Raw genomic sequence first — 72,089 nt, forward strand, 5'->3', positions numbered from 1 at the left:
TTGCATGTTAATTTGATTAATTAATAAACTTGGCTAATTAATCAATTAATTCATCACAAGGGGTCAATTCGTTTTTGGCTTATCACATGCATCTAAACACACAACTTGGCATCAATCATCCCTAATCACACATCTATCATGGCAATTAAACAAGGCCTATCATACATCTAATCATGGCAAACCCTATCATACATCTAATCATGCTTCATCACATCATATCCTAACATACATCTAATTACATCATATCCCAACATACATATAGCGTAGCATTCCCTAACATTCATCTAACATACATGTCATAACATCCTAGCATTCATCTAGCATCACATCCATTTAAGGCAGCAAGCATACTTATAACATGTTAAGGCAGAAATATGAACATGGCAACATCAGAGAATCATATTGTAGGCATCAAGAACATATTATCCAATCAACCATCAAAGCAAAGTCATATTCAAAGATGCATGGGAATGTGAATGCATGACTTATCTCACTTACCTTGCATCAACTTATCACCTATGGCATTATGCATGAACATGTGAATAAATGACATGGTATTTAACAAAGATATAAAAACAAAACCTAATCTAAGTGTGTGATAGGCAAACAAACAAACAAACAAGCATGTGAAACAAAAGCTTAAAAAACATGAAAACATGAAAAAGGATCTAAAACAGAAGTATACATGTGAAAGCAGAATTAAAAATGGAAGAAGTAAATTAGGGTTTTTGGGCTGGTTCATGTGTACGCATGAACACCCTGTGTGCATATAATAAAGCTTGCGTACGCAACCTTGATCATGCACATGTGGGTTTCTACCTAGAAACCCAGAAAACACAGCAAAGAGAGCAAAGTACACAATTTCTAGCAACCTAACATTCTTAAAACATAAGGAAAACATAAACCTAGTCTAAACAAATATATTATAAGTATAAACAAGGAAAAGAAACAGATTAAAACGTAAACTAAAAGGAAAAAATGAAAGAAAAGTTTAATAATGAATACCTCAAAGCAAAAGCTCCTAGGCTTGATTTTTAACCATTCCCCTTAGTCAAATCTATCACAAGTTAATAAGAATGCGATTATTAATCTTAAAATTCAAAGATCAAGGCCAAAAAAAGCCCTAAACAAATAAAATTGACTTAAGGATGTTTTGTGAAAAACTCCCTCTTTAATTCACTATTTCTGGTGAATATTAGTGTTGTCCCACGGGATTTCTGTGTGTTTTTGAAAGGTACCATATATGGCTATTTATATTGTGAAAATGAGGGTTTGGAACAGCTTCCAAATGATGTGGGATTCATTCCAAACCTAAGTCTTTAATGTAGAAAATTTGCCTTTCTAGTGTTTCTGAAACCCTACCTGCGTGCGCAAGCTTTTTTGCCTGCATACACAGGCTTTCAAGCTACGTACACAAGTTCATGCCTGCGTACGTAGGCCTAGGGTTTCTTTTGGCCTTTATTTTCCAAAAGTAGATTTTTTGCTCATTAAAAAGTTTTATTTTCCATTTTAACATCTCTTAAGTCAATTTGTAATTTGATTGAACCCTAAACCAAACTTGGGTCTTAGAATTTCAGCATCATTAAGGAATGAGGGCCAGAGTCATAAGGAGTACAAAATGCGGTGTCTATAATGAGGCTGGGTATTTAAGGCTGTATAAACAGAAATGACACGCCTTGGTCCTTCAGGCACTTTGTCGATCATATAAACATCGGCTTCCTTCCCTTTACGGCCGGTTGCCTTTTTCACCTGTTGTTCTATCATAGAATTCAAAGCCTCAAGATCAATTATTTACTTGCTCTTAATACCCTCATCAATACATTTCCCAATAGGAATCAGGCTTGCGAAGTGAGTGACTTGGGCACTGATCATCTTCTTATAGTAAGGAGGCTTAAGGTTATCGATGAACCACTTGATCATTTCGTCTTCCATCATGGGAGGAAGCATTTGGGCAGCTAGCTCATGCCACCTTTGGGCATACTCATGGAAAGATTCTCCACTATTCTTTTCTTTCCTCTGAAGAATTGTGCGGTCATAAGTTATCTCAGTATTGAACCAGTAATACTCCAAGAAGGCATTGGCCATCTCTCTCTAACTGGAGGTCTGCTCCAATCTCACATACCATGTGGCTACAAGGCCAATCTAGCTATCAGTAGAGCAAAGGATAATTGTCTTCATAGGGTGCCATCTTCCAACAAAATATACGTAGATGGGTGCAAGGATCTCTAATGCTATCATACTTGACAAACTCGGGTGCCTTGAACTTAGGAGGCTTAATGACCTGAAGGACATTGGTCAAGCTATCTAGAGCCCTCTATGATATAGATTTTCTTAGTTAGGGTCTCCACTTGACTTTTGACCTGATCGTAACTAGACTCAATCGTCTTATCCTTAGGAGGATTCAATTCTTGGTCACCCCTTTGTGGGACGAATGGCGGTGTGGTTTGGCCTTGATTTGAATCTGGTGGCGGCTGAGTCTCGTTCTCAGACCGAGGCGCAGAGCCCTTTGGAGTGGGACCAAATGAATCTTGGTTCCCTCCTACAACCAACTATTGCATCATGCGCATCATTTCTGCCATCTATTATTTCATCTGCATGAAATCGGTAACACTTACTTCAAAAGTTGAAGGGTTAACAGTAGAAATCTCTCTAGCACAAGACATAATGATAATGGGATCACGATGTTATGGTAACTTGGACTGTTTTCTTCAAGCAATCTTTTCACTTTATAATCCTAGAAAGGAAAAGAATGGGATGGAAAAGAAATGTGGTACATTTGAAAATTTGACAATGTGGAAACACAAAACAAACACGAAGTTTGTTTATGTTCTTACTCATTTAAAATGCACCTATCATTTTTGAAAATATTGGCTTGAACCCATGAGATGGTTTTTTATCTTGGTGAGTTTCTATAGTGATGTAGAATTAATGGACAAGCTTGGTAAGTAACCAGAACTTTCATATCATGCTTGAAATGGTAGGATGGACCCTTCTCTTTTGATTACAAAGAAAGCAATGCTTTTACAAAATTTGGCTTTTTACAATACCCCCAAAACATGGGCTATAGACAATGGCTCCAATAGTGGGCCTTTTACAATACAAGGAAATTCAAATTTACAATAAAAAGGCTTCATTCTGGATGGCCTTTCCTTCTCGGAGAAGATCTTGAACTTTTGACAATGTCCTCCTTAGCGTAGAGTTCTGGCTACTTGCTAGAAATTTTATCTGTACACATTTACATGATGGAGCCATTAGTGTATGCATGCATGCCCTTGTAGGGTTAGAAACCCTTAGGGATTAGGTATGATCTAATGTGTAAGTAACGGGGTTGCTTTTCCCTAGGGGTTAATCACAGATGCTGTGTAAAATAGGATGGATAGTACCTAGAGTAGAGCACAACTCTTTGATGCAAGCAAAAGGGCAAACTTGCAAATGGAAACTGGACACTCTCCCCTTAAATCATTTTGAAAACAATCCTATGAAGGATATCCTACCCTAAGCTAGGATGTTCACTTGGATTTGGCTCTTCCTAGTCCTCACGGGTTTTGACTTAGTCTAGGCCAACTATATGAGACACGGTATAACTGGTAGGTTAGTCCTATTTTTAGGGGGGACCTCGATCATCTAATCCTTCCCTTCATAGAAGTTGTGGGATAGAGTGGATCAAAGGGGTCTTTTTAGCATAATCTTGTCCACCCATGGATCTAGGAAAGCCTACAATTCGGCATCCAGTAACTATTTAGGGTATACGCATCCAACATTTGCCTTCAACACTAAGTACGGGTTCAACCCAATATGAGGGATGATGTCAAGCATTTTGAAATGAAAGGGGAAAGACTTTCTCTTTGAGTGTGGAGGTGTGTCATACCTCGGGTGTGTGACTGGAATATAAGTCGATTTTATGGAAATTACCCAAGGTAAGTGAAGTCGCTACCAATCATTGGGTTTTTCTAGGTGTGATTGGTCACCTGACTCTATTTGATTTTATTACCGATCATAGGCTAAGAAAAAAGTCCTTTTTCCTAATCTAATGTGGATGGGTAAAAAATCTTGATTCTTGAGTTTGGAAGTCTGGTTATGTGTGGGGAAAGTGTTAGGCACCCCACAATGCCTGTCCGTAGAAAGTCCTTTGTTATGGTAAAATCATAATTTTTGGACATTGGCAGTTGAAAACGAGCTTTTGGCATTAGCTTTTGGGGCTTTAAGCGAGTTGGGCTTTAAGGTTTGGATTCAGAAAGTGTGTGGTCTCGATCGATGCTTTCTAATTATGTTTGGAATCATTGCCAAATTTCCAAGGCGAAAATCTGGCAGCATTTCGCCTTATTTTTGTGGCGAAAATCTTGCAGTGCTTTGCGTCAAATACGTCATAGCACACAAAATGCTATTCTCACCAAGCTTTCAATGTGAGAATATGGCAATGGGGATGCTCCATTTTCATGGCAAAAATCTGGCAAAGTTTCATGTTTGGTATAGCGCATCGGTAAGGTTTCATTCCTATGTATATCGTGCATGCCAACATGCTTATGCTAGGACGAGCTAGAGCCCTTCAAAGCATTAAACATGTTGTTATGTGTCGCATACATGGGGAAACCGATGTCACTTGGTAACATGGATCAAGACAGTCACACCGCAGTGACTGTGCACACAGTATAACATGAATATGCACCTGTAGCAAAAGCCTTGAGCACATATTCATGACACAAGGTCAAGAGCACTCATGACTAAAGAGGGTTACTCATGTGGCCAAGAGAGTCCATCATACCAATTACACAATCACCCACACACACGCAGGCATATATATATATATATATATATACATACACATATCATGCTCAATGCTATCACACAGAGCAGGAAAGTAAAACAGACATTGCCAACTTTCCAAGGGTATGACCCAGCAAGGTACATGAAATATAAAATAGACATTGCCATACCTAGGGAATGTGGCCCAGGCAAAGCAGGAAAAGTAAAGGGTACAAGGAGAGGGGGAACCCTAATACATGCTCTAGAAAAGAGGCTAAGAGAGAGAGGGAAAGAGAAAACCACTTGGGAGGGGCTAGGCCCCCTAATCTATTGAACATTTCCCTTTGTGGGCTTGCTTCTTCTTGCTTGCATCCTTGCCTTTTTTGCTTGCGCCTAGGACAAACTAACAGACATTTCCCTAAAAGACAAACTAATAGACATTACCCTAAAAGAGTAACTAACAAAAGATGCCAAACGGGGGCAAACAAGCATGTGAAGCACATGAAGAAACAAACAAACATGTTATTAAGCAAAAGAGGGTGTCCTAGGAGGAATAATGTAGGTTTGGATTGAGTGCTTATAGTTCTATTGGATTGGAGTATGGATGACACACAGACTCATGCATGACCATATAGGCAAGCGTGCAAAAATGCAAAGAAGCAAGGAAAGCCAAACGGGTGGCACAAAGTAAGGCAAGCATATCAATCTCACATGGAACAGAAAAAGGTGTGTGTATCAAGCACACTGACACCACGATAGTATATCTCACAAATGGTAACATCCAAAAAAACCCTAGGAGGGACGGATGCAACCACACAAGCAAGTGACCTGAAAGACCGACAAACACAAACCCATGGAGGGCACAAAGCATGGCAAAACCTAGATCTAGACAGGCAAACATGTATATAAAGCATAGAAGCAAGCAAACATGGATATGCATAAAGGAAATGATCCAAACCCTTTGATATAGGCTTAGGTGGATGGATGTAGGCCTAGACCATAAGATCTAGATCTACACCCTACCAAAAGGGCTAAAACACAAGAAAAATGAGATGACAAGATATAGAAAGGCTTTAGAAGCACATGGCATAGCAACCAACATGTAGATCTAGACACATAAACAAGGCACAGAGCACTCAAAGATATAGATTTGATCATAAGCATGGCAGGAAACACATAAACAAGTAGATCTAAGCATGAACATGGCAAAAAGGACATATACACATGGATCTAAGCATAAGCATGCTCAAAGGCAAATAGGCACATGGATCTAAGCATAAACACAAAATTTAGGCATATCCTAGCCTAAGACGGCTAGGCCAACATCATCAAAGCAATAAAACATGATAAAGAGCAAGTAGACATACTAGGAAAGCTATAAAACATGCTAGGAAGCAAGATAAAGCAAGAAAATATAATAAAGTATATTATAAAGCAAGAAAAAAGTAAAAGGTGTAGATTGTAGCTAAAAAGCTACATCTACACCCTTTAAACCTCAAATCTAAGGTCCTAAGACCAAAGAGAGGAAAAAGAGTGTAAGAACACTACCTCTTGATTGTTGAGAAAAGAAAGGAATCAAAGATTTTTTTTTTTTTTTTTTTAATAATTTTTTTATGTGTTTTTGGGAGAGAAATGTTGAGAAAATAGAGAAAATCTGCCCAGAACCCAACTCCAAAATGCCCAAAATTTTTTTTTTTTTTTAAATCCAGAGTCTGGGGGGGTATTTGTAATTTTTTGGCACGTATTTTGAGGTCGATGGTCACTTACTGGCCACTAGGTAGGGTATGTTGATGTCAGCAATTTTGTCTTTTCCTATAGCTTTTTGGTTTTGACTTTGATTGCATATTTAAAGGCCTTTTCAAACTCCGATTGAGCTAATCTTGGTGTTCCTGGAAAAATGTGGGTGTCTGGTTTCCAGAACACTAAAGAAATTGAAATTCCAACAGTTGGATCAAAAGGTATGGCCTCGAGAAGTGAACTGATGCACTTTGCACAGTTTTTAGGATATCTCAACCGTTTTAACTCAATTTCAACCCATGAGCAGTCATTGGAAAGGGAATTCAATAATCTTTGCAATGACACTAGTTTCAACCCGTTCCAAAGGTTAGATCAAAATTAGGGTTTTTGGGGCCTTCAAGAGTTACCTTCGGGTCAAACTTGACAAAAATCACCGAGTCACTCGGGTTTGTTGTAGAAGCATGAAATATGTTGTTTTGGGATGATTTTGACCAGTTTTGACTTTCGGTCAACCCACGGTTGACTAGGGGCATTTTGGTCAATTTGACATAAAATGGCACTTTGAATGCTCTGATGCTCAAATGGGTTATGCCACGTCAATCTAGATGTTTTTATGTCCCCTTGGAGAAAAGTTAATATTTTTAGAATTTTCAGGGTCCGGCACACAAATCAAGGGCAAACAAAATACGGTATCTACACACATACCCTATGCATGTGCATGCTTGCTCGTGCTTAGAAACCTAGATTTAGGGTTCTTCATGTTTTATTTGTTTTAGCCAGTTTTTATCACATATTTAGCTTCTGTTAGTTTAGTATTTGCATGTTTAGGTTCTAGGTTAGTAGAAGAACATATTTCACCTTGTTTAATTATCAAATTGATGACTAGGGTTTACATGCTTTTGATGAACAATATGAACATGCAATGATGCGTATGTGCTATGATACAATGGTAAGACATTCATACGAATATGGACATGCATCCGTTTGTAGTGAGTTTGATTTAATTTTATGATGCGATGCTTGAGTGATTGAACATGTTTGACAAATGCCTTGGTTGGATATGATTGAGATGCCTACTGCCTTATGATATGATTTGTTGCCCCTGGTTATAAGCATGCTTTGTTAGATGAATAATAGGATCTCTTTGCCTTATGTTGCAATGGGATGATATGCCATGTTGTATGCTAGATGCATATTAGAGAGAGAGAGAGAGAGAGAGAGAGAGAGTGTGTGTGAGTGAGAGAGAGAGTCTAGAATAACATGTTAGAAGACTCTTTGATGGGACTAGGATTTGGATGAGTGGAGGCCGACCCACAGGTCGGGTGGGGTTAGGTGCCTAATACTTTCCCATCCTTATACCTAAACTCCGGACACGTGCTTTGGTAAGATTAGTTCTTTACATAAAGGTTCTATATATATGGTTTCTAGACCTAATCTAGATGGTGACTCCATTTACACCTTTCACCTGATCCATCCTAGGCTAAGGCGTACTTCCTACGAGGAAACCCATCACTCGCCACATTTGCGGTGGGGTAGGGGCGCTTGTGCTAGTATCTACACTCATCTTGGGAAGGTTTCACTCGTCTGGACAACATAACTAAAACACCAAAAAGCAAAGTAAAAGAAGCTTACTGGTTTGGATTAGCAATTTAGGGACCAATGGACGATTGTTGTTAAGTGACGAATGAGACAAGATGGATGAGTAAAGCTCTAAGGGAGAAAGTGGCCTCATAAGTAAGAAGGATGAATAGGAAGGTTTGAAAGGAAAATCTACTATTTATAGGCTGAGAAGGTGGGACACTAAAAAGACACCACTCCTTACATGTGAACCAATCAGGGGACGCCATGTGTCACTTCATTAAATGCCTTTACCTTTATGGTAGATAATTGTGGCGTAAATTACAAAAATACCCCCAGCCTAAAACTGTGACCGTTCTTATTTTGTAAATTGTCCGACACCCCAAATGATCATGGAATAGGGGACAATGATGGAAAATATTTTGGCCACTATGAAATTTATCTAACATATCTACATCATCAGGCCCTGACAAGTTAGTCAAGAGCATTGTGGTCATCAGGTAGATGAAGACTCTTTAGGCTCCCATGCATCAAATGACCTCTATAGCAGTTTAACCTACGCCTACTCTTCATATGCCCCAAGGTGACGGGCAAGTACCTTGTGATTGAAGATGGATTGTACTTGGCCTTAGAGACCATCTTGCGTATTCTCCACTCAAGTATCTCCATATGAAAAGAACTTGCACACCATGCCCGAAAATCCTTCTACATAATCGTGTCCTCCAAACATGGGAAGTTAAGTTCGAATATCTCAGACCATTAACTCCATACCTCTCCTATAAGGAAAGAGCCTACACCCACGGGATCTTGGTGCTCTACATCACTATATAAAGCACCAAGCCCATCTTCTCCAAGGAACATGAAATTTCCTAACTCTCATACTTTGAGTTATTGGAGATCATTCAATCACTAACTTAACCTTCGGATGGTCTTTGGCCAGAACCCCACCGGTGCTTTCTATAGGTTCTTCACCTTTCATTCTTTAGGTAATCCTATCACTGCATATCTAGGCGATTGACTCACTAACAATTTGGTACATCATCACTATCTACAAATTTGATTCATCTAAGCTCGAGATTGGGGGAAAGCATATCTCAAATAAATTAGTTGATGCATCTACACCTGAACAAGCTCTACTAATGGATGATAATCTAAATTTAGCCACCCCAAACTCACGTGACTTTAACCATCTCCCCCCTCCAGTTTTGACTCCCACTTTTATTATGGGAGATATATAAAATTCTATTCACGCATGTGGGCCTCCCTCTTAGAATGTCAAGTGGAAACGTCTAGCTCGATCTAGACAGAAATCAAACTCAAGCATAGAGAAGAGTTAGCTCTCAAAATGCCTCATTACTAGTCTAGATGTTTCGTTTGAGTTATCTAGCAAACGTCGCCTAGATTCTCATTCTAATAAGGAAAACAACATATCATTGGCAGTGGTTGTAAATTAGCCCTACTAGAAGCAATGAGTGTCCTAGTTTGGAATTGTTGTGGGCTTGGGAACCCACAGACAATTCGTGAGCTCGGTGATTTGATACGGGCACAAGATCTTACAGTCATGTTTATAGCTGAAACATGGCTGGATGAAGCAAGACTAAAGTTACTTTTGAAGAATCTCAACTTTGGACAGAAACATATTGTATCTAAAATCACTCAGGGTGGTGGTTTGGCTCTATTCTAGAAAAATGATTTTGATATTTCCATGGATACTTCCTCTATTAATCACATTGATGTTGTCATAAATGAGGCTAAGGATAATTCTTGGAGATTTACACCATGTGAGTCTTGGAGCTTACTAAAAAAATCAAAACCATAGGGTCTCTTTGCCTTGGTTATGCGCTAGGGATTTTAGAGAAACTTTGGATGCTTGTGGTTTTGCTAACCTAGGTTTCGTGGGAAATAAGTTCATTGAGGGGGGGGGGGGGGGGGAGATGATAAACAATGAGTGGAGTTCCCTCTTCCCTGCAACAAAAGTTATCCATTTGGAGTGTAGTACCTCTGATTACAAACTGATTATTATTCACCCTATAGGTATTCCAATTCGTTGATAGAAGCCATGGTGATTTGAACAAGTGTGGTTGAAGGAGGATGGGTGTCAGACTATAGTTGAGAATGCATGGAAAAATTCTCTCCTTTCTTCCTCACCTACGTCAGTGGCGAAGAACAATTTGAAAAATTGTCAAACAAAGTTTCGGTTATGGAGTAAAGCCTCTTTTGGAAATATTACCTGAGACTTAGTTGATAAAAGAAAGCAATTGAGGGAAGCCAAGGAGGAAGCTGTCTGAGGGCGTTGTGTGGATCGGGTTCATCTCCTAAAAGCTGAATTGAGGGAGCTCTTAACCATTGGAAAACAACTATGGTGGTAGCATTCAAAACTTCATTGGCTGAAAGATGGAGATCAAAATACCAGTTATCTTCATAGCAGAGCTTCAAGGAGGTTTAGGCGTAACTTAGTAAAGGCCTACGTAATTTAGATGGTGAGTGGTGTGAAGGTGAAGATCATGTGGCAGGTTTATTTGTTGATTACTATAAAACGTTATTTTCATCCTCAAACCCAGTTCATGTAGATGATATGCTGGAAGCAACTCCTCAAGTAGTGACAATGAGAAATTATTGGGAGAGTTTACCAGACATGAAGTTGATCTTTCCCTCGAACAAATGTCTTCCTTAAAGGCTCTAGGCCCTGATGGCATGCCTCCTGTATTCCATCAGCATTATTGGGGTAGCATTGGGGCTAATGTCTCTTTGGCAGTGCTATCTTGCTTGAATGCAGGTAAAATTCCCGCCAGCGTTAATCATACATGTATTAGTCTTATTCCTAAAGTTAAATGTCCTGAAAGAGTAACTAAATTTTGGCCTATTGCTCTATGTAATATCTTGTATAAATTGATTTCAAAAGTGCTAGCTAATCAGCACAAAAGCCTTCTACCTATTGTAATCTCATAATACCAAAGTGCTTTTCAATCTGATAAAGTAACTTCAGATAACATCTTGGTAGCTTTTGAGACTTTACACCACATGAAGAATAAGATGACCGGAAAAGAGGGATTTATGGCTATGATTAGGCTAGCATGCACATCATGAGAAGTGGGTATCCTAACCTCCGTCCATGGTTAGGCAAGCATGCACATCTATGCCAGGGTCTATTGATCTTAGATCATGCAAGAAGGGGGGACTCTAAGGTCATTCCATGCTCGTTTAAAAGTGGAACTGATTCTGCCCCCATTACATCGGATACCACTTGGGGGTGTCCTTGGCAATGGACTTATCAAAAGTCTGCTAGATAGATTCCACAGTTGGGTTCAATTAATGGCGTTGTTTAATAGGTTATGCTGGACACTAGTAGTTGGTTGATGGCTCTAGACTCTAGAGTCTAGATCCGTTGTTCAATTCTGTAACAATAAGAGCATCTCCAATGGCTTAGTTTAAAGCAAAATGTTCTCTATAATAGAGAATGAGATTAAAAAAATGGTCTCTAATGGATTCTCTAAAGCGTGATTTTTTTTTTTTTGGCTCATAAACAGTAGTTCATCAAATCTAATGGGTTACTGTACATTAACAAAAGAATAAAACTTAATAAAAAATTAGTAAAGAAAGGAGTGGGATGGGGGTAGGGGGTAGGGGGATATGTGTGTTAAAAAATGAATAAATAATTAATAAAGAAATAATATTTAAATGAGATAGAGAAAAAGATAGAGAATCTGTTGGAAGATATATTTTATAAAGTGGGTAGATAAAAGGTAAAAGTCACTGTTCACTCATCAAACAGTACAAAAATTTGAAGAAACTGCTGAAGATGCTCTAAGGCTCTATATATTATGATGGCCTTCATTAAAGAAATGCGAGTCTCTTCAAAATAATTTATAAAATAGGGAGGAATTCAAAACGGTCGTTACTTCCTTCTTAGTGGCTCCATTCCTGAGATGAGAAACAAAGGCTTTTCGAACCGCCGGCAAGTTTTGAACAATTATACTGTTTAGGCTAGTCTTACAGTGAGCCTTGATGACGAATCAGGGTTGAATTAACTCCTATTTTGTTTAATGTTTACTAGCCTCTGAGCACGCACTCACGCGCGTGCTCAGAGGCTCTTCTATTTTTTTAAAAAAAAAAATTAATAATTTGCATCTATTATAATTTTAGATTACTACATTTTCCAATCACAAAAAAACTTAGGGGTGTGATGAAAAATTATTTCACCTGCAAACTCATAATACTCATCACACCCCCATATTTTTTTGTGATTGGAAAATGTAGTAATAACAAATTATAATAGATGCAAATTATTAACTTTCCAAAAAAATAGAAGAGCCTTAAAGAGGCTAGCGTTTATTTTATTGAGTATAGTTGCAGCCTTAAATTACAACCAATTTTATACTTAAACTTTGTGCTTTTTTTAATAGCAATTCAAACACAAACTCTCACTAACGTATTTTCAAAAGTTTTCCCTTTTTATTTTTATATAGGAATTCAAACACAAACAAAACTAGAAGATAATTCAATAAAAATATATCTTTAACTCCCACATAAAACTAAACTATTCTTTTTTTCATCAAATCCTAAATTTTAACCTCTTTTATCTCTGACTTTATTTTTAAAAAATTGCTTTTTTTTTTTTTTTTAAATTGCTGCTTCTTTACAATTTCAATTCTTACATTTTTTTTTTTAATTTTTTTTTTCTAAATCTCTTCTTCCCTATTTGAAAAGTATATATTCTATTTGAATTTGGTTACTTCTTGGTCCTTCCTTTCTTTTCTTTTTTCTTTTTTATTTTGTTTTTTGTTTTTTTAAACTTTTTTTTTTAAACTTGTTTTTTTAAACTCAAATACTCTTAATTGTTCGTTTTAATCTTTTTTTGGGGAAGTATGTTTTTTTTTTTGGGGGGGGGGGGGACCATTTAGGGAAGTATGTTGGGTTACTTTAAAGAAAAGAAAGAAAAAAATTTCAAAAAATTAAATTCTCCTCTCAAAATCACAATTTTTTTAAATCTCAAACAAAAATAATTGAATTTAAACAAAGTGATAAACATCAATTCGTTATTGATAAACTTCTCAAATTCAAATCCTTTAAAAAGAGTTTGTGTTTGAGTGAAAAGTTTGAAAATATCCACACACAAAAGGAAAAGATAAGCAACAAAAAAAAAGAAAAAAAAGAAAAAAGAAAACTGATACACGTAGATACAAATGACAAAGGTATACAACAAATACTCAAATAGAGTTTTATGCCAAAGTGATTCCTTTTAGGCTTTATTATACGTATGGACAACTTCAAAAAAAATAGTTTGTGTGAGTTAAAACTTAAAACTGACAAGTTTGAAAATATCCACACATACCAAAAAAAAAAAAAAAAAAAAAAAAAAAAAAAAAAAAAAAAAAAAAAAAAAAAAAACAGATACACGTCGGTGCAAAGGAACAAAAAAGAAGAAGGAAAATATAAGGAAAAAAAAAAAAAGAAAAAAAGATTTTGAGGCATGTGATATTGAAGTCAATCGCATATAATAGGCAATAGTCAAATACCATTGAATCCCTATAAAAATCTCATTCACCCACAGGTAAGTACACCTCAAATTCTAAATCATTAGTAGCCATGGAAATAGAAGAAGGAGAAAGAAGAGGACATACCGTTGAGATTGATTTTGCTGAATTTGTGTAATTTGAAGAAGAATGAGAGTAGAAGTTATTGGGTTGTAAATTGGCGAAGAGTACGTGAATTTGTGGGTTATTAAAATAAAAAAGTTTTATTTTACATATTTATCCTCGTTAGTTAAAAATTTGTAAGTGAATAGTATAGGGGTATTTTAGAATTATGAAAATGAGAAATCCAAACAGGAGAATCTCCTTAAATATATAGTAGTATAGATATGGTTGTATGAGTTAATAAGTTTTATTGTTCCACTTCGAAGAGAGTAAGTAGATTTATAATTATAAAAGCCCCTGATAAAGTCTTAGTAAGTGTTTTGCTCCTTTTTTTTCATTATCCCCTAAATAGTATCATGTATTTCACGATACTGCGAAAACTCAAACATGAAAATTACTCATTGTGCAAAGCTGCATGAAGGATTTCATTCCAAGTATCTGGGACACCAGCAAGACACCAATGGCTGCAGTCCACAAACTTAATGCCTCTGCCTGTGTAAGTAGAAGGATGGCCATCTTTTCTCAGCTGTGTCAGCAATGTGATGTCAAGCAAGTAAACTGGCTTAGCCATTTTACTCAACACACTCTTTACGACATCTTCTCCAGGATTATTGGGGCCCGGATACTCCGATCCCTTCACAGGTTTTGTTTCTACTCGACAATTCCTCGCCTTTGGATTCCATTCTGACCCACTGACAAATGAAGATACAAAAGAAATGACTAAGAAATTTGATGAATGGTACATTAAGGGAAACATGGAGGGAGAAAGGGTGAATGAATCCATTACGCACTATAGAATGTTGATTTTTGGAAATACTATTGCGTTTGGATTCGAGAATTAAATATAAAGGGAACATTTGGTTATATAAATTACTAATATAAGAATTTTAACAACACAATGGATATTAAGTTTCAAGAATTTTGCTCCCATAAAAGCATCTGTATTAGAAATTAGATATAGAATTTTATATCTAATTATTTAAAGAAAAATTTGAGTTTTTAGACTTTATTCAAGTCATCTATCTATGTAGTATGTTAAAGTAGAGAATAAATCAATAATTCAAATTAGATTATAATTGTATTAATATTTTTTTATCAAGTTTTTTTCTAGTTTCATTCCAATTGTCAAAGATTTTAAATATACCCTAATTTTGTGTCAAGTGTTCTTCCAATTGCACTTTAATTTTGTGCCAAGTATTTAAACTTTAAAAATATAAAAGAACTCAACTATAATTTTTTTTATAAATATTTTTGTAATAACCTTGTAGTTCAACTAGCACATTCGGGTAATTTTAACAAGAATGTCTACGGTTTAAATCCTTTGCCCCAAGGCCCCAACCATTATGTATACAAAAAAGAATTCATTATACTTCTTTTCTTTCTTTTTTTTTTTCTTTTTCTTTTTTGAGGTAAAAGGTAGAATATTATACTTCTATTTAATACTATGAACGTATACAATCAATCAATCAATCAATCTCTCTATCTCTCTCTCTCATTGTAGGAATTTTTTTTTTTTGTTAGGACATATGTGCATCATGTTATATAAGAACATATGTTATTTAGAATTGGCTAATCCTTTGACAAAACACATTTTACATGTAATTGGGTATCATCTAGGATGTGTTTAATGTTTCAAGGAATAAGAGTTCAAGTCCAAGTGTTAAAATCATGAAAATATGTCCAAGAAACAAGTGAAGAAGTGCTGGATTTTAAAACTCGATAGCTAGCTCGACAGATAGCATCTATCGAGGTTTAAAAGGGATCTTCAGTTCGATTCTTGACAGCTGCTTGATAGATACTCTATCTATCGAGATTTACGAAAATCAGTTTTCTAGATTTGATTTCACACATATCCATGTATACATGTTTAGCTTTTCTTTTCTCACAACTCTAAACATATATAAGGATTATTTTAAGGGTCATCACAGCTAATGCAAGTGGATGCAACTTAATGCAAAAGTTTTTCATAAGCATATTGTGACTAGAGACATATGCTCTAGTTCATCTGTCTCTTGAAGAAACTGTTGTGTTTGTACGCTGTAGGGTTTTGTAACCAAGGAGCTTCATAATCTTCATCATGTTGATGAACTGAAGAACTTTGCAACCAACATCCTTCTCACGTTGGTGGTTAGTCACGTACTTGGATCCATGCATTGATTGGTTAATCACATACTGTGAGCTGTGCATTGAAAGAAGAGATTGTCACTACAGAACAAGTCCAATTGTGTATTGGGGTAAGGGTTCAACTATAGGTTGGTATAAGATACTGGGATTCTTTTACTTGTAACTGCTTGTTGTGATAATAGTGGATTCTTGGAAGTTGTGACCTTAAAATCACCCGGTGGGGTTTTTGCCTTGGAAGTTTTCCCTATTCGTAAACAAATCACCGTGTGTGGTGGGCCTTTTTGTAATACTGGGCTGGGCTGCCTCCTGCCGTACTAGGCCCAAGTTTTCTAGATAAGAGAGTTGGGATCAGTCCAACTGTGACCCACCTTGGTTCGGCTTGTGCACAAACTACACCCCGTTTGCTAGACTTTGATCACATGCCCATGGCAGACAGAGCCGCTATGAGGAAGTTATGGCAGGCATATATAATAAAGATAACATAAGAAATACTAGACAAAATGAATAAAGTAGAGCGATAAGAAACACCTCGTACACAAGAAAGTAAAGAAATAAATGAGGAATAACAATAATAGGCTTGTTGGATTAAAGAGGGGAAAATCAGTCTGTCATGCCAAGTAATGCTACGGAGCTGAAACCAAGAAGGGAAACCACTTCCTCAATGCAAATAATCTCTCCAGGAAAAGAAATTAATTGCTTTGAGGGAATGGGCCTAAATGGTTTATGTCCTATGAGGATCCTTTGTCTTTAATAGAGAACAGGACTTTAGAAAGAGAGAGAAGATCAACCTATTGGTGCATGCCTGCCATTCCATCTCTCTCTCTTTTTCTTTCGTTGTTTCTAATTTTTCTTTTCTTCTTTCCTTTTCTCTCCTTTTCTCAGTATTTGTTTCCGTGTTCTGATTTTGTCCTAGAAGTTACTATTACCATTCCTTTACTCCTTCTCGCTGTGCACGGCAAGGGCCTTTTTTATAGTGCCTACTGTGACTAGTTTTTACTATTTTAGCCTTTAATACATTTGTCTGATATGGGTGTCCTTGTTGACCACTATTGATTTGTCAGCCGCCCAGCCATCACCACTTATCTGTGCTGGCTGTGCCACTAGATAAAGAATGCTATTTTGTTTGTTTGTTTGTCGTGGCACTCTTATTTGCTATGATGTGGATGCTCTATCTCTCTTCCTATCCCTCATGGCATGCACCTTACGATTCCAACTCATCCTTACTTCTTTTGGGTGGTATGTCATCCCAGCAAGACATTTCCCCCAAAAGAGCCTGAGAAAGAACCCCAGAATAAGTTTTCCCCTTTTCCCACCACTAGACCATGCCCTCTTATCTCTGATCCATGACCTCACCATGTCCTGTATTAGCTGGATATAGGCTGGTAATGTCTGGGCCTTACGCGTGCTTCACTTCTATGTATGTCCAAAATCTGCTTGATGCTCATACATTCGCCGTGGTTTGGAGGCTTGTCTACACAATCTGCCGTCCATCCTTGACTTCTAATGGCGTGAGCTGTTTTCTGATTTCCTATTCTTTTATGGCTTGCTCCCTTTAGGGGCTGAGCTTTATTTGATGTGGGCTTTTCCTTCTTTCAGCCTACCCTTTTAATCATTTCTGCGGTTTCGCTACATTTTCCTGCCGTTCCATTCTGCCATTCTTATTGTGATATTATTTGACCCCAGCCTACTGGGCTTCTTTGGGCCTGCTGCTTATTCTTTTCTCAATGATTCAGTATGGTCATTGGGCTTCTTATTACATTACTTGCGAGCTCCAATGTCCCATTTGTTTCTTCTTAGGCATCCTTGGCCCATTTACTTTCCTTGGGCTTCTTTGGTCCTTTTCCTAACTCTGCATTCTCATGAGTTTTTACTAACTCTTTTGAGTTTCCCTAACCCAATTACCTTATCCCTCATCATTGGGGCTCATAGACTAGCCATCAACCCCTTACTTTCTTTGCTTACATTATTTCGAGCTTGTTGTGATCCGTTCTCACTTTTCTACATCACATACGGCCCATGGATTTGCCACTTCTCTCTCTCCGGGCTCCTTTAGGCCCATTTGCTTCCTCAAGGCCTATTTGTTTATTTCATGGGCCTGTGATCCATTCTTTCTGCTGCTTGGGCTTAATGGTTTTTTCTATCCACTTACTAACTCTTTTTCACCCATGTTGCTGGGCTTCTTCTTTCTATTGGGCTTCCCAAAATGATCATCAACACCGTGTCAACTTTATTTTCAACTGCATATTAACCTAGTTGGTGATTTGTTTATGCTACCACGTGTATTGCATGTTAATCAGATTAATTAATTAACTTGACTAATTAGTTGATTAATTCATCACAATAAGTCAATACATTCTTGGCCTATCATTCTTAAATACTGTATGAAATTTCAAGTTTGAATATTTATTAAACTCTTTAAGCCTAAATTTTGATATTTAATTTTTCCAACTGGAAATCTATTATTTTTTCCTTGTTTTATCGTGTTTGTTGCAATATCTAAAACACTTCTTCTACACAAGATCTATATGGTCATCAAATCAGCTTCCTCTAGTCGTGACACAAACATAATGTAAGTTCCACAGAAACGTGGAAAGCATATTGCATGTGGCTGTAATTGTTGTGTGCAATTTCCCATAAATTTAAAACTATTTGAAGGCCATCTAAAAACTCATTCTAAGTCCATTTAAACTACTTCCAACTCATTTATAGATAATCAAAATTCTTATACCAAAACTTATCATTAAGTCAAATATAAATTTCAATGAAAATTTTATTATTCTTTAGAAAACTGGTTTTGCCTTTTCAAAAGATTTTCACAATGAATGAATTTTCATAACTTATTCAGAATATATAATAAGCATTAACAAAATTCATTGTATCACAATAAAATAAGTAACATTAAAAGGTAATTATATAAATAGTTCAACAAACTATATATATATGGGTTGAGTTCAAGTTACACCTGATGTAACTCTAAATAATATTACACCACTTAATATTTTTTAATTGAATGCAAATTTTGACAAATTTACCTTTAGATTACATTATCTTCGTATATTTTCCATACTTGCAAAAGTTCAAGGTGATCAAAGATTAATAGCCATGATAGTAAATAACATCTAATTGGCATGAAAATTGGCATGATTGTTAAAAACATATAGAACATGTAATTTAACAATGAAATTTTCAAAATATGAATTCTATAACAATTTATTGGGTGCTATAATATATTATATTATATTATATTATATTATATATATATATATATTATATTAAATGAAAATTAAGATCTTACTTTGCATGATTGGGAGAAACTCCTTGGAAGAAGACTTTAGTCTGTGAAGGCTGAATGTTGGCGTCAATCCATTTAGCCCAAGTTGTTAACCCAATCTTATAAGCTTCCATACGATCCATCTCTTTCAAAAGCTTGTTGCCAATTTGAAAATAATCCCATCTTGAATACAAAATTAAATTCATTAGGAGAAGCTCAGACAGACTAAATCATTAATTAATTATATGTTAAGGGATTTTAAAGAAGCTCTTACGTTTTAGAGCGCCCAGTGTGTGTCCACCAGTGGTTGGTGTTGAAGATCAGCACGTCTACTCCTTTCCACAGTTTGCCAGTGCTGATGGTATCGAGCTTTAGAACTCTACCAACCCTTTCTCTAACCACATCCACCAGGAATCCATTTTTCATAAATATAACTGTTACTCCGTATTCCTACACAATGCAAATAATAATAATATTCATTTGAATAAGCACATTATAAAGTTGCATACAAATACTTTCTCAAAAAAAAAAAAAAAAAGTTGCATACAAATATAAAACAATACTATTAATGTTAGGGATATTAATAATTACAAGTCTCAAGAGCTTTGTAGGTGTAACTTTAATTAACACAAACATGTGAAAGGTGCCAATTAAGTTACACAAAAACATCTAAACTTTAATTAAACTCCTATTTCCCAATTATTTGAATTATATATAAATATATATATATATATTGAGATAAAAGATAGAAATTTCATTAAAAGGTAAAAAAAAGTATACAAAGGGGTCTAGAACTCGGCCAGGCAAGAAAAAGTAACAAAGAAACAGGGGACACCTACAATAATTACACTGCATATTTTGCATGTACCGATGTACGTTTGTGAGCAATAGGATGTGTAGAAGTGAAAGTTACCTACAATTTTGAATAATACAATGAAATCAATTATTTTCAACACTATGAGCCTTGTAGCTCTCAATTGTTTGACATCTTTTGGTATTTTCAAAAGACCTCTAAAATTTTAATTCACTCGTCCCCAACTATCAAGTATATAATAATAATAATAATAATAATAATAATAAATTTTCACCTTTCCTCTATGCTTATACCACTTTATAAAGCAAAGCATATTGATTTACGTATGAATGAAATGAAATTGCACATCTGAGAAATTTTGGTTTACAAAAGAAAAGAAGCCTACCGAAAATGAGAATGTGGTTTGGCTTATGGTGTACTTGGAGTTGGGGACCGCTGAGTGAAGCATACAAGTTAGAGACTGCCACATATTGTTACTTAAGGAGTCTCCCACAAACATGATCTTTTTGCCTCTGTATCTTTCCAAGAAATCCCGACCGTTAAACCTATACAGCAATGTCAAGGAGACAAAAGTCACTATATGCGTGTGTAATTCATTGAAAATTTAGATATGGCCTAAAAGCACCAAGAATCACTTTTTTTTTTTTTTTTTTTTAAGTGAAATTCAAGTAAATATGGACGAAAAATAAGAGAAAACATTAATTATAATTTGCCATTTCAACGGATTGTGAAAAAAGTCATGAAATTTTCTATGCCAATAGTATTATTCTTTTCATATTTTGAGCTATGTGCCATTGTAGGAAAAAGTTTAGGAACGTCATTTTTGTGTTACAACTTTTACAATAATTATAAAGTATTCGATTATTAATAATAGAAAAATTGTGACTAATTTATGTGAGAGTGATAAAATCGATCGCATCATCAATCAAACTGTGATAAAAAGAATCTGACAAATAATGTGATCCGGTCAGAACTGCAGCCAAAGCACCGAGTACCAAGTACCAACTTTTATTTTTGATAATTGAAAAATGGGTAGGGGGGCACCGAGTACCAACTCAATAAAGAAAAGTTAGACTGGAATATATTTAAAGCCCAAAAGACCCGAATATCAATTTACACAATTTGGGTCTTGTGCCCAAACACCACCTTTTCTTTTGGGCTCCAAATTCAATAATTTTTTCAGAAAATATTTTATGTTGACTAAGTTGTACTTAGGACATTCTCATCAAAATTTTTAAAAATTTTAACATTTAGCATATTAAAAAGTCACTTTATTAATTTTAACAACTCATTTTATAATACATTCAACATCAAATGTTCTATTTTTTTATCATTTCGTTTAAAATAATATAAACTACTCATTAAAATAATAATAATAAAAAACAACTACACAAACCACCTTTTCCACCACAAACTTTAAAATAATAATAATAATATATATATATATATATATATATTTTTTTTTTTAAGATTGGAGCTTTAGTGAGCTTTCAAAGATTAAAGCTCACAGTATCTCAGTTGCTATTTTTTTTAAGTTTAGCATATTTGTTGTAACTTGCTTTTTGGTGCTTTTTACAAACTTGATGTTAAAATTTAACAATTATAACATTTAGCATTCTTAATGAGAATGCTCTTAGAGCATTTGCACCTGGCATGCCATATGACATATGTATGGTGCATTTAGCATTTTTTTTCCCAAAATCTCCCCAACATCAAGACTGCTAAAAGCCAAGTATTGTAAAAAAATTTACAATTGTGCTACAGTGCAATTCTACTTTTAGAATTGCACCGTAGCACAATTCTAAACTTAAATACTATTATTTAATTCTCTATCTCTCCTACTTTTTATTAAATAATGATAACTCTCTCTCTCTCTCTCTCTCTCTCTCTCTCTCTCTCTCTCTCTCGTTACTCTTCTCTCTTCCTTCTCTCTTCAAACCCAAAACCCATAGCCACCACACTTTCTTTGCTCTCTTCCTTCTCTCTTTCTCGGTGCAGATCGGTTGGCTGACGGTGGCGATTGAGTGTGGTGGTTGATTGGTGCGGATTGGTTGATCAAGTGTGGTGGTTGATCGGTGTAGTGGTGTGGTGGTTAATCGCTGCAATGGTGGCGTGGTGGTTGATCGATGCGGATTGGTTGGTTTGGGTTGGCTTGGTGGTGGTGTGGTGACTGATGATGGTGGAGCTGTGGAGGTGGGGACCGTGGGTTGCTTTTTTCTTTTTCTTTTTTGTGGTGTTGATGGTCGAAGAGGGTGGTGTTGATGGTCTGGGTTTTTTTTTTTTTTTTTTTTTTGGGTGTTGATGGTAGATTATGAGTTGGTGGTGGTGGTGTCAGGTGTGTGTAGTGCAATGGTGGTGGGCTTGTGGTGATGGTGGTTTCAGTAAATGTAGCGGTTCTTGAACAGAAAGAACGAGAGAGAAAGAGGAAATAGTATGTTGTATTGTAAATTATGGTGATTTTGGGATATATTATTTTATTGTGTAGAAATATTACTTTAATGAGTAGAATAGGAAAATAAAATTTAGGATGTTGGGAGTATTGTAAAATGGTATGGTATAAATGATAAAGTAGATTTTGAGATGGTAAAATATAATAGTTTGTAGATTCTTTATGCGAATGCTCTTACAATTTGTAAATCAAGCTAGGCTGATGACTTGCAATCTAAATGAATTAGACAACCCTCCAAGTATCAAACCCATATTTAATGATTTGCAAATTGGATTTTACAATCCATAATTATGTTGAACTTAATGACCCATTTTGTTCCACCGATCGACCTAAAGGAGCTACGATCTTTTGGAATAAATAAACAACCCACAATTATAACAGGTTAAAAATAGCCAATAAATATTTTGTAGATTTGATAAATTACCACAATTATAAAAGGTTAAAAATAACCAATAAATATTTTGTAGATTTGATAAATTACCAATTATAAGACTTAACTTTTTGAAGAAAAGGTCCGTTTCTTCAATTTTGTCCGGGTCATCATTTTTTCTTTTGGTTAAAATACAAAACTCACCCTCTAAATTTCACTATTTTTCATTTCAGTCTTCTAAGTTTGCATTTTGTCATTTCAGTCCTCTAATTTTCAATCATTTTCAATTTAGTTTTCCGTTAATATTCCGTCCATAATTACCGTTAATTTGTCCAAAAACGATGTCGTTTTGCCCTTTATTGAATATTTAATTATTTATTTCTTAATTAAAAAACGATAATATATATATATATATATATATTTTTAAAAACCCAATCCATCCCCCATATGAAGAACATGAACCTTCTGAAGAATAAGAAGGAGAAACCCCACTACCCACTTTGCCTAACCCATCAATAATTGAGATCGAGAGGGAGAAAGTGAGATCCAAAGGGAGAAAAAGAGATCGACAGACATAGAGGTCAAGAGATCGAGAGGGAGAGAAGCTACTCGGCAGCTCGCCTCAAGCCAATCCTTAGCGCTCCGCTCCAGGTGATGTACTTGATTCCGGCCAAAATACCTCCTCTCCCTCTCGGTCTCTTAATGCAGCGCCTGTGTTCTCAGCCACTGGAGTCACAGACCATGAGGCTAGAGAACCTTGGGTGCTTGAGCATCACTGAATTGAGTACCTGGGTTTATGGGGTTCTTTAACCTGATTTCTCAATGGATTCCTTGGTTTATTTCAGGTTGGAGGAAGAGTCTTTTTGTTGGGGTTAAATGCACGTCAATCTCTCAGTTTCTTCCTCATGATCTGCTGGTATTAGAGCCTTACTGGGTTCCTCTAATTTGCTTTCTGTTTTTTTTTTTTTTTTTAATTAATTTTAAATTAACGTTTTTATCTAAAATTAAGAAAAAAAAAAAAAAGGTGATGAAAGGTAGTGATGTGCGGAATATTAACAGAAGACTAAATTGAGAAGAATTGAAACTTAGAGGACTGAAATGACAAAATGCAAATTTAGAGGACTGAAATGACAAATGGTGAAACTCAGTGGGTGAGTTTTGCATTTTAGCCTTTCCTTTTTTCCTTCTTCCTCTTAAATCATGGTCCAAGTCGATTTGTTTTTTGGGATATGGTATTAAAATGGAATTTATGTTTTGAAAGGTGTGAGATTTCAGAATCCAAATAATTAATAAGCTTGAGGAAGTGTCACATGTGTGGGCTTGTATGGTAGAGAATTTGATTGGCAAAGCTTTCACCTTTGAAAACTTATTCTACTCCAATCCCACCACTTAAACATCTAAAACAATCCAGGAACATTTTCAATTTTCAATCCTATTCAGGCTACATAACTTTTAGTTGGAACAATCCCATGAGTCTTCATCTTAAAATTTATATTTTACAGGTTCCCTGACAGTCCAGCAACAAATTGATTAAGTATTTTATTTTATTTTATTTATTTTTTTTGAGAATGAACAAATTGATTAAGTAGAATGTCGAAAATAATAATATAATAATTTAGAGAAGGAGAAATTATTTACCTTGGAAGGTCACAACCATTTGGCTGCCATCTATATTTGAGGTATTCACGATCAGGTCTACCATTCTTCACGCAATCAAAGCCCTGTCCGATGAAGGGACAAGTGGATGCATTATAAATCGGGTACGAATAATCAAAAACCCATCTCCCTTGAAAGTAATCGCAGCCTTGCACTTGTTGGTATTGGAGTGATGTCGCTACTAGTACTATGGATAGAAATAAAGCAAACCAAAAAGCCATTTTAGATTGTCTTAAACATAAGTTTACAATTGGGGGCCAAATAAACGCCATAGATTAAGACTATATAAAAAAATAAGTTGGAGGTCAGAGAGGCAAATCACTGTCTTTTATATTTAGGGCTTCCTAGGATGTTTTGGTTGATATTTCAGTTTATTTATTTATTAAAAATATCCGGCCGCCAATCAGGGAAAGACATATTTCTTAACAAAGTTGATATTAATTACCATAAATAGAATCGTTATACATGGCAACTTCAGCCAAAATGGCCAAATACCACTATTTTTGAAAACATTTTGCAATTCACCACTATTTGTGAAATTTTTAGAAATCTACCACCTTTTTGAAACTCGATTTTGTGAAAATCGAGTTTTCCATGATAATCGAGTATGAAAAAATTTTGAAATTTTTTGCTGTAACTCGAGTTCATGGAACTTGAGTACCATGAAAAAATTTTGAAATTTTTTTATGTTTCATGAAGTTCATGAATTCGAGTTACATAAAAAAATTTCAAAATTTTTCCATGGTACTCGAGTTATCATGGAAAACTTGATTTCCACAAAATCAAGTGTCAAAAAGATAGTAGATTACTAAATATTTCATAAACAGTGGTGAATTCATACATATTTTCCCAAACAGTGGTTTGTGGTCATTTTGGCCCAAGAACCTATTTCTATAAACCTTATTCAATCCAAAGAGAGAGATAGAGAATATAATAAAATAACGATGTTTTCTTTTCTTAAAAAGAAAATAGTGTTTGGGACAAGAAACCTCTCTCCCTATCTCTCTCTATTAATGAGTATTTAAAATGTTGAGAAAGTGACACATAAGTGGCCCAATGGACAATGGAATTCGCTTTTTTCACCAACTGTCATTTAAATCTTTCAGGTTGTCAAATTTGAATGCACTAGTTGTTGATCTGTTTGCACAATTTTTATTTATTTATAAATTAATTGTTAACCATACAATGTGCGTGCATATATCTTATTTGAGTAGCGTTAATTTTGCTTCTTTTTCTTCACTTTTTGAGATTGGATGAACTTGCATGAGATTTTTTTTTTTTTTTTCAATATATTTGTTTCTTTTACTCTCAATTTTTTTTTTTTTTTTTTTTAAGTTGTGTATATATGAGTAATATATATAGAACATAGACATTGAAATAATTATATATTTTAAAGGTCATTCAATCAGCATTTACTTTAGAGTTTTGGATAAGTCTCATTTAAACCAGTTAGTCATGTAACTCCCCTCCTTGTAGGAGTTCTCTCTCTCATTCCCTAAATGAGCCTCTCCCTCCCTTCGGGTTATCCCAAGGGTTTGAATTTTCTCTTTTATTTTCGCTCTTACTATTACTATAGTCACTATGGCGGATGATGTGATTTATGGTTTGCGAAACATGAAGCAAACTGCTGAAGAGGAAGAAGTTATAGCGATATCGGATGAGGGTAGACTGCCTGAAATCGAAAGTTGCAATTTGAGTTTAATTGGTAAGTTTCTGACTTGAAAGGCTTTCAACAAGCGGGCAGCCATGAATACACTATGTATAGTATGGGGGATACAGACTGGCATGCAAATTTTAGAGGTTGGATTGAATCTCTTTCAGTTCAAGTTTCAGTCCAACTTTGATCTAAACCGAGTGTTGAAAGGGGGGGGGGGGGGACCTTGGAGTTTTGATAATCAGTTGCTCATGCTTAAAAAGTGGCAGAAAGGGATGATCGCGAGTAATGTGAAACTAGACTGTGCTTCTCTTTGGATCTAGATTTGGGGGGCTCCATTAGATATGGTGTCCCCCCAAGTAGCAACTGAGGTTGGCAGTAGACTAGGAGTTGTGAAAGATGTTAAGAGACACAGAAAACAGGATGTTCCAATCTCCTTCATGAGGGTTTGAGTTGCAATGCCTATATCAAAATAGTTGAGGCGTGGAGGATTTATTGCAGATTTAGATGGGGAACGAACATAGGTGAATTTTAAGTACGAAAGACTACCTATATTCTACCACTTCTGTGGCCTTCTGGGGCATGATTGAAATCATTGTGCAGACATTTTGCTGCAAAGAAACATGGTGACGAGGTTGATTATCAATATGGGGACTGGCTGAGAGCTTCCATGGACGGCAGAGATCACTACCACGAGACGGTGCTGCAAATTCTAAGCAGCAACCGAGGAGGCCCGTGAGTCAGGGATTGGATGGCACTGCATGAGTCTTCCAAGGCGAAAATCTGGGGATAAACCTGGATATCCAACAGGCCCAGTCTAAGAATGATGGTGCAAAGAATATTCAAGAAGGAAAGTCTATCGTAGATGAGGATATAGACAATTTAAATTCAAACTATAAGGTTCCTAAGGATATGCAAGGCCTTAATTTCGAGGATGAGGATATAGTCAAGTTTATTTCAAATTCTGAGACTCCTAGAGATATGCAAGGCCCTATAATCGTGGAGGAGTTTGCTAGAAAGTTGAAGTTAATCACTAAGACTTCGAAAGACACGTAAGGTGGTGACCCAAGTAGACTAAAATTCTCCAAGCCTAAGTCCACGTGGACTAGAATTGTGAGAATGGATTATGGACTGAGGAATGTGATTAAGGCAATGGACGTACCATTACTAGGAAATAGAGTTAGTACACATAATATTAACCTTTCCATACAGTGTGATGAGGAGGAAGTTCAGAGAGCGAAGCATGAAAATGTGGTTTAGAATTCTAATGATACATCGACGAGGATTGTCACCCTTGCTAAGAGAAATGAGGCTTCTAAGCTAGAACTGCCAAGGACTTTTGAACCCTTGGACAAGTCAAAGCCTTCACAAAATTGTGAGGGAACAAGCTCCCAATATGTGTTTTCTTATGGAGACGGCTAGATAAAGAAGGGTTTGATAAGCTATATGGCGAGTTACCTTTCCCGAATAGGATCATCGTAAAGAAGCTTGATTCAGGTGGTGGCTTGGCTTTGATATGGAAGAATGAAGTGCAGATAGAGTTAATAAATTTTACAACTAACCATATTCTTGTAAAAGTTAAAGAAGATGACGGGTATGAGTGGTGGCTGACATGTTTCTATGGCTAGCCAGATGTGAGTCAAAGAAATAAGTCTTGGGTGTTATTAGATCACCTCAAATCTTTTATGGGTGACCCTTGTATGTTTATTGGGGACTTCAACGTCATTCTTCACTCTATAGAGAAGCTAAGCAAATAGCCACCTTAATTGAACCATATTAATGCATTCCGTGAAGCTTTGGAAGGGTGCCAACTTAAGGATTTGGGATTTAAAGGCTATTTGTTTACTTGGAATAATAAGAGACCAGGGGAGGCAAATACAAAACTCAAGTTAGACAGAGTAGTAGCAACAACGGAGTGTAAAATCAAATTCTAGCTTAGTTCAGCAACTCACTTACCCCCCCCCCCCAATGCATCAGATCATCTCCCAATAGTTCTTCAAACAAACCAATACAGAAAGAGTAACATGCAGAGAGGGCAAGGATTTAAATTTGAAGAGGCTTGACTATTATGGGAGGACTGTGAGTAGGTAGTTCAAAATACATGGGATGCTACTGTAAATGATGGACACAGGCTGGAGATTATAAAACAGAAGTATAGGTTTGTGGGGAGAATTTGAGGACCTCAGGGCTGTCCAAAACAAAGCTGAATGCTGAAGATATCAAATAGCTTCAAAAGAAATTGGAGGTGTTGAATAGTGAGGAGGTCACTGAGGTGTCAAAAGCTGAATTTGTAGAAGTAAGCAAGACATTGGATGACCGATTGATGAAGCATGAGATTTATTGGGCTTAAAGGTCTAGAACTTCCTGGCTAAAGCATGGAGATAAAAATACAAAAAAATTTCATGCTAAAGCTTCACAAAGAAGGAGGAGAAATCACATACAGGGAATTAAAGACATGGATGGCAACTGGGTGGAAGAGAAGGAAGACATTGCTGAGATGGAAACTAACTACTTTGATAGTTTGTTTAATGCAGGTGGATGCTCCTAGATGGATGAATGCCTTAACACAGTGATGCACAAGGTAACCCCAGACATGCAACAACTACTATCCAGTGAGTTTACTGATAATGAGATCAAGACAGCGTTGTTCCAAATAGGACCAACAAAGGCACCTGAATCTGATGGTATGAATGCACTTTTTTACCAAAACTTTTTGGCATGTTGTGGGTTATATTGTAATTGCTACTATTCTGGATTATCTTAATTCGGGTTTCATGGTCCCTGAAATTAACCACACTAATATTGTGTTGATTCCTAAAGTAAAATCACCTGAGAAAATGTCTAATTTCCGGCCCATTAGTCTGTGTAATGTTATTTACAAAATTATTTCCAAGGTGTTGGCTAACAAGTCGAAATGGATCCTCCTAAATGTTATCTCATCTACTCAGAGTGCATATGTTCCAGGTCATCTCATAACTAATAATGTCTTGGTGGCATATGAATTATTACACACTATGCATTCTAGGAAGAAAGGCAAAAAAGGCTCTCTTTGAAACATATTTAGGGTTACCTACCCTGGTAGGAAGGCTGAGGTACCATACATTTTCCTATTTGAAGGATAGAGTTTGGAAGAAATTGCAAGGATGGAAAGGAAGCATATTGTCTAGGACAGGAAAAGAAATACTCATAAAGGCTGTTACTCAAGCCATCCCAACCTACACTATGGGAGTGTTTCAATTACCTGTGAAACTATGTGATGAATTGAATGCCTTGTGTGCTATGATTTGGTGGGGTTAAGTTGGGAATGAAAAGAAAATTTACTGGAAAAGTTGGGCCAGTCTTTCTCAGAAAAAAAATGAAGGTGGTATGGGATTTCGAGATTTGAGGTCGTTCAATCTTGCAATGCTGGGAAAACAAGGGTAGAGATTGATACATGCATGAGCAAGACTCTCTTCTTTATATATGTTTTAAAGCTAGATATTTCCCTCGATGCCAATTCTTAGATGCAGCTGACTCACCCAATAGTTTGTTTGTATGGAAAAGCATCATGGCTGCCATGCCAAATCTGAGGAGTGGCTGCTGCTGGAGAGTGGGGAATGGAGAAGCTATTCGGGTAAGGAAGGATAAATGGATTCCAAACTATCCCTCGAACAAAATACTGCATCCAGTGGCTGAAGAGCTTGCCAAATTGAAGGTTTTTTGTTGGAGAGCTTGCCACAAAATCCTTCCAACAAGGGTGAACCTTGCTAAACGAAAACTAATATCAGATGACAGACGCCATTGCTGTAAGAGAGTTGCTGAGACTACCATCCATGCTATTTGGGAATGCAGACCTGAACAGGATGTTTGGGTAGGAAGTATCACTTCGCTGCAGAATTGGTCTACGAACTGCCTGGATTTTATGCATTTTTTTGAATGTTTGTTGACCAGGTTACTGAAGCTGGAGCTTTTCCTTGTTCAAGCGTGGATTATATGGAACCAAAGAAACGCTGTGGTGCATGGAGGACAACTGAAGGAATCGGGTTGGCTAAATAGACAAGCTGCAAAATATCTTGATGAATACAAGAAAGCCCAGGAAAATCTTACAGCTTCAAATGCAGCATCAGGCAGATTCGTATGGCAGGCTCCACCTCCAAATAAGTATAAATTAAAACTTTGATGCTGCTTTTTTTTGGACCTACAATGCTTAGGGTTTGGAGCAATTATTAGGAACACAAATGGTGAGGTTATGGCGGGAAAGTCAGCTAAAGGTCCCTATGTGCACAGCAGCGAAAAAGCAGAGGTTCTGACATGCTGAGAAGCTATCGAATTTTCCATGAAAGTGGGGTTTTCTAGGCTGATCATTGAAGGGGATAGTCTGAATGTTATTAGAGCTCTCTCGAATTCTGCAGCAAACAGCTCCTTGCTTAGCCACATCTATGATGATATCAGATGTAATCTTAAAGGAATGCAGGTTATGTCCTTCAGATACTCCACCGTCAGCGACGGATGCTTTGTACTAGGATTCTTTATGTATCAATGAATGAATTAAACTCTTTGTTCTCAAAAAAAAAAAAAAAAAAAAAATCAGCATTTACTTTTTAATTGTGTTTACTCTTAAATCATTATATAGGACAAATAAAAAGAAAGAAAATATATTACTGTCATTATTTTAATAACGATTTATAAGTAATTAATTAAGTGAGCAAATATATATTTTAAAATATTTTAATACTATAAAGTTTATTACGTTGTTTTGTGTAAGTGTATTTCACAATTTTGTTTTTGGGTGGTTTTATGACCAGTGATAGTAGAACAATATTTCTATTATGACCAATGATGTATAATATAAATCCATTTCTTATATATCTAATCTAATATCTATCATAAGTAAAGCAAAAGCCTCTTCTAAAACTCTACCATTTGACCATTCCAATTCAAAATCAGAATTTACACGGCATAGGCTAAAAGGCTAAAGCCGTGCACAGGTTAAATGCATATTTAAAATATGAGCCAACTTATAAATGTGTCCTTAAAGTACTCATTAAAATAGTTATTTTTAAGGGGATGAAATAGGGTCTTTAAATTGTAGTTTTTTTTTTTTTTTTTTGAGAAATAATAACAACATGCTGCTAACCCCGCAGCTCGAACATTTTCCCCCCTAGACCTCCAAGCACTTTGTATATAGGGAGGTGCCAATTTAACTATAAGGCCTTTGTCATTGCAATATATTTGATGTATCATTAAGTTATCATTTTTTTTGTTTGATATTTGATAGCTAAAACAAAGGAGAGGGATAAACCAATATATATATATATATATATATATATATATATATGGAGAGAATCCCAAAATTGAGATTTAAGATTAAAATTATGTACTATATATATTTGTAGAGAATTTACCATTCATCATGTTCTCCTACATCTCACTTTATATCATGATTGCTCACATTCTTGAGTATTTCACAAGTGGGTTGAATCAATTTCAAGCTAAATGTTGAATTGCCAAGGGCCTTGTAACTAAATTGGTACCTTTGTGCATGGGGCCATAAGGGTCTAGGGGGGAAATGGTTCGAGTTGTAAAGTTAGCAGTAGTTAGGACATATGTTATTCACTTGTTAGGAACATATGTCACTATTTTATATAATTGACTAATCCTTTGACAAAACGCACTTTACTTGTAATTGGGTAAATCTAGGTGTTTTTAATACTTCAAGAAACTGTGTTTCAAGATCAAGTGTTGAAGTCATCAAGTCTGTCAAAGAAACATGCTGAGAAGTGCAAGTTCATTAAAGCTCAACAGCTAGCATGTGTCGAGGTTTAAGAAGCTGTTTAGCCCGTGTGCTCGACACCTGCTCGACACCTGCTTGACACCTCCTATCTGTCGAGGTTTAAGAAAGAAACAGAAATTTCGATCTGTTTTCTTGGAATCAGTGAATGTGTCTTTGGGACTTCTTTTCTCCTAACCCTAGACATATATAAAGCTTATTTTAGAGGCCATCATATAAGAGAATACAAGGAGAATATATGCAAAAGGTGATTGATGCCTTATTCTCTATGAAAAAAGCTACTGCATCTTTTGCGCCTTAGGGTTTTGTAACCAAGTGCTTCTTGATCTTCATTGTTAATGAAGTGAAAAACTTTGCAGCCAATATCTTCTTCAAGTTGGCGTGTTAGTTACGTACTGGAAGCCGTGCATCATTGGTTAGTCACGTACTAGGATCCGTGTAAAAGGGTGGCGTTCATATATTGAAGAGTTCAGAGGTTCTGAAGCGGTAAAAGGTTTCTGCTGTAAGTTCATCTACAGGGATTGTAGAGTTTAGGGACAAAGGTTTTGTACTAGATCTAAAAATTCTCTTTACTATAGTGAATTGTTTTTCGGGAAGGTTTCCCCCCAAGTTTTTTACTGTGAAACTATTTTATTTCATTGGTTTTCCTGGGTCATCATATCTTGTCTTATTTATTTTTTCCGCTGCATGATTTTGACATGATATTGATGTTTGTTTGTTTTAACAAGTTTTATTCATAATAAATCTAATTAATAACTTGGGTTTAAAACTTGTTAATTTTTTCAACTGGGGTCTAAATTTCCCAACAACAGTATATTGTAATTATCTTTAAAAATAAATAAATAAATAAATGTTGAATTCTATAAAACATTTTTTATTTTTTATTTTTTATTTTTTTTACCTTTTCACTAAATGGATCTAATGTAAAACAAAAAAAAAAAAAAAAAAATACAACAGAATATTTACATTCGTCATACCATAGGGCTTGAGCAACTTCCCCAATAAAGTTAATGGAAAAAAAATGGCTATACAACTCTTATTCATCCAATTGAACGCTGCATCTATTCTCTAATATCTGCCAAGAGCTTCTAGATGTCCCAAGCCACATATATAAACTATATAAGCTTGCTCTATATAGCCATAGACTTCATTACCAAGCTCCATCTACCATGACTCTTTATGGTGGTGTTGATGAATGAAGTTTTGGATATACGCCAGAATGGAAATTAGATATTTATACTGTTTTTAGTTATCTTAATGATATGAGAAGAGGAGTTGAAAGAAATTTAACGGCTAATTAATCATAATAGCTTGTAACCCCATGCAAATGGATATAATTCCTATATATATATCATTTAAATACTATTAATAGTCGTTTTTATATTTTGTTAACTCTTTAAAAAAATTTGTAAGGATATTATTAGGTATAAAATGTAAATTGTCCATTTTTAAAAAAAATTATTGTGAAGCACTTTTTTTTTTTTTTTTTTTTAACGATTCATTTATTCTAGACTCTTTGATTTTTATACTTAATAATTCACTTTGATGAATATTTATGATGTGGACCCACATTTGATTCTAAATTTAAAAAATAAAACTCTTTAAGAATAAATAATTTAGGATACATGGCGCAAAATTGGAACTCTAATTTGGAATTCTAATTTGAGTTTCTCTTAGCTTCACCTATTTTATATATATATATATATATATATGAGTGTAATAAATGAGTAGATTGAATAAAAAATATAGATGTAAAAAGGAGAGAAGAAAACTAATCAAAAAAAAAAAAAAATTAGAAGAAAACAAATCAAAGTTGGGTTAGTAGATTCTATTTAAGTTGTATTTGTTGCATATCATCCACTTGAATTGTGCAATTGCCATACTTATAGACATGGACAATTAATTTATTGCCATCAATTTTGGGAGTTGAAGGGAATGTAATGGCTAATTAATTATATGAATGCATTAACTAAATATGCAGAATGATTAAAAAAAAGTAAAAGAAAAAAAAAAGGAAAGAAAACAAAATCAAAGTGGCTAATGTGGGTTAATAGAATCCAATTAAGTTGTATTTATTTCATTTTTTTTCCATTTGAATTATATAATTTCCATACTCATGGACAAATAATTTTTGTTTTTTTTTTTTTTTCAATTTTGAACATTGTAATTGCAGCGTCGTTTTTTTCCCCCCAACTAATGAGCGTTGTTTAGGCATGCACTATAGAATATTAATTTTAAGCTCCTCTCAACTGTTGTAACTTGTACTATACTAACACCCGCTTAAATATTTTTGAATTATATAATTTCCATACTCATGGACAACTAATTTTTGTTAATTTTTTTTTTCCAATTTTGAACATTGTAATTGCAGCGTCATTTTTCCCCAATTGATGAGCATTGTTCAGGGCATGCACTATAAAATATTAATTTTATGCTCCTCTCAACTGTTGTAACTTGTAACACACTAACACCCGCTTAAATGTTTTCAATTTTCCCTCACAAATTGAAATGTAACACAAAGGGACATGTAGATTTTATTAATTAGTGGGCCGTAATTAGATTGATAGTTTTAATTAGATTGGCAATATGTGTATTATTGTTTTTTATTAATTCAATATTCAATTTTTCCCCACTAAAGCTTAAATGAGAGTAGTAATGAATAGATGTGTGGTGCATATGTCATTCTAATTAGCTTTAATAGGACAAATGTCACTATGGTGTGCATCCTCCGGTTTTGGGGATCCAACCTTTATAATATACTAGTAAGTTGTCCGTGCGATGCACGGATAATGTTGTAATACTTTATGCAATTTTTTATGAAGAATATTGTACATATATTACAACATATTTGTTATAAAATTTTGTTAGTACTGAGTTTATCATAAGAAGTAACAATTATAAATTGCAAACACATATTCATTATAATTATTTTATTGAAGTAATCAGCAAAAAAGAAGCAACTTTAGAGTAATATTGTAAAATAAAAGTTGATAAAAGTATGTTAACATTCCATATTATTGATATTTATTTTGTGATGTAATAAAGAGCTTTATAAAAGTTGATAAAAGCATGGTAATTCATTCCATATTATTGATATTTATTTTGTGATGTAATAAAGAGCTTTATTATGAGATTTTGTTTTTTGAATGCTTTGTTTTTTGAAGTATGTCGACGCTTGTAAAGCAAGTTAAGGGGTATGTTATCATCATATGTTTCTTCATCTTCAACGTTTGAAGTTTTGTCTATCCTTATTTGTTCAATTTGTGAGCTGTTATCATTTTCTCCTTTTGTTGCATCATTTGTGTTGATCATTGATGAAATGGCACTGGAAGATTCTTGGCTGGATCTTACAAAGTTTGTGCTGGCAGATTTATTGTCACTAAGATTTTGCATAGGTATCTACATTCATATTAAATTTGAGCACGTTATTTACATCAGTATAGCGTAGAGAAAGAAATAATATAGCATACTAGCTCATGTTTTTTTTTTGTTCCATACCTTTTTCTCATTTGAAGGTGCATCAAAAATCTTAGCAACTATGTAATTTTCAAAACCATCATTCAGATTGAATTCATTCAAGCGAAGAAGAAAAATGTATTGTCTTCCTAAAATTTTCTTAAGATCACGTGGGATTCCTTCTTCAATATCAATTTGCATATTAGGAATTTTAATTTATATTATAATCTATAGTTTTACAGTAAATTTAATAATTTAAATAAGTTGTACCTCTGTTTTTTTTTCAGCAAGATCTTTCGCAGATTTATTTAGGATTTTCTCAGCATCTCAATCAAATATGACAAAAGTTGTCTTGTCAGTTGAATCAAAGACTTCAATTTGAATCCTGTATATGAAGTATTTTGCAATTGTTTAGTAATTATAGTAAGATGAATATGTTTATAAAAAAAAAATTCAAACTTTGTAGTTAATGTGTGTGCCTCTAACCTTGGGATGGGCAGATTTGCTTTTGTTTCTCATTTTGATCACCAAAATGATCTTGATTGCGGTTTGACCTTCTTTCCACATAACACACATGAAATATAATACCAACCCATTGTTGTATCAATGTTGCTTATTGTTGCAACACAATAGCAGTTAACATCCTGCAATGAGTTTTGAAGTTAATATGTTTTTTTTTTTTTTTTTAAATAAATGATGTATTATTATATTTTCATGTAAATGATGAGTCTACTTTGAAATGATTAACAAACCTATTTCGTAGGATCCCATTCAATGCATTTGAGCTATGATATTGTCTTCATATTGTTTGAAGAAAATTCCTCCTCTGAAAACTGTTTTGCACGTATTTTTGGTATTTCTTGTATATTATTGATATTTATTTTGTGATGTAATAAAGAGCTTTAAAAAAGTTGATAAAAGCATGGTAATTCATTCCATATTATTGATATTTATTTTGTGATGTAATAAAGAGCTTTATTGCGAGATTTTGTTTTTTTGTTTTTTGAAGTATGTCGACGCTTGTAAAGCATGTTGAGGGGTATGTTATCATCATCTGTTTCTTCATCTTCAACATTTGAAGTTTGGTCTATCCTTATTTGTTCAATTTGTGAGCTGTTATCATTTCTCCTTTTGTTGCATCATTTGTGTTGATCATTGATGAAATGGCACTAGAAGATTCTTGGTTGGATCTTACAAAGTTTGTGCTGGCAGATTTGTTGTCACTAAGATTTTGCATAGGTATCTGCATTCATATTAAATTTGAGCATGTTATTTACATCAGTATAGCGTAGAGAAAGAAATAATATAGCATACTGGCTCATGTTTTTTTTTTGTTCCATACCTTTTTCTCATTTGAAGGTGCATCAACAATCTTAGCAACTATGTAATTTTCAAAACCATCATTCAGATTGAATTCATTCAAACAAAGTAGAAAAATGTATTGTCTTCCTAAAATTTTCTTAAGATCACGTGGGATTCCTTCTTCAATATCAATCTGCATATTAGGAATTTTAATTTATATTATAATCTATAGTTTTATAGTAAATTTAATAATTTAAATAAGTTGTACCTCTGTTTGTTTTTCAGCAAGATCTTTTGCAGATTTATTTAGGATTTTCTCAGCATCTCGATCAAATATGACAAAAGTTGTCTTGTCAATTGAATCAAAGACTTCAATTTGAATCCTGTATCTGAAGTATTTTGCAATTGTTTAGTAATTATAGTAAGATGAATATGTTTATAAAAAAAAAATTCAAACTTTGTAGTTAATGTGTGTGCCTCTAACCTTGGGATGGGCAGATTTGTTTTTGTTTCACATTTTGCGCACCAAAACGATCCTGATTATGGTTTGACCTTCTTTCCACACAACATGCATGAAATATAATACCAACCCATTGTTGTATCAATGTTGCTTATTGTTGCAACACAATAGCAGTTAACATCCTGTAATGAGTTTTGAAGTTAATATGTTTTTTTTTTTTTTTTTTTTTTTTTTTTTTTTAAGTAAATGATGTATTATTATATTTTCATGTAAATGATGAGTCTACTTTGAAATGATTAACAAACCTGTTTCGTAGGATCCCATTCAATGCATTTGAGCTTTGATATTGTCTTCATATTGTTTGAAGAAAATTCCTCCTCGAAAAACTATTTTGCATGTATTTTTGGTATTTCTTGTATAGGATCATGTTTTTTACCATTCCTATCATTGAATTTTTAAAAAGGAAAAAAGAATGTAAATGGTATTTTGTGAGATAAAAATGCTATTTATCATCTTTTTTTTGTTACTAATAATTTTTAAAATATGCACCTGTCAATTATTTCAGCAACCTTGAGAATCTCAAGATTTAGATATACTTTTGCTGCACTGGTTGATGATAAAGAGAATTTGCCTGCAAAAATTGCATAATACTTTATAATAAACAAAATCGTATTGAATTGAAATTGAGAAAAAGGAAGACATGTTTAATGAGAATGAATTTCTCTAAAAGTATCATTAGATTGTTTTGAAAATTAATAAGTTTGAGTATAAAAAATTTATAATTAGTGATTACATTTCTCATTGTAAAATTTATGGCCTAAGATTAGTAACCAATATACTTATTAACTTGATAGCAGTACTAAACATTAAAATTGATAGTTGGTAACATTATTTAGTTATACTTACCTCCAAATGATTTGACAATAGTCGAAGTTGCAATTAAGACAAAAGGTCCTGGATTGTTCTTATATACATCTTCATCGATTTGCCAGACACTTGTTCCCCATAGTGAAAGCCTAATTTCTTTTCCCCTGGTATAGTTAAAATCATTGAGGATTTTTTTGTTATTATTATTTTTTTTATAATTGATTTTTCTATATAAACATATAATGACATCAATATCACATAAAAAATTTTGTCTTACTCTTTCAAAAGCAATTGCAGATTGCGCAGTTTTCTTGGTGCACCATTAACTTGAGGCTCTTCAACATTTCCAATTGCTACCAACTTTCCAACAACATCTATTTATATGCAATTATCTAGTTAGGTTATTTTGAATCATTAATTTAGGGTACAACTATATTAGAGGAATTGTGAAATTGATGCAGATTTGTATTTACCTACTAAATATGTGTAGTTGTAACATTGGTTCTGTATTTGGTCATAGTCAGCAAACTGAAAGCAGTATTTTTGGATTGAGTTCATATCTTCGTTGGACTCCATGATTGTAGTAATAGTCATGAACCAAATTCTGATATTATTGTGCACAGGTCGAAACTCACCTTTACTACTCTCCACCCTAAAATTCTTGATGGTATAAACACGCCTTCAAGCAATTGTGGTCTAAAAGTTGGTGCTTGATTTTTCCAAACAATTGCATGTATTGTTTGAGCCCTAGAATAATGAGAAATGTCAGTATCTTCCATTATTCTTCTTGTGAATATATATAATAGCCATGGATGTTGAATTATATGATGAGTTGGTAAAATAATTATTTTTAAAAGAATTGAATCTGCATAATAAATTGAATTAGCACAATATAAATTGAGTTCTATACTTCCCTCTTCATCAATAAATATCATATCAAGGCTTATGAACTCATTGGTCTTTGTGTTGATTGCATCCCACATACGAAATACTCTGACCTTGATTGTCCAATTGTCTCTATCCGTTGAAATCTTGCTCAAAGGAGTCTAAACATTGCCATTCAGACTTAGTATCAGTAGTTCTGCAGCTATTTCCACAGTTGAATAGAGAAGTTGTCATAAAAAATATATATAAAAGTAAGTAAAATTATAATAATCATCAATGAAATAATTTATTTTGGTAAAATGTAAAATTGACTACGTTTTGCATTATCAAATTTAAATGTTTATTTTTTAAAGAAGCTTGGAACATGATATTTTTGTTTTACTAAAAGTATAAAGTAATAATTAAATGCAATTTGAAACTTAGCAATGAATGATGAACTTTCTTTAATGAAGTTTCACATATTTATATGTATATTTCTAAAGACCTCTTTATAGACTACATTTTTAGTCGTTGAAGAGGTTTTGCCATCATCACCAATTATCAAGAGTTTAAGACCATTCCTAGTAGTAGCTCTAGAAACAGCAACATATAATTGCCCATGACTGAAAACTGGTTTAGGCAGGAAAAGTCCAACATGTTTTAGTGATTGCCCTTGGCTCTTGTTTATAGTCATGGCAAAGCAAACAAAAATTGGGAATTGTCTTCTCTTTAAAACAAACGACCATTTTGTGTCTGATGGAGAGAGTATTATTCTTGGGATGAAGACTTTAGCTTCGATCACCCATTTGGATAACTGAGTAACTACTAATCGAGTCCCATTGCATAGGCTAGCTGATTGATTAATATTTCAGAGCAACATTACTGGAATGCCAACTTTAAGACGTAGTCTGTGATTTGGTATGTTAGGGAATTTCAAGGAGTTTAAGAATTCAACTGGGTAAAGTACATCTTCATTTTGAATGTATCTCGAAGCCTTGCAAATTGAATTTGCATTGAGATATGTCTCCTCATTTGAAGCAAGCAAGTCTACGATATAGTCATTTATTTCATTGACTACATCATTTGTTGGAGCTAGAATAGATCGCTCTTCCAAGTATTTTCCATCTGCATAGTTGCTGTGAAGATTTGGATATGTTGCAGTCACAATGCTTTGTATTGGATCATCGCCAACATCAATTAATAGGTTAGGGTATGACTATATTTGATTGGCTGTCAACTTCACCAAGCCCTCCGTTACCTAATTTGAGTATCCATTCTGCAAAGTTGTTGGAATCAGCATTAGGTTGTTGGAGACGCATATTCTGTGTTAGTACAAATACCTTGCAAAAGTTCCATAAATAAGATCTATTCACTGATGCATCAACAATATCTTCTCTATGGCCTTTAGCAATAACTGGCAGTATTTGTTGAAAATCACCACCTAATACAACTGTCTTTCCTCCAAAAATTTTATCGACACTGTTTTTGTCGGTAAATCGAAATAGATCTCTCAATGAATGGTCTACAGCCTCAAAACAATTACGATGTGCCATAGGTGCTTCATCCCATATAATAAGACTCACCTTTGTCATTAACTCAGCAGCATGTGTTCCTTGTTTCATACCACAAGTTGATTCCTCTGTCACAATGATAGGGATTTGAAATCTGGAGTGAGCAGTCCTACCACTAGGGAGTTGCAAAGCTGCTATGCAAGAAGAAGCTACAGCAAGCACAATTTTCCCTTGTGAACAGAGGCAAGCAATTAATGTTTTCCAAAGATATGTTTTACCAGTTCCTCCATGACCATAGACAAAGTATAAACCACCGCTATTGCATGCCACATCTTGAATTATAGCATCATATATTTTTCTTTGCTCAACATTTAACTCATTTAAAAGTTTTTTATGTTCTGCAGCCAATTCAAGCCTATCAAAATCCAACTCTTCTTGTAACAATCGGTTGTTGTTTTCTCTAATTGTCAACACATTTGGATATTTGATGCCATCAAATTCTTTAAGAGATCTTCCACTTTTTACTAATATTTGTTCAATTTCAAAAAGAGCATGGTTCTGTATTTGTTCTTCTGTTAAATGTAAGTTGTCATACAATAGGAAACGCTTTTGCCTATATAATATATCATCAGACAACAACTCCTAATTAGCCATCCATAGTGCATTTGGGTCTGTCACTTCACAAAATAACAATAGCGTTGCGAACAATTCTCGTAGCTGCCTTCCTAAAGCCCAATTAGAGGCTTCTTTGATAGCATCATCTCATTCCTTGTCATCATCTAAAAGGCCATGAGCATAGCATGTTGCTCTGTATGTTGGATACACAACATGATTAATAGTCCTAATTTCCTCAAAAGACCTCGCACCTTTGACCACATTAAGGAGCATTCGAAGATAGAAAAGGTCACCAGTTGCAGGATGAGCATGAAATATCCTCCCTATACATCAGCCAGATTTCCTTGGGCGCCATTCTCTTTTTTTTCTATGCCAAACCCATTTCGTAGGGAAATCACAATATGTCAAATTTCTTGTTGTATCATAGTTTGCCTTCATCCATTCAGTGAACATTGTTTTTGTTATATCTGGTCTTTCCAAAACATTATCCAAATAGTCTGAATCTTTGAATGTAACATTCTACTCATTCTCAATATGGAAGCTTAATCTCTGTACAGCAGGCTCTCTATATTGGATATCAAACTCAAAAAGTCTCCAGCATGCTTCAGAAGCTGAGATATATCTACAATCTAGATATGTTTTAATCTCATCAATGTTTGTTATATGCTGTGCTTCACTTGTAGCACCTGTGTGTAAGTTTTCATACAAAACAAATGTTGCTCGATCAGAACCCTTGTTAACATACTTGAATAAGTATTTGATGGACTTGGAACAGTTGCACCACTCAACATTAATGTGAGCCTAGTATTTAACTAATAGGTCAATGTTGTATGGCACCACAAATCTGTTATCAAGCATAACACCATTCTTCTCAACCGTCATCCCATTATCTCTTCTCCTATAAATTGCATAACCATCTTCATCTATCACAGTGTCACTATAAAACTTTTTTGGAAAATGCTTCCTACATTTATTGTCAACCATGCATGGAGATTTTGGGTTGGCAAAACCACAAGGTCCATGAATCATGTACTGTGAAATAACTTCATAATCCCTTGAATTTGTAATCTTATCTGGTATTTCGGTAGAAATTATCTTGTCTATATCCGCAGGCGTGGGGTGTTTGTCATCTGGGTATAGGTACAAAAGAATGTAAGCATGAGGGAGGCCTCTCTTTTGCCATTCAACTGTGTAGTTAACTGTATTCACACACAAAAAAAAAAAAAATGTTACAATAATTAAATAGATTAAACCATTAAGAACAACAATCAAATAGTAATGGGTTGTATTTTATACCTGCAATTACTTTTCCAAAATGCTTGCCATGTTTTAAATCACGTAGTAGTTGATCCAATTTGATCTTAAAAACTCTTGCAATGATATCTGGTCTATCTTCAGGCCGTTGAGCTGGAATTAAGGAAAGGAAACTTTCAATTTCTGGCCATTTAGGGTTGCATGTGAAAGTTATAAACAAATCTGGGTACCTAGCCCATCTACAAATTGACATAGCATCTTGGTAATTTTGAATCATATATCTAGGGCTTCCAGTAAAGCTTGAAGGAAGAACAACTCTTTTCCCAATAGATGAAGGAGTAGTGTCTCCTCTAAATACAGCATCCTTTATTCCAAAGTACACCTCTGATCTCAGTTGAAGTTGATGATTCTTGACCCAAATTAGTCGGTACTCCTCTACACATGTGTAAGCATCTACTAAAAACTGTTGTCGCAACCTACGACCAAGAATCAATGTTTCACCTTCATTCTCACGTTGTTGTAATTGATATGCATAATATTCTTGCATAGTGACATTCTTCTGTCAAAGGCGCAGCACCACGAAGACCTTTTTTAAGTATTTCATTTCGAAATCCATCCTCACCATACGGAAATAACAATGGATATTGCATGGCCATGAATTGGGTGTAGTTCATTTATTCATTGTAACAATCCACTTCTTTTCTCAACAATAATATCACGATGGATATTTTCATCGCTCAAATCACCTACAATTATAGCAGCAACTTTAGAGCAAGTAGGCATGTTTTGTTCCCTACCATCACTTAATCGCGATCCAATTAATCACAAGTGTACATTGTGCATATCAGAGTCCTTGAACCTATCCCTTGCCATACGGAATGTCTTAACCAAGATGTTGTTCTCATCAAGCATCTTCAATAATATTTGAACTATAGCAACGTCAAGGTCATATTCTGATTCCTGTCCAAGCAAAGCACTTAGGCTGTAATGAATCTCTTTTTTTTGTGTCGTGTATATACAGCTATGCAAAAGATGGGTCTTTTCCAACAACTGGAAGCAACGACCCAATTCTATGGTGGTTTTGCCCATTCAATCAAAAGATGTAAGGGCCTCGTCCTTCATTAGCATGGACATCAACATTTCCTCCCATAGAAGTCATTGCAAACATGGAGTTGAACCTTGTTATATTAGCCTTGTAATGTTCTGAATGTTGTAGGAGTTCTTGAAGCTCAGGAGGTGGTGATTTCAACAAAGGGAGCTTCACCCTACCCTCTCGACAACATATTGAGAATTTAGGATTCTTTGTGTTTTTGGATTTACGATTCCTCTCTTCATACCATAATATTGCATTACAATATTCACACACATAGCTTGGTGGGCCAAAGTTCCACAGCTCTGTAAATTTTCCTAGATGATAGGGAAAAATGAAGCATAATTAGATGAAATTATGTAATGGAAATATAGAAAATACAAAAGCATATGTAAAAAATTAATATTATTTTCAATTCATTGACAATCTAGTTTAGCAATAGTTTTATTTGAAACATAGGTGCTGAAGGCAACCAAAGGGAAAAATAGTCCCAAGTAATGTTGTAAAAAATGGATTTTAAAGCAAATTTTGAAGAGAAATAGAAATAAGGTAGGTTGAAAATATATGAAGGACTTTTATCAAAGTAACTTTTAGAAAATGCATACACAATTAATAAAGTATTTAATATACATGGAGACACAATTTTGAACCTATTGTTGGTATATTGTCATTAATGCTATCTTGAAATAGTATTTTAATTATTTAAAAGTATTTAATTGTTGTTTTTAATATTTAAAATTACAAATAATAGTACTTTAATGTGATTTTGCATGCATGAAAATGAGAAAAATGGAAAATAACGATGAATATAAAATTCCAAAATAGTAGTTTTTGGACTTACTTTTTGTGTTGTTTGACCTTTTACTTAGGTCTATGTCAATGGGTTTTCTATTTCGCATTCCCAAACCTGTAATATAAAAGATGTTATATTCAACTTATTAATATACAATACTAATCCTAACATTTCAAGAGAATTAAGGAAACATGAGGATTGACATCTATAAAAACTTCTGTCTAACTACAAATGGAAGTTAAGTAGGCTCAGTCTATAATTGGTGGCTCAGACAAATTCCACAAATCAAATGAACAGGTTATACTTCAAAGCTTCTGAAGGTGGTTTTCCATGTTACAATACCTTTATGGATCTAATATTCATAGAGTAAAGCAAGGTTTAATTTTGAATTTTCTGAATATCTAAAATTTCAAATTCTTCATCACTTATAGTTAATATACATTGAGACACAATTTTGAACCTATTGTTGGTATATTGTCATTGATGCTATCTTGAAATAGTATTTTAATTATTTAAAAGTATTTAATTGTTGTTTTTTATATTTAAAATTACAAATAACAGTACTTTAATGTGATTTTGCATGCATGAAAATGAGAAAAATGGAAAATAACGATGAATATAAAATTCCAAAATAGTAGTTTTTGCACCTACTTTGTGTGCTGTTTGACCTTGTCAATGGGTTTTCTATTTCGCATTCCCAAACCTAAAATATAAACGATGATATATTCAACTTATTAATATACAATACTAATCCTAACACTTCAAGAGAATTAAGGAAACATGAGGATTGACATCTATAAAAACTTCTATCTAACTGCAGATGGAAGTTAAGTAGACTTAGTCTATAATTGGTGGCTCAAAAAAATTCCACAAATCAAATGAACAAGTTATACTTCAAAGCTTCTGAAGGTGGTTTTCCATGTTACAATACCTTTATGGATCTAATATTCATAGAGTAAAGCAAGGTTTAATTTTGAATTTTCTGAATATCTAAAATTTCAAATTCTTCATCACTTATAGTTAACAAGGTTAAGGACAATGCAAGGCATGAACAATAGACCAAAAAAATTGCTGGTTGTAGAAGCTGTTTAACAATTACACTTTTCTACGATTGGGATAACTCCATCACTATTTAATATAAAATGAGTTTCGAGGCTAAAAAAAAATATACATATATAAATGTGTTTCAGTTGTTTATCATTTAAATAAAAATAGCAAGCAACAACAATCAACATTGTTAAGGGAAATCATGGCATGAATAATAGAACAACATGAGCTGGTTCTATAAAATGTAGTAGGCCTTTGCGGTGAAACCTATAACCTTTATGGGCCTAATATTCATAGTTAGTAATATGCAGAGCAAGAACAACCAATTCCTAGAGTTAATACTACACAATCATATATAACTACACACCATAACTGCCCCAAAACAAATAATAATAATAATAATAAACCAAGTTAAGTGTGATGCTTCTATTATGTATGGTTGTTGTAGGTGAGGTTAAGTAGTGTATTCAAATGCAAATTTTAGAAGTCATAGCACAACTATTAATAAATATTCCTATTTAATTATCTAATTATCATTGATTATAAATATAAACTTTAAGACATGAAACTATTCAAAGTAAGTAAAGATATGGATGAGACAAAGTAAAGCAAAGTTTGATTTTGAATTTTCTCAATATCCAAAACTTCAAATTCTCCATCACTTACAATTAACAGTATTATGGACAATGAAATATAAAAGATGATATATTCAACTTACTAATATACAATACTAATCCTTACACAAAAAGAGAGTTAAGAAAACATGAAGATTGACAGTATAAAAAATAAGCAAGTTAAGTGTGAAGCTTCTATTATGTATGGCTACTGTAGGTGAGGTTAAGTAGTGTATTCAAATGCAAATTTCAGTAGTTATAGTACAACTATTAATCAATCTTCCTATTTAATTATCATTGATTTTAAATTTTAAGACATGAAACTATTCAAAGTAAGTAAAAATATGGATGAGACAGAGTAAAGCAAAGTTTGATTTTGAATTTTCTCAATATCCAAAACTTCAAATTCCCCATCACTTACTATTAACAGTATTATGGACAATCCAATGCATGAATAATAGACCAAAATATTTGATGGATGTAAAAGTTATTTAAATTACATTTTACTATGGCTGGGATAACTCCATCACCATTTAATCTAAAACGTGTTTCAAATCAAAAAAAGAAAATATATACATATATAAAATGTGTTTTAGTCCTTTATCATTTAAATAAAAATAGCAAGCAATAACAATTAACATTATCAAGGGAAATCGATCCATGGCATGAATAATAGATCACAACGTGAGCTGGTTTTATAAAAGGTAGCAGTCCTTTACGGTGAAACCTATAATTTACGCCATTTACACTACCCAGAAGACAATTAATCATGCAATAAAAAGCCTAAGCGAAGATTCAATAGACTTTTAGGCAAGTGACAACCAAAGAAATACTCCAACCAAGCTAATTACTATATCAGTACAATTATTCCAAATTATGAAATTAGTACCTATAAGCTCAGTTGTAGGCAGATGCTTATCCAAGGCATTGGCATTTGTAGGCAGATGTAGCCCGAATTCTTGCACAGTAGTTGTAGTAGCAACATCACCATTAAGCCCAACAACTGAGTGACAAAAAACATTTATAACTGAAGGGGTTGATCGCCGCAAACATTGAGCATTTGAACTACTTTCCCGAGTACGGTTAAGGTTGAGTACCATTCGCCTATTAAGTCTTGCTCGCTTACAACTATCTGTATCATGGATCATTGCTATGTCTTTATGCTTTTTACTCCTATGGCTTCCACCTCCAAATTTCTTTGATGACACTATGTTTGTGGAATGCATCTAGGCCATCCTTTTCTTGTACATGATCATACTCCTTCTTTGGCATGCAAGTCTTGCAGCCTCCATTTCCCCAATAAATACCTCTACTCAAAACTGTTAAGGGACCTCATGGTTTTTGAAAGGGAATTTGAAATTAATTGTAAATACTTCCTTTGTTTTGTTTTATTTGTGTTTTTTTTTTTTGGTTCAACAAACAAATCAATATTGTTTCTGTGGGTTAACAACTATTGAATTATAAATAGTTTTCAAAGATTGCTAAACTAAATAAACAGCAAATCAATAAACAAATTATTGAAGAGAAACATGGTTTTTGAAAATAAATTTGAAGTTAATTGTAAATACTTCCTTTATTTTGTTTTATTTGTGTTTTTTTTTTTTTTTTTTTTTTTGGTTCAACAAACAAATCAATATTGTTTCTATGGGTTAACAACTATTGAATTATAAATAGTTTTCAAAGATGGCTAAACTAAATAAACAACAAATCAATAAACAAACTATTGAAGAGAAACATGAAATTAACAACGAATGTGAAATGAGATGTAAGATTATAGTGGCATAACAACAAACATAGTATTTTGGGATTCAAAAATAAATTAATAAACGAACTATTTAAGAGGAACATAAAATTAAGAAAGTAAACATACCTCTCTGAAATGAATTGTGATAAATTATAGTGGCATAAGTTTTGAGGCATAAGGAGACGGAGATATATAAAAGAACATATTTTACAACATGAAAAACAAACATTAAATGAAACTAACTCTTCAATTTCATAAATCAGGTGGCATTTACCTAGTGTTAACTGCATTGTATAATTGGTTGGAAGTGGCTGCATTGAAGCCCAAAATACTAAATGCTGAAATCTTTTAAGCTCCTGCATTTATGTCTTCAAATAATCACCGAGTCGGAGTGAAAATCGTTGTTTTTTTTAGAAGTTGAAGAGTGTTTGTACAGATAATCACTGAGTTGGAATGGAAACCATTGTTTTCTTAGAAGTTGAAGAGTTTTTGTATAGAGAAACAGAGGTTCGCTATGACTAAAATTCTTGGCTGGGTTTCATCTACAGGTGGGAAGGAAGAAGAGGGTTTGTGTGTAAATATTTAGGCTTTCATCTACTGAACTATGGGGTGGGTCAGCCTTGGCGTGGGTTAGCCTTTGAGCTACACGTTGGTGGGGTGTTTAGCGTGGGTTATTCTTTGAGCTACACATTGGTGGGGGTTCAAAGTTGGGGTGGGTCAAAGGTTGTAGCCTTTCAGCTACATGTTGATGGGAAATTCATATTTGGGTCAATATTTATGGGCTTGGGCTTCTCATCTACTTTGACAACGTAGTTATTTTTTTTTTAGAAGATTACAATTGTTTGGTCATTGTCAACCTTAGGCCATATATGTGACAGTAAAAATAAGTTACTATAAATTATTGGGGTACAGTTAAAAAATTTAATGTAAAAAAAGGTTAAAAAGACTAAATAGAAGCTTAGAGTGCCACATGGCAGAACATGCATGAGGTCTTTGCTTTTATATATATATATTGATATTGATTATAGATAGATGGTTTTGTTTCCATTCATGGCCTAGGAGATGTTAGCAAAGGTCATTTTAACTCATCATTTTACGATATATCAGCTTGGTGTACGGGTTTGATGAACCATACTTTCAATTACTTGGTAACCTCTCCTTTGATCTTAAGGACCCACTCAATTCTCATGTGCCTTAACTTTTGCTTCACAAGCACTATATGGGAATTCATATCAATGCAATGTTGCGCTATATCTCGTGATCTATGCTAGGCATATCTTAATAGGGCCATGCAAACACTTCTTGATATTCTATTAGAAGTTCTTTCAAATCTTGCTTTTCTAGTGGATTTAAAGTGGAACCAATTTTAATTAAGAGTGGATTTTCACAATTTTCCTAATTAAGAGTTTCAAGCATTGGTTTTATAGGTTCAATTTTTCTTTCCAATTGTTTATTAATTTCATTTTCAAATTCATTAGAATCATTTAACTGCAAAGTTTAAATATTATAGGACACATCAAAATTCATCTTATTAAAAATATTGAAAGGTACATCAAAACTTGCGTTATAGGACATTTTTCCTATGACTTTAGAAAAATCCAACCTAAGTCCAACTAGAATGCCCATCAGTAGGCATGATGAATGTAGGCAGATCACTTGGCTCTCACAAATGATGGCTAGCATGTCCCCCTCTATCTTAGTGTCAACAGTGTTGCCATTGTTTTAGCATACATGTAGTCCATCCAGTCAATTTCTTATTGAACCTCCTCAATCACCACCCTAGAATTTTCCTTAAAAGTGAGTTTCTCTTCAAAGAATATCTTCCAACCAGGACACATCCTGCCCTTTTATCCATCCCAGGTTCAGTAAAGTCAAAAAAGGGAAAATTTCCTCCTTCCCTCACAAAGTTCCCATTGAGGGTATTGTGGGTGCAAGATGGGCCTTTTCGAGTTTCACCAAAAATCCATGGGAAGTACACCTTGGCCTAAGGTGTAAATAGAGTCGCCACCCAAATTAGGTCTAAGAACCACATGCATAGCACCCTTATTGTTCAAATTGTTGGACATCCTAGTCCAAATTGTTCTACATACAAATAAAATCATAATAAATTCTTAAAACAGAGAAAAAAGATCATAATTTTTTTGTACTTACCCGAATTACTGATTAGCATATTACATGTTTATATATTACATAATATATCATGTCCATCCATTTGTAAATAATAGAGAGAGAATCCATCTGTAAATAAGAGAGAGAGAATCTAATCCCAGTTGAGCCAAATCCAAGAATTCAATTTGATTGGGGAAAAAAATCCTGTGTATTTTTCTTTATTCATCAATCACTCTAAATTTACGTCATGAAGATCCTGAAGAAGCTTGCTTGATGAAGAATGGTCTCCGCTGGTCTCATCCTTACTTTGGACAGAAAATGAGGAATCAATCCATGGCCCATTCATTGACATGTCTCTCTGCGTTTGACTGTCATGCAAAAAGGTGGAGCTCAAGTGTGTTTGGCTGTCATGTGAAAGCTTCTCAAAAGCTTTAAACCTTGGATCCAGGTTTGTTTCACTGCGCTTTATTATTGGTGCTTGAACTGCACATTTTCCTTCAATCATACTTACTACGGAAGACATTAATGGTCTGAGAGTGGGAGAGGGGTTGGTGCATAAAAGAGCCAAGCTGAGCATCCTCATTGCCTCTTCAGAGGAGTAGCTTGAACCAAGCCTTGGATCCACAAGTTCGAGTAGGTTTCCTTGCTCTTGTAAGACATAGGCCTTCAATTTCATGTAAAAGAGCAAAGATAAACATTCATGATGTCATGCATACTTGCCAAGTTGGTAAGTAGAGAAGATGATAAGCATGAAAGTATATTAATGCAAATACAAGAGAGAAAAGAATTTCTGTATCTTCCCAAATTAAGCAACCTTTTATTCATTGTAAAGAAAATATAACAGTAACAATTGTTAAAAAAAAGGATCCTCTAAGAATGGAATAAATATTTACCCAATCCAGAAGATAAACAAACTCCTCCTTTGGCCTGTAATTGGTGTTGCTTTTCCCACTAACAATCTCCAAAGCTACTACTCCAAAACTATAAACATCTGCTTTATCAGTCAAGTAACCCCTCATTGCATACTCAGGAGCCATATAACCTCTGAAAAAAAACAGATGGCACTAGAATAGTGAGTATATGTGCCAACTAAGAGAGGCTTTCTAATATCCCATTACAAAAACATCTAAAACATTTTCTAAATATAAGAGTAAGGTTTTCTGCTCGCATATTAGACAGTATAAAAATGAAAGTGCAATGTATTACATCACAACACTGCTACAACATTAAATGGCAAAATAAAAATTCAGTCATTGTTGGTTAATTCTTATTATACACATTATATATTAAATCCAATGTACTCTGTCCAACCCCGCAAAAAGTGTGAGTTTTTGAGCATCTGGTATGATTTTTTTTTTAACAAGAAATAATGGACAAAATTTCTCTCCAAATCAAGTTAGAGAAATCTCTTTCAACTTGCTACATGGTTGTATATAATGACTATCTACGTGTATTAAATCACATGATTCATTATATAATATAAACAAGTCATGTGAATATTAAATAATTCATATAACTAAAATTACTCATGTATAGTTTTTCATGTTGTCACATAGTGGGTTGGAGGAACTTTCCTCTAACCCAATTTGGAGGAACACTCTGTCCACATGATTATTTGTATTGTTTTCATTACCTATGTTAAAATTTATTATATCATAAACCAGTTGTATTTCAAGAAGCTAAATATAGGTGGAGAGAGAGAGAGAGAGAGAGAGAGAGAGAGAGAGAGAGAGAGAGAGAGAGAGAGAACTCACATTGTTCCGGCTATTCGTGTACTAATATGCGTCTGCTCTTCTTCATCAAGCTTAGCTAAACCAAAGTCAGATATCTTGGCATTTAGATCCTTATCAAGGAGCACATTTGTTGCCTTTATGTCTCTGTGAACAATTTTCAACCTTGATTCCTCATGAAGATAAGCTAACCCCCTGGCTATTCCCAAGCATATCTTCCTCCTTGTTGGCCAATCCAAATGTAGCTGGTGCTCCTCACGACCTAAAATTCAAAACCGAGGGAGAGAGTTTTCAACAATAAGTCTTACTCTTGATATATATAAAAATGACAAAATTTAGCTACAAAATTAGTTGTAACCTAAGGCTACAACCTTACTCAATATCTTTTTATTGAAAGTGAATTTTGACAAATTTATCATTAGATTATATTTTCTTCTTATATCCACCATACTTGCAAAATTTCTAGAAAATTAAAGATCAATAGTCATGTCATCAATAAATTATTTAAATTGCAAGTTTTTTGTAGTTTAAAATTACGCATAAGACATAAACTTATAGATTACCTAGTAAATAATATCTAATTGGCACAAAATTTGATATGTGTATTAAGAACGTAAAGAACATGCAATCCAATTATTAGATTTTCAAAATATATAGTAATATTAATGATATTGAGTAAAGTTTTAGCCTTAGGCTACAACCAATTTTGTAACTAAACTTTGTCCATATAAAAAAGGTGGATGTTAGTGAAGGACTTACCAAAAAGTGCACGGGCAAGACTATTGTTTTCCATGTATTCATATATTAGTAACAACTGGTTTCCTTCAATGCAACATCCATAAAGCCTCACAAGATTTGGATGTTGCAATGCAGATATCATGCCTATCTCAGTAACAAATTCACGGTTCCCTTGCTTCGATTTGGAGGATAGCTGCTTAACAGCAATTAAAGCACCATCTGATAGTACACCCTAAGAACAAGAAAAGCAATTTCATAATCATATTTTTACAATCTTGAATTAGTACTCACACTAGTGAACATGGCCAAAATGTTGCAAGTGATCACACCTACCAATAATAAATATCAATAATCCATAATTACCTTGTAAACTGGGCCAAAGCCTCCTTCACCTATCTTATTTGCAAGGTCAAAGTTCCCAGTGGCAGCTTTAATATGTCTTAAAGTAAAATAACCTGTTTGTAAATCTAGACCACGTAGTTCTGTAAGAAGATAAAAGAAGTTAGAAAATTTCCAAGAGAGAGTGAATAATAGAAAGGATAGATGATAAAAGGCAAATATATTGTTTTCATTACAAAAGTTTGCATGAAGTTGGTTTTTCGCCCATAAACTTTAATAAGTTATTTTTTTGTCCCTAAAATATTGAAACATTACACTTTCAACCTCAAATTTCAAGAAGATTTTTTTTTTTTTTCCCTTAACTATTGAATAAAATTACCTTTTCCTTCCTAAACTTTAAAAATATCTTTCATACGTTGCGTTTAACCAATAGTTTCGTACCGCATGTTCACCTTGTGTGTATGTACCTTTCCTTTTTTTCTTTTTTCTTTTTTCTTTTTTTTTTCTTTTTTTGTTTAAATGTAGTGGCCTAGGTCAAACATCTCAAATTCTTTAATGCTAAAAATAGTACCACCTAGTTAGACAAATATGATAAAAACAAGAGTGGATGGAAAGACATAATGTGTAATGTTTAAATAGATTAGGGACAAAAAACAAACTTGAAGAAAACTTTTGAATGAAAACAATATTTTTGCTATGATAAAATGTATTTCTACAAGGTAAACAGTGTTAAGAACATAGAAAAACACACATCCATAAAAAAGAAGGATCGATATGTCTTTCTATTAGAATGTTAAAGATCAATTAAACCAAAATACAATTGATTATGAATCTTTGCCAAGCAGTGATTTTGCATCATCTTTTCAATGTATAATATCAAAAAACACTTAACATAGTTGTGAATAGGCAATACCAAATATAAGTTGAAATGAGAATGAGGATCCCACGATAAATTAACCATTGCACAGTACAATGCCTATGCCTAGTGTTGCCCTTCTGCATTGCTAAAAGAGCTGAACCTTCTATTAGCCAATAATACAATTATGGAGCAAAGTGTTCTTTGATTTTTTCCTGTAACTGGATCCTCTAGAACCACAAGAATCCTTAGTTAAAATGGGATTTCAACCCAACACCAGTTTTTGAGATTTTGAGATTTTGAGAAGAGTTTCTCTTTGGAGGGCACAATATGATGAAAGTTGTAAGTTGTGTTTGGGGGTAGTTATTGTCTATCATTGGCCTCTATGGTAGAATTAGTCGGAGGCCTGAGTGGCAGCAATTTACCATGTGATGGATGTTAGTGGTTCGAGTCTGCTTATCCTCAACTCGTGAATTTAGCTGAAGCAAAGCTATATGATAGTACCCAATTTTTCCAATACATTAGTTTGATATATGATTTATCATTCTTATATAGAAACACTGATATATGATTTATCATTCTTATATAGAAACAGTGTTTCAGGGAGTCAAATCTGTTATGGCACTAGATCTAGTATTTTGGTGTGTGTGTGTGTGTGTGTGTGTGTGTGTGTGGAGAGAGAGAGAGAGAAAGAGTGTAGGTGGTGGATTGGCTTGAATGCCAAAGCTACAGAAAAAGATCCTGGAGCATTTATCTGTGTAGTGTATATGTGAGTTCATGTATGAGTGAAAGAGTAGTTAATGACCATGAACTGCTAATGACAAAAAAGAAAACAAAAGACACTTCTTATTTTATTTCCAACTTGCAATTGTAACCATCAAAAAGTTCCTATATGGTACTTTCTCCATATCTTTTTTTTTATTAAAAAAAATGTGATTGATCTTACCATTATCTTCAAGGTCTTTCTTCCCTAGGTAACCCTTCATCCAAAGAAACGCCAAAATCAAAACAAGGATCACACATGATGCAAGTACAATGCCAACAATAGCTCCAACTGATAGGCCGCTACCGACTTCAAAGTCTACAAAAGGAGAGGAATTACGTACATGCAAGTTAATGACAAAAAAGGTAGAGATCCTAAATTGCAGGAAAAACTTACTTGGTGTCACTTCAATGGCAGATATAAGAGGTCCATAAACACCTTTGACAGGAATGGCAGTAGTTCCTTTCCCTGCCCAGTAAAAATGAATCTCCATGGTGCTACCACTTACAAGAACATCATCAAATTCCTTAATGATGGGTATACCAACACCTTGAGCTTCCTCCACAATGTTGAAGTCCTTCAACTCCAACTTTCCCTGGAAAAAATAAAAATTAAAAAAATTAAAAAGGAAAAGGAAAAGTCAAATTAAAACTTGCAAGCTCCAGCCAGAAGATGAACATCCTTTCTCTGTTCAAACCAAGAAAATCTTGGAAGGCATCATATAACAAGCTATATTTTAATCATGAAATCCTCCGTCAACTCACTTGAATCGAGACATTAAATATGCGCCTCCCCAGGCTGCTAAATGTCTGGTCATTAGAAAACATTATTTCAGCAAAGTGGAGCTTTACTTTGTAACTTCCCTTTTGCAAGCAAAGGCCATAGTACTTAAGTGATAAAGGGGCAACTCGAGCTGTCTCATAGATACCAGTCACATTCAGAGAAAATGTATTCTGTGCACGGTATGGAGTATCGTCCTCACCCATGAAGACTCCTGTGCTGCTATAACCCCATTCTTCAGAAATAGAACTAAATTGTGATCGCCCATCTGGAATTATGTCCTGTTCATATTCATTCCCCTCAAAGTTTTTTTTTTCTCCTCCACAATTAATAAACAAGGAATAATCTGCAGATATAAGAGTAAGTGTGTGATACAAAAGTTCCGTCAGTGTCACAAGTAACTTGAATAGTAAACTACTGAAGTTCATAAAAGCACAATCTGATATGTATCTTTACTTACGTTTTGCTTTTTTGGAACAGGGAAGGCCCTTCTTCAAGCACCAAGGAATTCTAGAATTTGAAAAGTTTAGGTCCAATCAAATAATTTTGTTTTTGATGCATTTTGAGCAGGAAGAGTAAACGTGTCTTAGGAAGTTAAAAAACTTACGAGTTGCTCTCCACAGATGAATAACTGGAAACCAAATTCCTGTTTCATAATAAAGATACATTGTTGGCATTAAAAGACAATGAATATGTTAGTCATTTTTACATTTTACTTAGCCTTGATTTAAGAGGAATTATTAGTGATTTTTTTTCCATCCTTTTTAGGAAAAGTTTTGACTACAAAAGTGTTTAATACAGAAGAAACTTACACATGTGATCGTGTCTCACAATTAATCTGAGGTGACCCTGAAAAATTGTTGTAAGATATATCCCTGCAATACATTTCATCATGACATTATGAAAAAATTCTTAACTGGGAAAGAATGAGAATTCAATGAGCTCACAATTCAAACACATGACTCACACAAGATCTCACAATTAAAATCAAGTACATTGACAAATTTAGAGCCTAATGAAATAAAGATTCTGGACTTAAATTAGACCTACCAATTATTTTTGGTGTACTCCAATACCCATTTCGGCACTTCTCCACTTAATGAGTTGTTGGTTAAGTACCTACATCCATAAAATGTTTGTGTCATGTCTTTTCCTCCCAAATGAGTAGTCACATTGAAGGATCCAAACAGGGACAATTTGAGAAATAAATTAAACATAAAACATTGCGTAATTGAACTAATTTTTGCTCTATGCCATACATGTCATTTAGCTTTTGATTCCAAAATGTATCTGGAATTGGACCACTCAAATTATTGAAGCTCAGGTCTCTACAAGAAAATAAAAATCTCATATTATCAAAAATATATAAATTACAGAAAATGGAATTCAATTCATTAAACAAGATTTATATTTTATTTTGTTGTACTAACATATTCGGGAAAAATTTGATCCTCCAAAATGCAGTTTCTTGCAGAAATAAAGCCATCAGCAGAAAGTTTAGTAGTAAACATTACACTTTTTTCCCATAAAATGTTGAGAAAAATTACCATTCATTCAGTGACATATAGGCAATAGGCAGATTTCAAAATAAAATGCATAAACAGTAGAATTTCTTGAATTGAAATGATTCAATTGCCACTGGATCATCACAAGTCCGTCTAGTATCTCAAAGTCCTCAAAATAAAATATTCTATCCATGGATAACATAATGAGAAACAAGAAGCAAAAATATTGGAAAGAAAAGTTCAATGAGAGAGAGAGAGAATAAAGAATAAATAGATAAACTGTGGTAAAGTTAACCTAGTTTTAAAAGAGAGAACAATTTCATTTTCGACTACATGATTCCTTTTTATGAGAATAAGAAACTCTCTTGCTAAAAATAGCATACAAAATAATTGCAAATAAATCAAGCAACCCTTTTTCCTTTCTCTAAGAACAAAAGGACTGGGGGTGGGGGGGGGGGGGGGGTGAAGAAGAAGAAAGAGTAATCTTAACATGCTTAACCCCTCATATTACATCAACAAGAAGTTAATCCCAAACCAACCTCTATCATGGAAAGAGGATAAATATCACTAAGTTTGGTCGATTAATTAGTAGGTAGATATTTAGAAATAATGTGATGCTTTATTCCTTTATGTGTTTGGTTTCCCTATAAGTACGGAAAAAAGTGTTCAATTCCCTATTGATAGAATTGAACCTATATTAGATATCCATATGCCACCTGACCTCTCTTTCATTGAATAAAAATCTCAAAGTTTATATGTTGGTAGCAGTCAATCATCTCAAAATAATGAGCAATAGTGTTGACAATCAATAACAACTTCAACAACAAATTGAAACTCCATTTTGTTCTTCTCAAGTCACTTCATAACACTTGCTAGAATAAACCATATAAGATGTCTCATAATGACAGAAGCCAGAACATAAAAAAGTAATCAAACTAGATATAGAAATAGAAATTCCCAAGTAAAATGTCTCTATGAGTATACCCATTTTAAGAAACTTACAATCGCTTCAAAGATTCTAACTCTCCAATGTAACCTGGGATTAAACCAGTGATTAAGCAATTTCTTAGAACCCTGAGGCACAGGAATAAGACCAAAAATCAGAAAGTTAACAAAACTGAAAAGTTAATTACATAGGATTATTTGTTGCAAGAAACAAGTAAAAAATATAACTTACAAATATTTTAACTTTTTCAAATCCTTCAAATTAGGAAATCCAATACTCAATCCTTTCAAATCAGATATCCTCCTGACAAACATGAAAGATTAGAAAAATAATGTGTGCCACCTTCGTACATTTCACATTTTGTACCAATGTATAAGACCACCTAAGGAGCATGCACTCACAGCTCGGTTAAATTTGATAACAGGGATATGGTGACAGGGATGGGCCCCTCCATGAACGTGCCTTGCATATCACTGCAAGTGATTAATATTTCCTTAGATAACAAAAAAAAAAAAAAAGTTTTGAAGTCAAAACTCCAAGAGGAAAAAAATGGCAGATAAAATTAATTAAGCACAACACTTACAGTCTATCAAGTCTGCTCCAGTTCCCAATAAAACCAGGTATCTTCCCTGATATTGCAGTCCCATCTATCCTACTGCAGGCAGTATCTCAAGTTTAGGAATTTTGGTATTCTAAAGGCTATATGTCCACTAATCGTGTCAAATTGAATTACTTACAAATCAGTTAAGTTCGTTAATTTTCCAAATGTTTCTGGTATTGTGCCCGTAAAATTGTTTGCATTAAGAACACTGCAAGATAAAGAAATATTCAGTCATGCATTTCCACGAGGCAAGGCAGCAAAATATTGTGGAAGCCTATAAAACAAGGTGCTGACGGTCAACATAGATACTATGTGTAAGGCAGAGTCACAAAAGACATCGAAAGCAAGATAGCCATCCATACAGATATGAGTTCAAACTTGAAATATCCAAAATGAATGACAAATACAATCTTCAGTTTCATTGAACTCAGAGAAGACACAAAAACATACTAGTATCTGAATGAGATATACTTTTGCATGAAAATGAATAACAGCACGTTTGAGGAATTTATCTTGAAAAAATGCATTTGCATCCTAAAAATCATACTACAGTATCAAACTGAAGAAAAGTTAAAAACTGGTAGAGTTAAAAGAAATGTAAGGAAAGATTACAGACCCCTGGATATTGTTAAAATCAATGAATTAGCTCATCATATTTAGCACTTATCTTCTATAGTTCTAATCAGTGCCTTTTCATTGCCCATTATGAATTAGAAAACACTTTTTTTTGCAAAAAAGATAGTGCAGCTTATTAAACCAGAATGCATTATTAGTGAAAGACTATTTCCCAGGGAGAGGGAAAAAAAAAAAACAGAAAAAATAAATACAAAGAAGAAATTAAAAGGGAAAATAGAGGCAAAAATATTACAGTTTCTTCAAGTTGCTCAAATTTCCTAAGTTTTCAGGAAGACGTCCATCAAGCTGATTAGCTTCCAGAACCCTATAAAATGCAACTTAAACTGTAACCCAAGTTGTACACCATTCTTTGTTTAATTAAGCAATAAAATCTACGTCAAGACTTACAGCTCCTCAAGTGAGCCAATCTCACCAATTCCATTAGGAATTTTACCACTTAACCGATTTCCTGAAAGGGACCTGCAGAATACCAACTGTTAGGAAATGACCAACCTCTTGACCCCTTCGGTCAACACCTATATGGCAAATAATAAAGACTCTTATAGATACAAATGCAAAAAGTAACTTACAGAATGACAAGAGGGAGTTGAGAGAAACTAGAAGGAATTGATCCACTGATGTAGTTGAAACTGAGATCACTGTTAAATGAAAAAAAAATCATTTGGTCTTTCTCAATTTCGAGGTCATAAGGCAAAAAGGGCAATCTTTGATGAAGTCAAAATTTACTGAAATATAAGGGCCTGTTTGGTAATGTTGTTCTAGTAACGTTGTTTGTATTTTTTAGAAATACGTGTGAGTGAAAAAATGTATAGAAATACGTGTAATATTGTTTAAACACTGAAAATTGTTGTTCAAAATACACTACCAAACACCCCTAAAATGGACTACATATTGTTTGGAAAAGGCACACCAAGTTCCTTAATGATTGTATTAATGTGAATATCTACTCAGAAAACATAGAAGTATTTTTCATGGTTAATACAATATGGTTGGCATGTTGCATTAGTGCGTACTTGGACTTGGCAACTAAATCTAGAAGATATATACAAACCTGTCTGGTAGAATTATATACACTTAGCTGGTTTTTAAGTATCCAATAGAAATTAAATGTTTTTGTTGTTTTAATGGTAGTTTGCCATATCATCATCAATTTAATAACAAGTAATGCTCTTAATTTTTACAAGTTCTAAGAAAGCCAACTGGAATCCTATGAGAAATATGGTAGTGTATAGAATAAATGAAGAATGTGTGAACACCTCAATAACTACTCTTCTTAATAAAAAAATCTCTATGGAAAATTCAGCAAAAATGATAATATGATGAGGTTAATTGACTTCTTAGATGCAGAAAAACACGAATGTTTCTCTTACAGTTCTTGCAGATTAATAAGATTTCCAAAATCAGCTGGTAGAACTCCGCTTAGATTAAGACGCTTCAACTGACTGTCATAGCAAATAAAGAAAAAAGCATAAAAATAATTGAGATAGAGAATAAGAAACTGAATGCAATAAGAATCAGCATATACAGAGACTACCAGTTTAATTAACTTTTCAAATTTGATTTAAATCTACTGAAGCTTTATGATGGTGGGTGAGATTAGGAACTTCGTTGGAGGGACAAAGGAAAGATTAAGTTGCTTAAAGTAGGCTACGGGTGTTTCAACTCTTCAATAGACACACTCTTGGAAAATACCTCTCAGTTTACACTTGTATTGGATTATCTAAACCAAATACAGATTACACTTGCTTGCCTATTTATAGTTAGATAAGGATGCATGCTATTAGCTAGTTTAAAGCCATAGGCTCCTGGCCCATGTGCAACTAACTAGGCTCCTATGTAACTAATTAGGCTCCTAGCTTATCCTAAACAACCTTTGTTACAACTAGTACAAGCTTGTTAATTGTTACTAAAGCTCAAATACTAGAATAAACAAGTCAGGTAGCTATGATGCACTGCATCAGTTCAGTCCAGAAATTCCCCATCAAAATAAGTTTTTGCCATCCTGTTGCGCGATGGTGTATTTTATGTGCAACAAGTATATATATAGGCTCAAGTACTGGGTAATCCAATTTGTTTCCATCACTTAATACATAGGCTCCATTTCATTATATATATATATATATATATTGCTAAGTAATAAACTTCATTGAAAAAATTATAAGGAAAAAAAAAAAGACAAAACAAGGCACACAGGCAATGTGCTACGAGGCAACAAAGAAAAAAAAAACACTAAACAACAATGAAAGTACAAATATCAAGCATATCAGGAAGAAAAATAAAAGTAACAACACCCAAAGCATTTGCCCATTCAAACAAAGTCTAAAAGAAAAAGAGCTTCAACTCATGAATCAATCTTTCATCCCCTTTATTCCTTTCCCTCTATATGACCTACATAAGACAATGAGGGATCATGCTTCAAAGCACCTCTATTATGAGTCTATTAAACTTGCCTAACCAACTTGCTATAAGTTCCACAACACTATGTGGCATGACCCAATGAACCCCATTTCCATAACTCTTGAGCTACTGGCAATGTAGAAGTAAGTGATCACTAGTCTCCCTGTTCCTCTTACACATACAACACCAATCCATCACCACCAGTTTTCGCCTCCTTAAATTATCAAAGGTTAAAATTTTCCCTAATGCTGCTGTCTAAGTAAAGAAACTGACCTTTGTAGGCACCTTTGGTTTTCACAAAAAGTTTCAAAAGAATAGGTGATCAGAGGTTGTAAAGGTTTATAATAAGAGAGAACATTAAAAACACATGGAGGAGAAAATTTCCAACACATTTTATTCACCCCATTCCTTCTCAAAGGACCTGCATATATAAGGTCCACAGAAGAGGCAACTGATTCTAACTCCCAATCTTGAACTAGCTGAATAAAACTAATATTCCAATGGAAAGTACCCTGGAAGATAATAGCAACTTAGCCATTGAAGCTTCCTTGTTACTAGCAATATTGTAAAGCTCTGAGAAAATATTTTCCAAAGGAAGTCCCTCACACCAACGGTCATGCCAAAATCTAATAGAAGAACCACCCCCCATCTTAAAGATGATACAAGGATAAAAATCATCCCACCCCTTCCTGATATAATTTCACAAACCAGCCCTATAGGGCCCTGCACACTATGAGAACACCAACCCAACCTGCTACCATATTTAGCATCAATTACCCTTCTCCACAAGGCATTCCTTTCCATAGCTATCTCCACAATCATTTCCCCAACAAAGACTTGTTAAATAAAACCAAATCCTGAACACCCAATCCCCCATTTTGAACTAGTACACGTCTTCAACTTTACCAAGTGATACTTAAACTAATCTCCCAATCCTACCCACACAAAATCCTTTTGTAATTTTTCAATACGTCTAGCAATATTCACCGAGATAGGAAACAGAGATAAGTAGAAGGTAGGCAGGCTGGAAAAGGTGCTCTATATTAAAGTGATAGAGCCCCCCTAAGAAAGATATAATCTTTTCCACCCAACCAATCACCACTCCATTTTCTCCAACACACCAATCCAAATTTCTTTTGCTATAAAGTGGCACCTAAGGAAACACCCAAATAGGTCATAGGTAACTTAGCTACTTTGCATCTTAAAATACCAGCCAAAGCTTCTACATTGAGAGCATCACCAACTAGAACCAATTTAGATTTCCCAAAATTTATCTTCAGACCTAAAATAATCTGAAACTAAAAAAAAACTGGTTCCAAATGCCAAATTTACTCTGGATCTGCTCCATAAAAAATCAAAGTACTATCTACAAAGAGGAGATGAGAAATCTCTAAACGTCTCTAGGCACTTCTGCCCACTGAGAAACCTAAAATAAAGTTGCTAAACCTAGCCCTCTCAAACATTTGGCTAAGGGCATAACAATAACAAACAAGTGTGGGGGATAGAGGGTCTCCCTGTCTCAATCCCCGTGAACTATCAAAGAATCCACCCTGACTACCACTCATAAGCACCAAAAATGGAACCATGGAAATACACCAGAATATCCACTACCTCCATTAAGCACCAAACCCACACCGTCAAAGCATATATGACAAGAAATTCCAATGCACATGATCATACACTTTCTCCAAGTCTGCTGCACAATACTCCCGGTAATCCTGATTTAAGGCAACTATCTATGCATTTATTGGCAATCAACACTGAGTTCAAATCTGTCGCTCTTTGACAAAAGCATTTTGAGGCTCAGGCACCACTTTATCAAGCACAATTTCAAGCCTAATGGCCAAAACCTTTGTTAGGATCTTATAGACCCAATAATCAGACAAATCAACTGGAAATCCTTAATCTCCACTGCCCCAGGTTTTTTTGGGATTAGAGTGATGAAGGTAACATTGAGATTTTTTTCAAAATTACCATGAGCATGGAGATAATGAATTACCTTCATAATACCTCCCTTCAGAATACCCTAACAGGATTGGAAAAAAGCCATCGTGAACCTATCAAGACTGGAGCTTTATCCCCATTCATATTGGATACTACCTCAAACACCTCATCCTTTGTAAAACATCTTTCCAGCTAGCTACACACATCATCTTCCCAAAAAATAAAAAATAAAAAAATCTCATCCAACAAAGGCCTACGAACTATAGACTCCGAATAAAGAGTCATCCAACAAAGGCCTACGAACTATAGACTCCGAATAAAGAGTCTTATAAAAATCCACCATCTTCTCTTTGATGGTATCCTGATTAATGATCTTCCCCTATCCACCACTAATCGCCCTATGATGTTGTTGTAGCGATGAGAGTTTGCAAGTCTATTAAAGAAATTTGTATTTTTATCCCTTTCCTTCGAACATAGTAGTTGAGAATATTGTCTCCAACTAATTTTCCTTCATCAACATAATTCTCTCAATATCCGCTTTGGCCTGATCACATTAGCAGTGTTCCCCCTCTAGCAAACAGCAGTTTGTTCTCTAATATTTGCAGAGATGGTATAGAGGTTTGTGGTGGTGGTGGTGGTGGTGGAGGGTGAGAAGTTGGTGAGGGGGAGAGAAGACGTCATGATCTCATTCCAAAGGCAATATTATTGATAATCAAAGGTCAAGTTGTGTGTAACCTACCATTTTTTGTCTGTAACTACTATTATTGTATCAATTAGTAAAGCATCAAGCTAAAATATTTGCAAACTATTTTCTAGAATCTAGCCATAAATGAACTGCACAAATAAATATTTGTAAACATTTTATGTGCATTATTATCAAGAAAAAATTAGAGAATGTGAAAGAAAAACAAAGCCCATACATGTGAGTGATGCTGCAAACAGACTGAACAGTGCCACTGCTGAGAGAACAGTTGCATGTGACATTGCTTAGCATGTCTTCTGTAATGAATCTGTTGACACTTCCCTTAGTACTGCAGAAATTTTCATTGATCTTCCAATTTAGGTTTTTTAATTTTGAGTTTATTGCTTCAAGAGCTTTCACTGTTAGATACAAAGTCAATTAGTAATATGCATTTATATACGTATTAAGGAAGTTATAGAAAAAAAAATTAAAAAAAAAAAAAAAAATTAGACAACATCCAAGTGAAAAAGGAAACCAAAAGCCAAAAACTTGTTATAATCATCTTATTAAAAAAAAAAAAAAAACATATATTATGTAGCACAGTTATCTAAGAAGCAATATGACATGCGAGTGTTTATATAACTACCGTCTGTACATATTCTTCAATAATAACATCCGTCTTTGTGAATGCATATCACTGGGTCCCAAAAGAAAGTAATCCACTGGGTCGCAAAGTAAAGAAAGAATCCAAGTATGATCCTCTTTTTATCTAACTCTTATAAAAGTTAAAACACCATATTTTTATTTGAGTAAATTTCAATTCATAGTTTATAGTTTGACCCTATCACAATTTAATTTATAAAGTGAATTGCTACATTTTGGTTTGGATTCTATCCAAATTTAAAATTTCTTAAAGGCAAAAGTTTGTGTAATAATTGAAAGTTTGTGTACTAAGTTATAATAGAATCAAACAAGAGTGGGTACATTGTAATTGTTTCTTTTTATTTAATAAACCCAAATGAAATGTACGTAGTCACACCCTTTCTTACATCCTTTCTCTATAGACTAAGCTAATAATTAGTGTCATTTCAAATTTCAATTCCAACATGCTTAATAATCAAACAAATCTTTGACTCTTTTTTTTTTTTTTTTTGATACACATTAATCTTTGACATGTTAGTATATCACATCGTCAAAAACTTTTTCTTTTTTTTGAGAGAGAATTTCAACCTATGGCGTCCGCTCCTAATGATATATCTTTATCATCAAACCAAGATACCAATCAGTTTTTGGTGTAGATAGGGATTGAACCCCAAATTTCTTATACAACCATCAGAGATTTTACTAATTAAACTAATTGGAACCTACAACTAAATTAAATAACAATTTTTTTATTTTTTTTATTCCTGGTCTGACCAAAAGATATATGTTGGCCATGATAGTCAATATAGTGGTTGGAACATCAAGCTATAATGTTAAGCATAATCATATTGCAAGAAAATTAATAACAGTTTACATTTATTAAAAAATATATATGAAAGAAAACAAGGAATTAATACCGGTCTAACAAAATCTAGTCAAGTCAACAAAAATCAAATTAATTGATGCCAAGTTCAAGTTCCCTAAAGTGATCCAAGCCAAAAAAGAAAAAGAAATTTAAATTCATTTAATATCACCAACCAACCAAATTATTTCCTACAAGACTACGTATGGACATAACATAACCATTCTTACACCTAATTTCACAACTTACTAATTTGTGTAATTGTAAGTAGTTGACGAAAAGTGGTGAGTCTATTTATGCATAAAGGGTCCAACATTCACACAAGTCAACAAGTTATGAAATTAGGTGTGTGTCTATAGAATTATTATATTTCCTACTTCTATTAATTATATTGAATATTCCTCCAACCAACTTACATAAATAGTTTGAATTTTCCTAATAAATCAATATGTACATTAAATGAAATCATTTATTTAATGATAATATTACTTATTTAAATAAATTAAAAGCAATGCTACATTACAAACTATTTTACAATATTTTTACAATAAATGTAGGGAAAATGTTAAAATTACAAACTATTTTACAATATTTAAAAAAAAAATTATTAATGTGGTGAGTAGGTATTAGTAGGTGTAAAAAAATAATGTTAATGGTAGGACTAGATAGAACAAGTAAGAATTGGTTACAACAATAGTTTGTAAAAATGTTATAAAATTATTTGTGTCAATAAAATTACTCAAAAAGTAAATGTGAATGGTCATATTAACCGTTACATAATGACTTTAAAATTTTTATTTAAAAAAAAAAAAAAGTTTCAGCAGTAATAAGTAATAGGTAATAGGGACCAGGATCGTATCTCATTCAATAGACATATTGCTGATAATTAACATTTTTTGGTTCTCACTTCTCAGGGCATAAAAGTTTTGAAAGAGATGAGCCCATCCAATGAAAGTGAAGAAGAATTTCATTATTGAGAGACAGGGAACAATAATAGAGGGTCCCAACAAATAAAAGAAGAAGATATGGGAAATTGAGGACCCTGTCATATTCTTATTCTGATGGCCAATTTTGGAAACAACACAAGCTAAAGAATATGTTACCATAAAACACAAAAGAACAATACACATCAAGTGGAGAAAGAGAGTGATAATAATAATAATAATGTCTGTGAGCACACAAATAATGTCCCGGACCTCGACTCGACTAGCTAGAGCCAACCAGAGTAATTTGCGCAAGCAACAGCTAGATGGCACAATTAATCTTCCTATCCATTGACAGATGACACGCATCACCAAGCGCAATTATTATTGCTACGGGACAATATCTCATATACATATAATTTCCTTTCCTCGGGTTCAATTCAACCTATATAATTAAGACCAATAATGTTTAAGATATAGACTGTATACCACCACCCTCACATTTTTATTACCAATATATATATATATATATATATATTTTTTTTTTTTGCAACCATTTTTCTTGTTTAAATCCTAATAATCTAATACTCGTGTCTCTTTGGAAACAATATATTTAACTTTTTGTTGAAAACAGACCTCCACGAGTTTTTTTTTTTTTTTTTTTTTTTTTAATGTAACAACCATTGAAAAGAACTGTTCAATTTATGACCATATTGCCCTAAATTAGACAACTATTTCAAGACCTTAATGCACTTAAGGCATGTTTGGTAAACTGTAATAGGCGATGTAATGTAATAGTTATTCTTATGGTTTAGTTATTCTTTAATTTGGTTATGTTTTTATTACAAGGAATAGCCATTCCTTATGAATAACTATTCTTCAAAATAATGAATAATTATTCTTCTTTAAAAGGTTGTATTAACTATTCCTTAGTAAGTGTAATAATTTCAAAACTTAATATATTTCCAAATAAACAAACTTTCCATATACATCTAACCATTATAAAAATAAAAAACCATTAAACAATAATACATATCTCTCTTAAATTTAAAAATAACAATTTTTAAGAACATATAATTGTATATATAAGATATTTCCTAAAATAAATATTAAGTTTCATTTTAATGTTATAACTCACAACCAAACTAATGAATAGGTTTAATTATTACATTACAATACACTTTATTACTAGTAATAAAGATTATAATTTCCGTCGTAATCTTCATTCAGTGTACCAAACGTACCCTTACTTACATGATCAAAAAATACTATTATATATAATAAAGATATTCACCTTACCTTTTTTTTTTTTTTTTTGGTTTAAAGGAAATAACCTTACCTTATTAAAGAAACAATTTTTCTTTCCTTGCCCATCAAAGAAAATTATATAACTTAAAAAATAATAATAATGTCATAAGGCACAGGTCAAATAAGTAATCTGACATTTGACCGTATAAATTAATTAAATATTAAATATCCCGGTGAGCCAGGCCTAGACAGAAATAGAGGACCATCAACATGCAATGCAAAAAATTTAATGCATGTAGTTAAAAGTTCATATCTCTAAAAGTAGACCACAAAATGGACCCCACCTATAGATAACGACGGCCATGTTTTTTATTTTTGGGTTGAGAAGCCAACCCAAAACCCAAAAAGAAGGGAGTCATTAATCAACCAAACTAGTTTGAAAAGAAATTCTACAAATAGAAACATGAAATTCACCAATTAAATTTTTAAAATTTACACCTAAATAAATATATATAAAAAATTTAAAAAATTTATTTCCAAATTAGTTTGAAGAACTTTTTTTTCTTAATCAAATCACTTCAAATACATGTAAAAAAATAAATGGTCATATACATATACTAGTAAATTGTTAACATATATATATAATTTTTTTTCTTTTCTTTTTTTGAGAAGGAAATTCATGAGCATATAATCATATAAATTAGATGGTCATTTACGAAAGGAGATTCTTCCATCGTGATTTGGAGGAAAACATTTCCATAATAACCCAATGGTTGATTGCATAGACAAAACATAAATTCAAGAAAAGAACAGAAACATTTATGCCAAAATTTCGTAATAGTTTCCTTCTATAGAATTCTTGGATCACTAGAAATTTAAAATACAAATCGATTAAATTCGAGGAGCAATTCACTCGATTAATTTGTTTTACCAGTAGAAAACACAGAAAAGTCTTTCAAGTAACTGGCATAAGAAGAAGAGTGGAAAATCAAACACAATTCGCAAGAAATTGTATTCACGGAAAAGAAAACAGCGTACTAAGACTAAAAAACATAAGATTCAGCAAAAAAGGGTAAAAAAACATAAGATTAAGCAGAGGAGAACAAATTGTTCAGTTAGAGACTATTAGTGTTATGTGGGAAAGTACATACCTTCATTTTGTGGCAAAATTTGAGCGTCCGTTCCAAACTGGATGAAGCAATTCAAAACGAAAATGACAAGAACAACAACATAGACAACCTTGGATTCTGAAATCCCAAGTCCCATCGTTTTCCTTTGATAAAAATACTACTTAAAATGCCGCAGCACTCCTATAAATACATAAAGAGAGAGAGGTTGGAGGGAAAGAGTAAGAGACAAAGGCACCGCCTGGAAATGGAAAAAGTTATTGGTACTGTTGCGTTTAAAAAGATACGTGGCTAAGTTGGACTAAGGAAAGATCAAAAGCAGTAATAGAAAAGATAGTGGTATTGGTACTGTTGCGTTTACAACTTTAATATTTAATAAACTTATAAACCTCAATCCCAATCCATGGAAATTGAAGCCGCCGAAGTGGAATATCTTTCTTTGTCCGCCTTCTTACCAATACGACGGAAGTAACCGGGTTTTTATTAAATTCTATAAGAATAGAGTGTAAAGTTCATATTTTAATTGTCATATTAGTATTTTACTTAAAATTTAATACATCCTATCACACCTAATAACATTTCGATAGATTCCTAATTTGATTGGATTTATATATGAGATTTAGAATTGATTGAGTGTGATTGTGTTTATTCTTAAATATGTGATAAGATGATGTAGCATATTAAGATTGAAGGGGTAAAACATAAGTTTTACACTACGTCCTTATAGAATTAATCTCTTCCTTTTATTTGCGGTTTCTGCTTTTTCCATGAAGTAACCAACCCCAGTCTTTTTCTTTTTTTTCTTTTTTTTAAGATAAAACCCATTCTTTTTTAATGGTGGCAAAATCAACTTAAACTCATTTATCTATCTACTTAAATATGACTCAAACCCACCCAATTATTAATTGGGTTAAATGGATATTAATCCAATTAAGCTCTATTAACACTTATGTTAATTGGGTTTTAACTGGGTACTCACTTAGATCCGAGTATTGTTATATATATAAAATAGATCCAAGCATGACCTAAGTATTATTTCTAAAATCACCCGACTCTAAAATACTCCAAAACTACTAAAAACACCAAAATACCCTTGAAACCACCAAAATAATTAAAATATACTCTATATGATAAAATATATCCCGAAACTTCCAAATACCTCCCGAAATCGATAAAATGGCCAAATACCATATTTTGCCGAAATTATTAGAGTTCTACGACTATTTGAGAAATAATTAGTGATCTACCACCTTTTTAAAACTCAAGCTTGTGAATGTTGACACCCCATTTTGCAACCCACATTTAACCTCACTTGAAGGGATAAAAAGTAATTTCACCTTAGAAAATGGGCATCTTAATTTTGGCCATTAGATCCTTAATTTTGTTTCAACAAAATGATCTTGATGTTGTAACGATCAAATTGGCTGGTTCTAAGCCTTGATCAGGCCATTAGATTGAAAGTTATCATCAAATCAAGTTTTAATAGCCGAGATGCACTATCCCAAATTGAGTTCGACTTTATGTAATTATAAATAATTGATTCCAATCAGTTATAATTATAATTAATTTGAAATTAATGACGTGTCATAATTTGATTGGCTAGACTACAACTTATGGTAAGGTTGCACACACTTAATTAATTAGATAATCAAACATTAATTATTCAATGACAAATGTGTGTAATTATCTTTTTAATTGGGGTAAATTTGGGACTGACTAATTCTGAAATGGAAGTAATTGGTACGGTTGCATTTAGAACCTAAAAAATGACAAATCACCCTAAAACCTAAAAAAATATCTGAAATTACCCTAAAACATAAAAAATGATCGAAGTAACCAAAAAACCTAAAACAATGACCAAAAATACCCCAAAATACTTTCGAAACCTTTTAAAATTACCAAACGACCCTTAGAACCTAAAAAATAACTTAATGACACTGAAACCTAAAAAAATGACCAAAATGACCCTGTAACCTAAAAAATTACTTAAATATGCTTCGAATCTTAAAAAATTGACCATACTTTTGTCACCACGCCTAGTAGCATTTTCTATTTCAAATTATATTGTTCTCAAGTGCTCTTTGATTTCAAGTGCATTAAACATCACTTACATGAATGACCATAAATCATTGCTTCCACCATAAATCATTGTGGAAGCAGGCATGTTTAAGAAATCAAATGTAACCACCATGCACCCTTGGTGCGGTGGTTACTCCACAAGTATAAATGCTTATGGAGTGTGGGGGGTAAGGGTTGGAGTTCAAGTCTCCAAGAGGGAGCTTCACACACATACACGCTTAGATTAGGTTAGAGTAGAAATTTTATCTTGTAAAAAGAGAGAGAGAGAGAGAGAGAGAGAGAGAGATCAAATGTAGAACACTTATAAATAAATAATCTTCCTTTTAATAATTAAATTTTTTCTTTCTATATTTCTATCCCAAATAATGTATCTTTCTTAGAAAACTAAAAACAGTAATTAAAAAGAAAATTAGGTTATCTCTTTTTCTCCTGAAGTTGTCAGAATTATTTGTAATAATTTATTGGCTGCAATTGAAAAGGTCTTATCAATATCCATTTATCCGATATCTAGGCATAAGTAACATCCATTCTATAATTTCTTTTATTTAATTACCTCTTGTGAGAAAATGATCCCAAAAACAAAGGAATTAATTGTAAAGTACGCAATAACATAAGTTAAGTTAAAACGACAGGGGAAGAGGGATTTGAATCACAGGCGTCTATTGAAAATATCAGAAAGTATCAATTGAGCTATAAGGCACTTGATAATTAGAAAATAAGCATTTTAAATTCGTAGTTATATTGTCACAAGGAAAGATGAATACACCGGCTCCTGAGTTATAATAGAAGGCTGAGAATCCAATTCAGATCAGATTAATTTACATTTTATTTCAAAAAAAACACGCCTTCGATGTTTTAATATACTTTAACTTGGAGCATGGAAAGATTCATCCAATCTTCAGTCACCTGAATATACAATGAAAGTATTATTAATGAGATAGATTGAGCTACAACAGAACCATATACTACTTGATCCGAGATATTAACGCAATAAGTTTGTACAGAAGTACTGGCAGATCAATAAGTACACCATTGTTGCTATATAGATTAATCTTAAAAGAACTATATCTTAATTTACAAAGCTAAATAAATCTTAAATGACAATAGTTGTGAGGAATAATATGGGAGGGGGTGCTAACTGCTAACTATGATATTTGTTTTTTGAGAGATGTTACGTCTACAATATTTTTACAACATTTTTACAATAAATCACAAGTGGTTAGTTGCTATTGGTTCAAATTTCAAACTAATGTTAAGATTACTTTTTTGTCCCAACAATAACTAGTAACAACTTGTCACTTAGGATTTGTTGTAAAAATATTGTAGACATATCATTTCTCTTGTTTTTTTTTATAAGGAACTGATAACTATGATATTGAAACAATGTGCATCTCTGCACCACACAACACACAATGATACAATCAAAACTGACGAACAGGTTGCTCACCTTTTTTGGGAGTATGTTTCTTACCTAAGAAAAAAGAAAAGAGCATGCCAATACAGAGCGGTGACACCATTTTACTTGAAACTAAACAAGTAACTAAACTCTAATGCCAGTTACCTGCAAAAGCATATTCTAACAAGCATTTGAAATGGTCAAAGACTCGGAGTAGGACCAATGGGGGCCGCTGTTTAATCCAATTATAAAGTCAATCATGTCCTAAATTTTATCAAAGGTACGTAATTCATGTTTTTCAGTAAATACATATATAATATTAATAATCAATTCCAACGCTCAATACAGAGTTTGGGGTTCCACTAAA

At 33.7% G+C, this 72,089-nt stretch overlaps 2 protein-coding genes across 4 annotated transcripts; both read right to left on the reverse strand.

The window, feature by feature from the left end:
- Positions 1-14,088: 14,088 nt before the first annotated feature.
- LOC115958103 (protein trichome birefringence-like 42) lies at positions 14,089-29,939 on the reverse strand (the record flags this gene model as incomplete). Its single annotated transcript, XM_031076467.1, has 6 exons — positions 14,089-14,386; positions 19,114-19,272; positions 19,364-19,539; positions 20,289-20,448; positions 24,361-24,532; positions 29,918-29,939. Coding segments are annotated over 6 exons (987 nt in total), but the record flags the coding sequence as incomplete, so codon positions are not given.
- Positions 29,940-48,997: 19,058 nt separating this feature from the next.
- LOC115957946 (probable LRR receptor-like serine/threonine-protein kinase At1g53430) lies at positions 48,998-68,574 on the reverse strand. 3 transcript variants are annotated; one of them, XM_031076299.1, is made up of 24 exons: positions 68,272-68,574; positions 63,684-63,864; positions 59,793-59,864; positions 58,992-59,060; positions 58,810-58,881; positions 58,655-58,726; positions 57,923-57,994; positions 57,769-57,840; positions 57,587-57,658; positions 57,417-57,488; positions 57,242-57,313; positions 55,994-56,062; positions 55,785-55,853; positions 55,547-55,609; positions 55,342-55,380; positions 55,195-55,244; positions 54,719-55,080; positions 54,351-54,549; positions 54,138-54,272; positions 52,360-52,478; positions 52,018-52,228; positions 51,283-51,520; positions 50,422-50,572; positions 48,999-50,192 (listed from the first exon to the last, which is right to left on the reverse strand). In XM_031076299.1, exons 1-24 carry the CDS (start codon positions 68,384-68,386, stop codon positions 49,758-49,760), a joined length of 3,081 nt encoding a protein of 1,026 aa, XP_030932159.1. In that variant the 5' UTR covers positions 68,387-68,574; the 3' UTR covers positions 48,999-49,757. The 3 variants fall into 3 exon arrangements, with proteins under 3 accessions (XP_030932157.1, XP_030932158.1, XP_030932159.1); XM_031076297.1 differs by having other exon boundaries at positions 48,998-50,192; positions 54,138-54,549; XM_031076298.1 differs by lacking the exon at positions 55,994-56,062 and having other exon boundaries at positions 48,998-50,192; positions 54,138-54,549.
- Between the last annotated feature and the right edge of the window lie 3,515 nt (positions 68,575-72,089).

Source organism: Quercus lobata, chromosome 8 (assembly GCF_001633185.2).
Source record: "Quercus lobata isolate SW786 chromosome 8, ValleyOak3.0 Primary Assembly, whole genome shotgun sequence".
In the NCBI taxonomy this organism is placed as follows: domain Eukaryota; kingdom Viridiplantae; phylum Streptophyta; class Magnoliopsida; order Fagales; family Fagaceae; genus Quercus; species Quercus lobata.

Coding starts and splice junctions, on each gene's coding strand:
- LOC115957946 (XM_031076297.1), bottom strand. CDS start 68,386: ATGGGACTTGGGATTTCAGAATCCAAGGTTGTCTATGTTGTTGTTCTT. Junction 63,865..68,271: donor AATTTTGCCACAAAATGAAG/GTATGTACTTTC, acceptor TGTATCTAACAG/TGAAAGCTCTTGAAGCAATA. Junction 51,521..52,017: donor TCTTGCCCGTGCACTTTTTG/GTAAGTCCTTCA, acceptor TTTGAATTTTAG/GTCGTGAGGAGCACCAGCTA.